This window comes from Paramormyrops kingsleyae, chromosome 5 (genome assembly GCF_048594095.1).
Source record: "Paramormyrops kingsleyae isolate MSU_618 chromosome 5, PKINGS_0.4, whole genome shotgun sequence".
Taxonomy (NCBI): domain Eukaryota; kingdom Metazoa; phylum Chordata; class Actinopteri; order Osteoglossiformes; family Mormyridae; genus Paramormyrops; species Paramormyrops kingsleyae.
The window spans coordinates 17,334,787-17,406,875 of record NC_132801.1 but is presented as its reverse complement, the minus strand read 5'-3'; the positions used below and the strand labels follow the sequence as shown (position 1 = coordinate 17,406,875).

The 72,089-nt window shown below is 39.9% G+C and overlaps 1 protein-coding gene and 2 long non-coding RNA genes across 4 annotated transcripts; 1 reads left to right on the top strand and 2 right to left on the bottom strand.

The window, feature by feature from the left end:
- Positions 1 to 16,353: 16,353 nt before the first annotated feature.
- LOC140590984 (uncharacterized) lies at positions 16,354 to 17,325 on the bottom strand. The gene is made up of 3 exons (XR_011991869.1): positions 16,936 to 17,325; positions 16,691 to 16,806; positions 16,354 to 16,583 (listed from the first exon to the last, which is right to left on the bottom strand). It is a non-coding gene; the product is annotated as an uncharacterized lncRNA (long non-coding RNA).
- A 7,965-nt stretch (positions 17,326 to 25,290) lies between these two features.
- LOC140590983 (uncharacterized) lies at positions 25,291 to 26,262 on the bottom strand. Its single transcript, XR_011991868.1, has 3 exons — positions 25,873 to 26,262; positions 25,628 to 25,743; positions 25,291 to 25,520 (listed from the first exon to the last, which is right to left on the bottom strand). It is a non-coding gene; the product is annotated as an uncharacterized lncRNA (long non-coding RNA).
- A 1,433-nt stretch (positions 26,263 to 27,695) lies between these two features.
- LOC111849613 (transmembrane protein 238-like) lies at positions 27,696 to 70,051 on the top strand. 2 transcript variants are annotated; one of them, XR_011991756.1, is made up of 5 exons: positions 27,696 to 28,193; positions 34,724 to 34,791; positions 36,741 to 36,837; positions 60,120 to 60,297; positions 69,879 to 70,051. XR_011991756.1 is itself a non-coding variant. In XM_023822645.2 (2 exons), the coding sequence occupies exon 1, from the start codon at positions 66,891 to 66,893 to the stop codon at positions 67,431 to 67,433; it is 543 nt and encodes a 180-aa protein (XP_023678413.1). In that variant the 5' UTR covers positions 66,759 to 66,890; the 3' UTR covers positions 67,434 to 67,440; positions 69,879 to 70,051. The 2 variants fall into 2 exon arrangements, 1 of the variants encoding a protein (XP_023678413.1); XM_023822645.2 differs by lacking the exons at positions 27,696 to 28,193; positions 34,724 to 34,791; positions 36,741 to 36,837; positions 60,120 to 60,297 and adding an exon at positions 66,759 to 67,440.
- The last annotated feature ends 2,038 nt before the right edge of the window (positions 70,052 to 72,089 follow it).

Genomic DNA, 72,089 nt, shown 5'->3' with positions numbered 1-72,089 from the left:
TGTTGCTGCTTTTGGAATTCGCCCTCGGATTTTATGCCGCTGAGAACCAACATTGCTACCTGTGGAGAAAAACGTCAGCTTACTTTGTACAGCTTGTGTAAGTCAGTGGTCTCCCCCAGTCGTTGTACTGTTCTATCCATTATACTTATGGTAGAAGGAGTTCCAGCTGGGCTGACAGGTGAGAAGTGACCTGGCACTGTAGATAGCTGGCTTGTGGATTTCCACGTGATACCAGCTGTTAACACAAAAGGTCCCCACCACATAAATGAGTGAGGGGTATCACCTGGCAAGAATTAGTCTCATCATGCTCACATCTGTGGCTAAATCTAGAAAGACCCCTGCCCCCGGCTGCTGCAAAGTCCCTTGGCCACTGCAGCAACTTCTGCAATAATGATGTACTCCATTGGCTCATAAGTCACTAACACTGCATTTTATTATGAGGGCATAGCCTTTAGATTATAGAGTCGCTGAATTGATCCTTAACCTCACAAATGTTCCCCCATGCTGCGGGGGAACATCTCATCCTGCCCTCCTAACACATCAAGTGGTTTGCCAAAAAATGTTACAGGCCACCTGATAGTCAGCATAAAAAGAACCTCCCTCAACTCAAAATGTTCCATGACGTCCCCAGAATGTTTTCATTTTTCCAGAGAAAATAACTTGCTCTTCCAGACCATCAGTTCAGGTACACTATTTGGACAAAATTATTGGGAATATTTTTTAAAATACTATATGACTCTTGTTTGTTTTAACCAAATCATATAAGCTCTGTATATGAGACTCAAAATGAATATACAATGCGCATTAACTTAATGTGTCATTAGGCATATATGTCCTTTATTTATGTAAGATACATATGAAATCAATGTACTGCCAAACATATACGCCATACATTCATGTGCAATCCATTCAATATTCATTTTTATGCATAATTCTTTGAATGAATCATGGATAGTGGTTCAACACAACTGGAATGAATGTTTTGAAAAGGAGACATGCTTTATCAGTTGATGCATTAACTTTGTGTTCGGAGAATATAACATGCCTAATTTAACCAATTGAATGTGGAGAAATCCTACATGTCTTTCATTAGAATAATATAAAAGCAGTATAAAATTTTATTTAAAAAACAACAAGCAATAAACATGTATTTCCGACTAAAGCCATATGGTAAAATGTGAAGTTCATGTATATGTTTTATATTTTTCTTGTAGGCTTTTCCCTTTAGGAAATATAATGAAAAATCGTGTTTTGTCATGTGTAATTGGAAGAACAAAAATACTTATATATATAATATTATATAGTGACAAAAACACGCACATGATGACGGGCATCTGTGGAAATGCAGAACTGAGATTCATCGCTGAACATGGTACGACGCCACTCGTCAACATTCCATGCCTCTCGGTTATGGCACCACTCCAAACACAGCCGTCTCTGCGCTGGTGTTAATGACAGCCTACGACGGTGAACCCGTCATCTGGCTGATGCCAGTCATCGAGACGCGGTGCAAAATGAAGCGGGGTGTTTTTGAAAGTCCAACACCTGTGTCCGGATGGCAGGCACAGATGTCATGGGGTTCTGTAATGCTTAACGCACAATATGATGTTCCTCCCTTGGTGTGGTCTGTCTTAGGTGACCGGAACCTTTACGACGTATGTGGGTGCCCTCACGTGCCCATTGGTTCCAACATCGGGCGACTGTGACATCTGCATGCCCCACATGCCAGGCAATTGCACGATATGACCCCCCAGCCTCATGGAAACCCACAATTTGACCACCATCAAACTCCGTCAAGTGCTGGTAATGCTGTCTAATGTGTCTATGAGGCATCCTCTGTGTCTGGTGACTAGACATGCCAGCTCCATGTAAATCGAATCATTCACATACCCATCGCTGGTCTGCACGTGTACCAAACTGCAACCAAATCAGACCATTACTTCTGGGTGTTTCACTTTTTTTGTCGCTGAGTGTACATATATGGGATGACACCTACAGGAACTTGAATGATATCCCTAATTCTAAATCCATAATCATCAATATGGTGTTGGTCTCCCATTTGCGACTATAACAGCTGCCGTACTTCTGGGAAGGTTTTGCACAAGATTTTTGAGTGTGTCTGTGGGAATTTTTGCCCATTTATCCAGAAGAGCATTTGTGAGGTCAGACACTGACGTTATACGTGAAGGTCTGGCTCGCAATCTCCATTCTAGTTCATTGCAAAGGTATTCGATGGGGTTGAGATCAAAATTCTGTGCAGGCCAGTCAAGTTCTTCCACACCAAACGCATCCAACCATGTCTTTTTGGATTTTGCTTTGTGTACTGGGGCACAGTCATGCTGGAACAGAAAATGGCCTTCCCCAAACTGTTCCCACAAAGTTGGAAGCATAGAATTGTCCAAAAAGTCTTGATATTATAAAGCATTCAGAATTCTCTTAACTGGAATTAAGCGGCATAGTCCAGCCCCTGCGAACCCCAGACTCATTTATCAGATGGTCATACAGAAATGGGTGATTCGTCACTCCACAGAACATGTTTCCACTGCTCCAGAGTCCAGTGGCGGTGTGCTTTACAGCACTCCATTTGACGCTTGGCGATGTGAGGCTTGCATGCAGATGCTCAATTACATGAAGCTGCTGCAGAATTTTTGTGCTGGGGTTAATGTCAGTGGAAGTTTGGAACTCTGCAGTTATTGAGTCAGCAGTGTGTTGGCGACTTTTATGCACCATGCACCTCAGCACTAAGTGACTCTGCTCTGATACTTTACCTGGTCTGCCACTTCAAGGTTGAGTTTCTGTTGTTCCTAAATGCTCCCACTTTGCAATAATACCACTTACAGTTGACCGTGGAATATCTAGCAGGGATGAAATTTCACAAACTGACTTATTGCAAAGGCATTATCCTATGAAAATACCATGCTTGAATCCAGAGCTCTTCAGAATGGCCTATTTTTTCACAAATGTTTGTAAACCTGACTGCATGGCTGGGTGCTTGACTGTATACACCTGTGGCAATGGGTCTGAATGAAACACCTGGATTCAATCATTAAGAGGTGTGTCCCAATACCTTTATCCATATAGTGTATCTCTGTTGTTTCTTATTTGAACATTTAGGCAGTCTTGTAGGGCTATACAGTCACTTGGTACAGTCACTTGGTACCACACCAAAAATGGCCAAGCACTCTGGAATGCTGTTTCATACCTAGGCACATTTAACCATCACAGTTTTCTCTCATCCACTAGGAATAACACCAACATTTCAGCACCCTGCTGTGGTCCTATGAGTTTCTCCACACCTTTTGACTGCCAGAACACTGAAGGGTAAGACAAACCATACTCTGTCAATAAGTTTGGTTTCGAAACCAATGCTATGAGGGGAGAGAAGGCAAATTACATACAAAGCTAAAAACAGCATAATGGCTAAAGTTTGTTCCCTGCCAGTGAGGTAAAATGCCATGTTCCTTAAACAGGACTCCACTTTATTGCTTTAGGGTATTGCTCCTGAACAAAGACCTTCAAGTTGTCTACAGCCTAATTTATAGCTGCCATTTTAAGACCTGAGCACTTGGTACTGTAGTTGCTAGTGAATAACAACTACATCTCCAAAGTCTTGATGGTGGAATTGTGCCCTAAGCTGCCCCAGTCCAAATACACAACATATCATTAACGTTCATTTTTTGTTTGGAACATTACTTAAAACCTGGTGACCCTGGCAGACCCAACCTTCAGATGAAATAGCTTTTAGAATGACTTAAAGTCCGAAGTTCCTCTACTTCACAGAGGTTGCAATCCTGTTTAACTGTGTATAAAAACATCACTGTGCATGTAACATTAAAATATCTTCAAGAAATGGAAAATTTGGGTCTTGTCCTGGCAGTGGATTCCTTCCTTTATTATCATTACTTTTGTTGATTTTTGTAGGTCCAATGAAAAGACGAAACTTGAGTGAAGCTAATGCCCTCTTGCATTCTCCAGAGACGACAACAGTTGATTGAGAGGGTCTTTCTGTTGAACCTCAGTGTTTATTTAGCTCCAAGCTACATGATTTCAAACTAGATTTTTTACACTATGCCTCCCTTTGCCTCAAACTAAAAGATACTCAAGTGTAAATAACAAGGCTGCAATTCTGCCTAGAGAATTTTTTACAGTCCATGGCTCAATGTTTCCACCAAAAATAAATAAATAACTTGGCAAATAACTATGGCAATATATTAATAACTCATATGAGTATACATTTTTACTCAATATAGTATGAATCATTAAACAACATCTAATTGAGTTTTATATAAGATTTGAAATTACCTGTTACTTTTTATCAGATATTCAAATTAAAAAAGGTCAGTTTCAAAACCTTGGCTAGAACATCAGCCGTCTGTTTGAATGGGCTGCAAATGGAATGATGAAAGACACTCTGCATTGGAAGGCAATTTTACAGATTTCAATTTCAATGAATAGTTACAAAAAAAATGAAAAATTAGATTAAAAATAATCTGTTTCTGAAAATAAAGCTTTAGAGCTGAAATGTGGAGGCAGTACCTCCATCAAAGCCCCCCCCCATGAAAAGGGATTATAAGAAGGTGGTTTTTATTTCAGCAACATCTTTTTTGTTATCTTCATCTTATTTTTGTGGCTACGAGGGAAAGATATGGCAATGAGAAAACCCCTATGATGGATGCGGTGGGGAGGGGGGCGTGTTCACAGAGCTGCTTTTATGCCGGGTGAGTGTTCAATCAACTTGGTATATATCTACTGACTCACATCTATACTGACACAGTCAGGATTCAAATACGATGATACTCTTTTTTCCCTAAAGCCAATTTTGTTATTTACATAAACAACTGAGTAAATCTGTTTCATCTGTTTCACAGTTATGTTTTAGAGTTATGGATTTCTAATGTGAAACTAATTATACTACTTGTGTAATTCTACATGTAAAAATTAACAGTAACACTTTACTTAAGGCCATGTTTTCAACAATTTATAAACACACTCATAACAAATAATAATGCATTCAGAAAGCGTTATAAAAATGGCTATAAATATTTATCAAAAGGCATAACATATTATAGCCATGTGTATTACACATTATGAATGCTTTATGAAGCTCTCATCTATAATGCACTATAGACATCTTTATAATGCATTATAATGGTCAGTATAAGCATTAAGGATGCTTTGTATTCCATTCTAAAGGTATCTATGGTGCACTATAGATGAGAGCTTCATAAGGCATAACAAACATGGCTTTATAAATTACTAAAAGCATGGTCGTAAGTAAATTGTTACCAGGATCAGTTTAATATCAATATGAAATAAATCACTATGTTCAGCTCATAACAAAATTTTCATTCTAAATTGTCACAAAATAGCGCAGTAAGGACAAAGACAAGGCTATAAGCCGAAGCGTTAACTGCTGATCCATATGTGACATATGTATCTGCTCTTCCTGGTAAGGCAGCTCACAGAGTGGTGCAACATGCATAGTGTATGGGTATTTTCTTTTTGTTTTTTCTGTGTGTCAGAGATGGTGAGCAACATAGAGGCGTCTCAGGGAACCACCCTGCCCATAGGATACAAAACACATACTGTAGCTCAGGCTATCAAGCACTTTTCTTATTTCAATTATATATGACAATGCATGATGTTTTCATATGTTCACTGCAGGTCAGTGTTTTTGATTATGATTATGGCACATTCATACCAAAAAACACACTTGACATGTAAAATGCTTAAGGGAAAAGCCTACATTTAAATTGAATTTTACATTGTACTATACGTGACAATGTATAGCTTCAGTAGGAAATACCAATTTATTGCTTGTGGTTTCTTAATAAAAAAAAATATATTACTTTTATATTATTCTAATAAAAGACACGTATAGTCTCTCCACATTCACTTGGTCTAATCAGACATGAGAAAATTCATGTTATGTCCCCAGAACACAAAATGAATGCTTCAACTGCAAAAGGATGTTTCCTTTTCAGAATACTTATTCTTTTTGTGTGGAACCACTGTCCATGACTCATTTGAGTTCATTCAAAGAATTCTGCATAAAATCTAACACTGACAAAACGTTCATTTAGTATAAACCCTACCTTTATGTACAATGCATATGTTTTACTGTACAATAATTTCATATGTATTTTACATCAATAAAGAACATATGTGTAGTGACACTTAAAGTTTTGAATTGTATATTTATTTTGAGTGTCATCTAAAGAGCTTATATGACTTGGGTAAAACACATAAGAGTCATATGTTATTTTTTAAGAACTTTTCCATATGGGTTGCTTAGCTGGGGTTGATCTGGGACTACAATCGGCAGCTGTGTGCTCTCCTGTAAATACCTATCAAAATGAAACTGAACTCACCGTTACCAAAAGGGTAACTACGGGGCGTCCAATTTCCAAACATTTTCACCCACCTATATATACACTCACCTAAAGGATTATTAGGAACACCTGTTCAATTTCTCATTAATGCAATTATCTAATCAACCAATCACATGGCAGTTGCTTCAATGAATTTAGGGGTGTGGTCCTGGTCAAGACAATCTCCTGAACTCCAAACTGAATGTCAGAATGGGAAAGAAAGGTGATTTTAGCAATTTTGAGCATGGCATGGTTGTTGGTGCCAGACGGGCCGGTCTGAGTATTTCACAATCTGCTCAGTTACTGGGATTTTCACGCACAACCATTTCTAGGGTTTACAAAGAATGGTGTGCAAAGGGAAAAACATCCAGTATGCGGCAGTCCTGTGGGCGAAAATGCCTTGTTGATGCTAGAGGTCAGAGGAGAATGGGCCGACTGATTCAAGCTGATAGAAGAGCAACTTTGACTGAAATAACCACTCGTTACAACCGAGGTATGCAGCAAAGCATTTGTGAAGCCACAACACACACAACCTTGAGGCGGATGGGCTACAACAGCAGAAGACCCCACCGGGTACCACTCATCTCCACTACAAATAGGAAAAAGAGGCTACAATTTGCACGAGCTCACCAAAATTGGACAGTTGAAGACTGGAAAAATGTTGCCTGGTCTGATGAGTCTCGATTTCTGTTGAGACATTCAAATGGTAGAGTCAGAATTTGGCGTAAACAGAATGAGAACATGGATCCATCATGCCTTGTTACCACTGTGCAGGCTGGTGGTGGTGGTGTAATGGTGTGGGGGATGTTTTCTTGGCACACTTTAGGCCCCTTAGTGCCAATTGGGCATCGTTTAAATGCCACGGCCTACCTGAGCATTGTTTCTGACCATGTCCATCCCTTTATGACCACCATGTACCCATCTTCTGATGGCTACTTCCAGCAGGATAATGCACCATGTCACAAAGCTCGAATCATTTCAAATTGGTTTCTTGAACATGACAATGAGTTCACTGTACTAAAATGGCCCCCACAGTCACCAGATCTCAACCCAATAGAGCATCTTTGGGATGTGGTGGAACGGGAGCTTCGTGCCCTGGATGTGCATCCCACAAATCTCCATCAACTGCAAGATGCTATCCTATCAATATGGGCCAACATTTCTAAAGAATGCTTTCAGCACCTTGTTGAATCAATGCCACGTAGAATTAAGGCAGTTCTGAAGGCGAAAGGGGGTCAAACACCGTATTAGTATGGTGTTCCTAATAATCCTTTAGGTTAGTGTATATAAGCCATTTAACGATGAATCGTGAATCGGTTTAAAATCGATGTAAATGTATGATGATTTAAACCGGCTGATGTGGAAAATGAATCGCTACTTTAGGAGTAGGCTACTTCACGGTACTTAACAAGAAAACTGGTGTAATATTACGTTCTTGTAACATTGTGTTACGTTCTTGATCTGTATCCGTCAAAAATAGACTTGATGCGCATCTCGACGGACTGCCGGACATGTGACGGAACGGAGACGCAACGCAGCGGATCTGGTGTAAACTGATGCATTGACTTTATTGGCGGCGATTACCTGCGGCTGCCGTGTCGGAAACGCACCGCAGCGAAAATGCAAACAGTGTAAATCAGGGGTAAATATTCCAGCCGTTGCCGTTGTGAATGGTGACGAGGAAGGGCGGTCCGGTGAACCTGTAGGCATCCCCTTGAAACTTACGGGATGTAACATCTCGACCATGGATTACATTCAACAACCTGACAAGTTCACCAGAAATGTCAACGAGAGCTGGAAAATGTTTAAGCAAAGTTTAGAACTTTAAACGCTTGTTATCGGTCTGCAAGGGAACGAAAAGAGGAAGATAGCACTACAGCCTACAGTAGCAGGGTGCGATGCACTAGAAGTGTACAACTCGATTGTCTTCACAGAAGAAGAGAAAGATAAGTTCGACATGGTTATGCAGAAGTTTGAACAGAACTGCACACCAAGAAAAAAAGTATGTGTTCAGAAACCGGATTCAAAAAGAGTCAGAAACGATAGAACAGTATGTCACATACTGTACCTGCAATTGAGAAGTCAGTCTTGGAACTTCAGAACGCTGTGTGAATTGACGATAAGGGACCAAATAGTGATTGGAGTACAAGACAAGAATTTGAGGATGCATTTATTGAAAGAGACAGGCCTCACGCTGGAAAAGGCAATTAAAATTTGCCAAGCATCAGAAAGCGCAAATAAAGACTTTCAGAAAGGAGAACGAGACTGCGGAGGTCGACACAATTCAGCGAACAAAACGGAAGGCAACATTTAATGTTAAGACAAAAGATGCAAGGCCCAAGCCGGAGATCAGGAACTGCGGGAGATGTGGAATAAAAGTGTACGCCAAAACAGTGCCCAGCATGCGGGAGGGAATGCTGAAAATGTGGCAGAAAGAACCACATCGCTAAATGCTGTCTCTCAAAGAAAAAGGTGCAACTCATAGAAAAGGAGAATGAGAGTGGAGAGAACAAACAGACACTGTTCTTTGCGGACGCAGTTGGGGGTGAACGGAGTGTTTCATGCAACGAGTGGATTGCACGCCTGGGCATGAATGGCGTGGACATTATACTGAAACTGGACACAGGGGCGCAGGTAAACATCCTGCCAATGAAATACTTTAATAGACTGACGAGCAAACCTGAAGGAAGGGACAAAAAGATAAATGTGTGAACATATGATGATAAGCTAATACCTACTAAGGGAACGTGCAGTGTTACACTGTCAGGCAAAGGGCAGAAAGACAGTCCATGTCATAGATACAGATAAAGTGACAGTAAGGGAACCAAATGTGAACACAGAGGCCACTACAAGTAGGGATCAGCACGCTGACTGGGTGAAAGAATACAAAGAGGTGTTCAGAGGCATAGGCCGCTTGCCAGGCAAATGTAAAATAAGGCTATAGGATAATGCAGAACCAGTCATACACCCAGCAAGAACAGTGCCAGTTGCACTCAAAAAGAGACTGAAGGAAAAATTAGATACAGTAATAGCAGAAGGAGTCATTAGGAAAATATAAGAACCCACTGAGTGGGTGAACTCCGTGGTTATTGTAGAGAAACCTAATGGAGATCTGAGACTGTGCATAGATCCTAAAGATTTAAATAAAGCAATTCAGCGAGAACATTACAGGCTACCGACAAATCAGACATAACCAGCACTATGAGTGGAACATGTGATATCTCTAAATTAGATGCTTTGTCTGGGTTCTACCACATTGTACTGGATGAGGACAGCTCTAAATTGTACACATTTAATACACCGTTTGGCAGGCATTGCTTCTTATGATAACCATTTGGGATTAGGTCAGCCCCCAAAGTTTTTCACAGAACCTTACACCAACTGTTTGAAGGAGTAGAGGGAGTAGGTGTCTTCATTGGTGATGTGGTAGTCTGGGGAAAAACAAAAGCCGAGCATGAAGAAAGATTGCACAGGGTTCTCAGACAAGCGCAAAGGTCGGGTCTGAAAATGAATAAAAGTAAATGAAAATTTGGGGTGCAAGAGATAAATTACCTGGGAGATAAGGTGCTCACTGATGCATCCAAAGCTGGCCTAGGAGCGGTGCTGCATCAGAAGTATGACACAGAATGGTATCAAGCTGCATATGCATCACATACTGCAAATGCAGAAAGAAATTTCATATGCGCAGATTGAGAAGGTGACACTTATAGCAGTATTCGGCTGTGAAAAGTTTTATGAATCTGTTGAAGATCAGTAATATTAGAAACAGATCACAAGCCACTGATAGTGATCTCACAGAAACCATTGGGTGATGCACCACCACACATACAGCGTTTAATGCTAAGACTCCAGAAATATGACTCAACGTTTGAGTTCAAACCTGGCAAACACCTAGTAGTAGCTGATGCATTTAGTAGGGCTAGTTTACCTGGCACCAAAAGAACCACGGAAGAGGCTGTAGACTCTTAGAGCACAAATGCCAGTGTCAGATACAAAATGAGTGGAGATAGCAAAAGAAACACAGAAGGATGGAAAACTGAGGAGAGTAATAGAACAGATACATCTACATGATCAAATGAAGTTAGAAAAGCAATACCAGCACCTTAAAGGGGAGCTGTCTGTGTTAGATGGAGTTCTGTTAAAGATTATTGATTTCTTTGCAGGATTGATATCTTTCCTGTATAAAACAGTATAACATAAATCCAATTTAACTATTTGACTACTTACTACTTAAACAGAACACAAAATGCGCTCTTACATTGTTTTTTTTTTTTTGTTTTGCTTTCTGCTTTCTTACATTTAGTTATATTTACATTGCACCTTACATTTCTTCAACCAGTCTCTTCGGTCTCACAATTCACTTCTTTACACAGCATGTAGTAGCCTCATTGTGTTCCCATTTTCTGTGACGACTTCATATGATCTGGGCGTTGTCTCTTTGCCAACCTTAGCCAACGCTCCCCACTGCCACTCACATCTTACCCTCCTGTGCGAGTCGGTCACAGAGGCTTAGCTGTTCTCTTGTACAGTTCAGTCTGTCTCTCATCAGGTGTGCTTAATGCACTCCTTTCCATCTGATGCTTTGCTGATGGAAGTCTGGATCTTAGCTTCCGGTTCATCAGCATTTCTGCTGGTGAAAGACCATTCTCCAGCGGTGATGCTCGGTAGTACAGAATAGCCAGCTAAGGATCTTCTGCTTTTTCTGCAGCTTTTTTCAAAATACGCTTCACAATTTGCACTCCTTTCTCTGCTAACCCATTTGACTGTAGGTAGAGAGGGCTTGAGGTTATATGTCTGAACCCATACTTTTTAGCAAAGTCATTAAAGCATCGGCTCCTGAATTGTAGTCCGTTGTCACTTACAACAGTCATCCATGGCATGCAAACATGGCTTTTGTACATGCCATGACCCATTCCGCTGTCATGTCACTCAGCCCTGCAAATTCAGGGCAGGTGGAGTGATGGTCCATGACTATGAGGTAATCTTTGCCTTTCAATTGGAAGAAATCCATTCCTACTTCTCTCCATGGATCTCGAGGTTTTTCCTGTGGCCTCATTGGCTCCTTTGGCTGTCGATATCTGTAGCGCTGGCAAGTCTCACAGTGTTGTACATAGGCCTCAATGTCCTTGTGCATGCCCGGCCAGTATAACACCCCGTGCACGTCTTTTGCACTTTTCTACACCCAAATGTCCTTCATGAACTAATCTGACCATTTGTGATGTCATGGAGGTGGGTATGACTATTTTTGTGCCTTTTAAGGTTTGTATAAGATGATCTTTATTTAAAACAGGGGTGGCCAATGTTATCCGCAAAGGGCCAATGTGTATGCGGGTTTTCGCTGAAACTCCCTAATTAGATTACTAATTAGAGGACTGATTGGCTGAAGAGTCCTCACACTTGGGTTTGAACAGCAGACCTACAGGTTATCACAAAAAACCTGCATACACACCGGCCCTTTGCAGATAAGATTGGCCACCCCTGATTTAAAACAAAAGGGGAAATGTATTGATATGTAATATGCTATGTGTAGTTCCACCACTAGTGGGCAGTGTGACATTTGGTTATAAGCCTGTTAATAGTAACGTGTGTAATGGCAGTTTCTTCAAGTAAAGGTTCCAACTATGCAGCACTGGTGTATGTGTCTCGTCAATACATCTGATCATCCAACTATATAGCCTAGTAGTTGGCCATTACTAGAAATAGCATAGGAACCCATGGACAGTATTTTTTTTAGCAGGCAAAAAAAAAATCGGACCAAGATGGGACAGGAATCATTCGTTTTGGGATTGCGCGGTACAGGATTTTAAACGTTATTTTGCATGGGATCGGGACGGTACAGGAATTTTTCGTGGCAGGGGAATGGTACCAGAGTGAAAATCCACTCCCGAGTCACCCTCTGGCCTAGACCAACCCGAGGCTCCTGAGCAATATTCGACTCTTTGAGTGCCCCCTTGTTGCTTTGAAAAAGAATGAAGAAATAGGCGTAACTCAAAGTAATTTTAATCATTTTTATTAGAGGAAAGTAAAATGTAACTGTTAAAGCAGTCATATCTGGTTTAGTTTACGTGGACTTAACTGTCTATTAAAACACCACCAGTAGTTTAAAGTGTGATGTAACACATTAATACTGTGGATCAACACACATTATTTATCACTGGCTACCAAGAAGAATTAAAAATACATGAGGAAAATCTTGAATTTAAAGATGAATGGATGTATGTTTGCTTTCATAGCCTCTACAGTTGGCTTCCCTGTATATTTAATATGCACTGAGAAGCAATCAAACAACAATCAGTCAAATGTCCTTTGTCATATCTTGTGTGTATTTAATGTTTATATTTCAGATATAGAGATTCGGGTGTAAAGTCTGAAACAGTGGCAAAACACAGCACTGTGCGACGAATTTTACAAATGTGTATAACTTCAAACCTATCTACTAAGTCACTCTGGTATGAAGCATTTTAATTGCAGTTAGCTAGGGAAGACTCTCCACATGCACTTGAGAGAAAAGAAGAGCGTGGACTGGATAAAGTTTAAGAAATTGCTGTGATACCCTTAAAGAACACAGATCTTTGAACTGCGTTCATTGGGAATAAATGAAGTATCCATGGATAAAACCATTAATATAAGCAAAGGATAAATCCTGCTTGGGGTTAACATTTTATCTGTCCTGATGCCAACAGAACAGCGACAAAAGTTAGTTACGTGATGTATACAAATATAACCGGACAACAATACAGTAGGGTGCAAAAATTTATTGAATGCACATTTTAAGTAGAGTACATTTTATCTGAGCACATGGCAGCCACAGTTCCTCTTCCTGCGCAGGGTTACGGGGATATTAATATCCCATAAGAGCAGCACAAAATAGGCTGCAAAAAGGCTGCGACAGGACGACTTCATTTGGGGCTGCCCTAGGTCTGGTGGTTGGAGACATTCTTACGTTGAACATGGAAACCAGGGCTGTGGAGTCGGAGTCGGAGACAATTTTGGGTACCTGGAGTCGGAGTCGGCAAAAAGTTAACCGACTCCGACTCCTACTAAATTTAAATGGGAATTAAAAAAGTAAGTTGAAATGTCCCAATTCACAAACAGTCATAATGAACTACTTCTCTGCTGTAAGAATAAAGCCCAATGCATGCAGTGAATAATGTTACCACAAAAAGAACATGTCAAGTAACCATGAAGCATGCTTTTCATTGACTGTATGCGTCACTATATGGGATGTAATGCACAGGTAAGGTGCGGCACCGCTTTCCATTGTGTCGTGTTCCACTGTTACAGGGAACTGTGAACCTTGCCTAAAGCCCCCCATACATTTACAGATGCACTGCCGATTTTTCGGCCGTTCAACGAGTCATCACGCGTCAAACGCCTGAAAAATCATCTGGTGTGTTCTCAGCTCCGTCGGCTCCCCTTCGCTATGCGCTAGTGAAGGGGGCCGAAGGAGCCGAGAACACAGATCTCCCTACCTGTCTCCAGCAGAGGCTCGTTCTGCTGATCAGCTGGCCGGTGAGTGACACAATGCACTAAACTTCCGGCTGGCTGACAGAGGAGACAGCCACTGCAGCAGACAGAGGCATCACATTACTTTGGATGGGGGCAGTGGTCGAGATTTTCGGCAAGCTGGATCTGCCCGTCCATGTGGACACCCTCAATCTGCGGCCGCCAATCAATTGCCGCGATTGTACACGCACATCGGTCGGTGGCAAAATCCTTGTTTTCATTGTGTTTGTCTTTAATCTGGCATTATAGTAGAGTCTTGGCTTCCTAGCCAGTAGTTCTGTGGTGAAATGACATGTATGTTGCCTTCCTTTCCTTCAATGGATGTAGAAAATACATTAGCATAGTATATACATACAGAGGAGTCGGGGAGTCGGAGTCGGAGCATTTTTCTACCGACTCCACAGCCCTGATGGAAACCATGTTTCCTTCAAATTCTGTGGTGAACAGAGCCAGCACCAACCATCAGACTAGTGTTACCTGAAGCATAATAACTCCTAATGCATCCAGCACCATTTTAACTCCTTAAAACTAAGCCCAGTACCTTGATGAGCATCTTGGGTATCCTGAGGAGGGATTTGATGAAAGTGCGGACCCTCCTATGTCTGGTGCCCAATCTGATTTTTGGGGCCTGGGGGTCTCCCTCACAGTCTGCATCACCTGAAAACAATAATGCAGGGTGAGTACAGGCCTTTGTACCACCTTCCTTTAACTTCTTCTTGAGCTTTGGCCATGGGCATATACTAATCACTCTGTCGAAAGGTGTGCGATCCGCGGGTGATACAGTACCTGTCTCAGCTGCTGTAGCTGGACTGCAGAAATCATCTGGGACAGCAGGGGTGCATGTTTCCTGACCATGAGGTAGGTTGCGGTCCAGGTGGAGAAAATTCAGAATGATGCTTCTCCGCAAAGACTGTCCAGACTCACGTCGGACTTGCATTACGTGTACATTTTACTGCTGTCATGGAGGTGAGTATGACTATTTTTGTGCCTTTTAAGGTTTGTATAAGATGATCTTTATTTAAAACAGGGGTGGCCAATGTTATCCGCAAAGGGCCAATGTGTATGCGGGTTTTCGCTGAAACTCCCTAATTAGATTACTAATTAGAGGACTGATTGGCTGAAGAGTCCTCACACCTGGGTTTGAACGGCAGACCTACAGGTTATCACAAAAAACCTGCATACACACCAGCCCTATGCAGATAAGATTGGCCACCCCTGATTTAAAACAAAAGGGGAGATGTATTGATATGTAATATGCTATGTGTAGTTCCACCACTAGTGGGCAGTGTGACATTTGGTTATAAGCCTGTTAATAGTAACGTGTGTAATGGCAGTTTCTTCAAGTAAAGGTTCCAACTATGCAGCACTGGTGTATGTGTCTCGTCAATACATCTGATCATCCAACTATATAGCCTAGTAGTTGGCCATTACTAGAAATAGCATAGGAACCCATGGACAGTATTTTTTTTAGCAGGCAAAAAAAAATCGGACCAAGATGGGACAGGAATCATTCGTTTTGGGATTGCGCGGTACAGCATTTGAAACATTATTTTGCATGGGATCGGGACGGTACAGGAATTTTTCGTGGCAGGGGAATGGTACCAGAGTGAAAATCCACTCCCGAGTCACCCTCTGGCCTAGACCAACCCGAGGCTCCTGAGCAGTATTCGGCTCTTTGAGTGCCCCCTTGTTGCTTTGAAAAAGAATGAAGAAATAGGCGTAACTCAAAGTAATTTTAATCATTTTTATTAGAGGAAAGTAAAATGTAACTGTTAAAGCAGTCATATCTGGTTTAGTTTACGTGGACTTAACTGTCTATTAAAAAACCACCAGTAGTTTAAAGTGTGATGTAACACATTACTACTGAGGATCAACACACATTATTTATCACTGGCTGCCAAGAAGAATTAAAAATACATGAGGAAAATCTTGAATTTAAAGATGAATGGATGTATGTTTGCTTTCATAGCCTCTACAGTTGGCTTCCCTGTATATTTAATATGCACTGAGAAGCAATCAAACAACAATCAGTCAAATGTCCTTTGTCATATCTTGTGTGTATTTAATGTTTATATTTCAGATATAGAGATTCGGGTGTAAAGTCTGAAACAGTGGCAAAACACAGCACTGTGCGACGAATTTTACAAATGTGTATAACTTCAAACCTATCTACTAAGTCACTCTGGTATGAAGCGTTTTAATTGCAGTTAGCTAGGGAAGACTCTCCACATGCACTTGAGAGAAAAGAAGAGCGTGGACTGGATAAAGTTTAAGAAATTGCTGTTATACCCTTAAAGAACACAGATCTTTGAACTGCGTTCATTGGGAATAAATGAAGCATCCATGGATAAAACCATTAATATAAGCAAAGGATAAATCCTGCTTGGGGTTAACATTTTATCTGTCCTGATGCCAACAGAACAGCGACAAAAGTTAGTTACGTGATGTATACAAATATAACCGGACAACAATACAGTAGGGTGCAAAAATTTATTGAATGCACATTTTAAGTAGAGTACATTTTGTCTGAGCACATGGCAGCCACAGTTCCTCTTCCTGCGCAGGGTTACGGGGAGATGCCCATAAGAGCAGCACAAAATAGGCTGCAAAAAGGCTGCGACAGGACGACTTCATTTGGGGCTGCCCTAGGTCTGGTGGTTGGAGACATTCTTACGTTGAACATGGAAACCATGTTTCCTTCAAATTCTGTGGTGAACAGAGGCAGAACCAACCATCAGACTAGTGTTACCTGAAGCATAATAACTCCTAATGCATCCAGCACCATTTTAACTCCTTAAAACTAAGCCCAGTACCTTGATGAGCAGCTTGGGTATCCTGAGGAGGGATTTTATGAAAGTGCGGACCCTCCTATGTCTGGTGCCCAATCTGATTTTTGGGGCCTGGGGGTCTCCCTCACAGTCTGCATCACCTGAAAACAATAATGCAGGGTGAGTACAGGCCTTTGTACCACCTTCCTTTAACTTCTTCTTGAGCTTTGGCCATGGGCATATGCTAATCACTCTGTTGAAAGGTGTGTGATCCGCAGGTGATACAGTACCTGTCTCAGCTGCTGTAGCTGGACTGCAGAAATCGTCAGGGATATTTCTCTGCATGAAAGTGAAGTCTTTATGCTTTCTTGGATAAAACATTTCCTGACCATGAGCTGGGTTGCGGTCCAGGTGGAGAAAGTACAAAATGATATTTCTCCGCAAAGACTGTACAGACTCCTTGTCAGCAATGTCAGCCACCGGTTCAACGATGAAGCACCTTGATTTGCTTCTGTGTATGGTGAAGCTGTCATTAATCTTTTTGCCCCCCTGATCAAAAAATACCTCCACGTGCCAGACTGCCTTCATTTCGTTGCACATTTTACTGCTTAATTGATTAAGGATATTTAAAGAACTGAATGGAACTCGATATGATGCTGCAAAAGGTCGTTCTGAGACTCGGGAACTGCTCCTCAGAATTTATATGTGGCTATTGCCTACGTAGTCTTAGAACGCCTTCGTCACAATCGTCTCCATGGAAATGGAATTCAGCGGGACAGCGTCACGTGTGGCAAATGCAGCCAATGAGAGACCTAGTTGTGACAGTGATGGCTTGCCTAGGGGAAGTTTAACATAATAACATTTCCATCCTCACAATGACTTTCTTTGCGGTCCGAATCGATCCAATAACAAGGTTTCCTGTACCGATGCTGATAATCTGTGCCGGCCAGACAACCCTGCGACAAAAATCGGCCACGGACTGACGATGAGGGGAAATTTGACGATTTGGGTGAGGCGGGTTGCCGGCAGATTAATCATTACTTTCCCCTAGACTGGGGATGGGACGCAAATAATATCCAAAGGGGAGCAGCGGAACCGGGAATCATAATATATTTATAAATACGGTGGAAACTGCATATAGTGATCTCGGTAATAGTGATCAGTCGCATATATAACTCAAAAAGCAATTGGGACAAAATCATTACTGTACAAATTCTGTTTAAATAATTCGCGTATAATAATCAAGTAGTCCGCTTACAGTGTTTGTTTTGGGTCTTTTTAAACGTGATAACGTAAATTAAAACAGCGGTATTTTTTTTTTTTTTTTTTTACTTTACTTTGATCGCCCTACTAGTACTTTACCTTGCGGTAGCCCATCTGCTTCTGACTATAGATACCCGAAGCACAGAAAACATGACAAGACAGTCATTTTCTCTCAGTGACAAATATAGGCTCATTAAAGCTTATGATAAGCTGCCAAAAACAAGCCACCGAGATGCAGCAGCGAAACTACAATAAGCCCTTTGAGGCAACGTAGCGTCCTGAAAATGCGCTGTTAATAAAATTGAATATTGAATATTTATGTACAGTGATACTGTATTGTATTGATATAGCCTATTTGAATAATACACATGCAGTTCAGTAATTTAATTTATACAGCACTGTAATTTGAAAATTGTTCGAAATAGCTAGCCTATACTGTACTTTGAAATTATTCATAAAATTAAGTAAATAGCCAAGCTGTCCGTTTTATTGCCTTATGTCCATGAAATAAATATACAAATCTCAATTACATGGGTCTCTGCCTGAGACATAAAGAAGAAGAAAAAAATCGGTTATAATTAATGATTGTCTGCTTGTACGTGATCAATATATAAGCGGTTTCCACTGTAATTTATTTACAGATGTGATTCGAATAAATATGAGTAATGTCGTTTAATTTATATTTTTAATTGGCCGAGTAGTCGTTTTTTTAAAATCTTCTCCTGTCTGCTATGTTGGTTGAATGCATAATCTATAAGACATACACGGCTATGATAATTAAATATTCATGATCGAATGGAAGCGGTCACCTGATTAGCGCGTGATGCGTGTGTAACGGCCGGCGCCAGTCAGTTTAAAACATGGAGTCAGAGAAAACGGCGTTGCAACGTAAAGTCGGAGTATATGATCCCTGCGTGACTTTTAAGGATCTGTTGGGCAAGTCCGCAACTTTAAAAAAGTTTGTAAGATGGAGTAGAGTGCGATGGAGTACCAACTCCCTACGCTGCTTGTAATACGTGCAAAGTCATAGTCAAATATGCACCTGACTCCGGGACAATTAGCATGTCGAGACACACTTGTAGCAGCAGATCGCTTGGTAATGAAGTGCAGCGAGAAGTTCCAGAAATTGTGAAGATCAGGCTTAGGAACACGATGGCTCGCATGTGGAGGCAAGATTTGAGACCTTTTGTTTTTATAGAAGGACAAGAATTCATCGACGTGGCGAAGGAGTTGCTTCTCATCGGTGCGACTTGCATTGAGATCGAAGGAGTCTTAGCACGGAGTGTTTCTCGCCATCTCGAGATGGATTATGAAAAAATAAAGAAATTTGTAATAGAACGGCTCCAACAGGTATGCCTGCTTTCAATATATCTAGGCTACGTGTTGTAATTGTTATGCTGATCTAATGAAGTACACGTACTAGATTTGGAGTAGGCTTCACTCTAGTACTCTGTCAGCTTTTACGAGTGCTGGACCAATTATATGAATAACTGAACAGAATAGTGATGGGCCACACTTTGCTTATTAGTAGTTTATTTTAGTCAAACGCAGATTATATACACTTCTCGCACAAACGCATTTTGTCCTAATGCCTGCTTGAATCAGTGTGCACACGTGCGATCCTGCCCTATTCTGTTCTATCTTCCGAAGTAAACATGCCTTCAATATATTCTGGTTAATGTGTTGTGTGACCAGTTTGCCGCAAGGAGCCCTCGAGCCACGCGGGAAGCTCCTTGCTGGGAGTCGGGCTGTGGAAACTAAGGGTGCGTTCGACTTGGGCTTAGGTCTGTCTGCAGCTGACGTGTTGTGGAGCGAGATCTGCCGGCGGCTGCAGGGGTGGAGTATAAACTGACTGCAGCCAAGTCGGACAACTTCTACTTGTAATCTGCGAGAGCTGACTACAATGGCAGCACTGCCAGAAGATAACGATGAAAAATAAAGCAGCGCAACACTGCAGTAACTAACAATAAATAAACCAGTAACTTACGTGTACTATTAGAGCATTTATGTCGTTTATTTAAACTTTATTTTACCAGGTAAATTAACTGAAAACCAGTTCTCACTGCTTTACGTGATACTCGGGAGAAATAGCAGATAACGCATCGGGACTTCCTGGGATACAACGTTATTCGTGTAACTAAACTCTTCAGCCAATAAGGGCAAAGTTCTGTCGTCATGGAGGCGGTTCTAGTTTGTGCAGCCGACTGAGAGGCGCTGCTCGATCTGTCTTGTTGATGACTGGATGGCAAGACGTATTCAGTCAGTGGTACATATGGATCGAAATGTTAACATACTTGGACTGGAGGATTTTTATGCTAAATATGATACTGTTTGTTCTAAGGAGTTATATAACAAAATTATAATGAATATACCAGTAGCCCTTATTCAGGCAATTGGAAGAGATCCATTCCTACTTCTCTCCATGGATCTCGAGGTTTTTCCTGTGGCCTCATGGGCTCCTTTGGCTGTCGATATCTGTAGCGCTGGCAAGTCTCACAGTGTTGTACATAAGCCTCAATGTCCTTGTGCATGCCCGGCAAGTATAACACCCCGTGCACGTCTTTTGCACTTTTCTACACCCAAATGTCCTTCATGAACTAATCTGACCATTTGTGATGTAATGGAGGTGAGTATGACTATTTTTGTGCCTTTTAAGGTTTGTATAAGATGATCTTTATTTAAAACAGGGGTGGCCAATGTTATCCGCAAAGGGCCAATGTGTATGCGGGTTTTCGCTGAAACTCCCTAATTAGATTACTAATTACAGGACTGATTGGCTGAAGAGTCCTCACACCTGGGTTTGAACAGCAGACCTACAGGTTATCACAAAAAACCTGCATACACACCGGCCCTTTGCAGATAAGATTGGCCACCCCTGATTTAAAACAACAAAAGGGGAGATGTATTGATATGTAATGTGCTATGTGTAGTTCCACCACTAGTGGGCAGTGTGACATTTGGTTATAAGCCTGCTAATAGTAACGTGTGTAATGGCAGTTTCTTCAAGTAAAGGTTCCAACTATGCAGCACTGGTGTATGTGTCTCGTCAATACATCTGACCATCCAACTATATAGCCTAGTAGTTGGCCATTACTAGAAATAGCATAGGAATCCATGGACAGTATTTTTTTTAGCAGGCAAAAAAAGAATCGGACCAAGATGGGACAGGAATCATTCGTTTTGGGATTGCGCGGTACAGGATTTTAAACGTTATTTTGCATGGGATCGGGACGGTACAGGAATTTTTCGTGGCAGGGGAATGGTACCAGAGTGAAAATCCACTCCCGAGTCACCCTCTGGCCTAGACCAACCCGAGGCTCCTGAGCAATATTCGACTCTTTGAGTGCCCCCTTGTTGCTTTGAAAAAGAATGAAGAAATAGGCGTAACTCAAAGTAATTTTAATCATTTTTATTAGAGGAAAGTAAAATGTAACTGTTAAAGCAGTCATATCTGGTTTAGTTTACGTGGACTTAACTGTCTATTAAAACACCACCAGTAGTTTAAAGTGTGATGTAACACATTAATACTGTGGATCAACACACATTATTTATCACTGGCTACCAAGAAGAATTAAAAATACATGAGGAAAATCTTGAATTTAAAGATGAATGGATGTATGTTTGCTTTCATAGCCTCTACAGTTGGCTTCCCTGTATATTTAATATGCACTGAGAAGCAATCAAACAACAATCAGTCAAATGTCCTTTGTCATATCTTGTGTGTATTTAATGTTTATATTTCAGATATAGAGATTCGGGTGTAAAGTCTGAAACAGTGGCAAAACACAGCACTGTGCGACGAATTTTACAAATGTGTATAACTTCAAACCTATCTACTAAGTCACTCTGGTATGAAGCATTTTAATTGCAGTTAGCTAGGGAAGACTCTCCACATGCACTTGAGAGAAAAGAAGAGCGTGGACTGGATAAAGTTTAAGAAATTGCTGTGATACCCTTAAAGAACACAGATCTTTGAACTGCGTTCATTGGGAATAAATGAAGTATCCATGGATAAAACCATTAATATAAGCAAAGGATAAATCCTGCTTGGGGTTAACATTTTATCTGTCCTGATGCCAACAGAACAGCGACAAAAGTTAGTTACGTGATGTATACAAATATAACCGGACAGCAATACAGTAGGGTGCAAAAATTTATTGAATGCACATTTTAAGTAGAGTACATTTTATCTGAGCACATGGCAGCCACAGTTCCTCTTCCTGCGCAGGGTTACGGGGATATTAATATCCCATAAGAGCAGCACAAAATAGGCTGCAAAAAGGCTGCGACAGGACGACTTCATTTGGGGCTGCCCTAGGTCTGGTGGTTGGAGACATTCTTACGTTGAACATGGAAACCAGGGCTGTGGAGTCGGAGTCGGAGACAATTTTGGGTACCTGGAGTCGGAGTCGGCAAAAAGTTAACCGACTCCGACTCCTACTAAATTTAAATGGGAATTAAAAAAGTAAGTTGAAATGTCCCAATTCACAAACAGTCATAATGAACTACTTCTCTGCTGTAAGAATAAAGCCCAATGCATGCAGTGAATAATGTTACCACAAAAAGAACATGTCAAGTAACCATGAAGCATGCTTTTCATTGACTGTATGCGTCACTATATGGGATGTAATGCACAGGTAAGGTGCGGCACCGCTTTCCATTGTGTCGTGTTCCACTGTTACAGGGAACTGTGAACCTTGCCTAAAGCCCCCCATACATTTACAGATGCACTGCCGATTTTTCGGCCGTTCAACGAGTCATCACGCGTCAAACGCCTGAAAAATCATCTGGTGTGTTCTCAGCTCCGTCGGCTCCCCTTCGCTATGCGCTAGTGAAGGGGGCCGAAGGAGCCGAGAACACAGATCTCCCTACCTGTCTCCAGCAGAGGCTCGTTCTGCTGATCAGCTGGCCGGTGAGTGACACAATGCACTAAACTTCCGGCTGGCTGACAGAGGAGACAGCCACTGCAGCAGACAGAGGCATCACATTACTTTGGATGGGGGCAGTGGTCGAGATTTTCGGCAAGCTGGATCTGCCCGTCCATGTGGACACCCTCAATCTGCGGCCGCCAATCAATTGCCGCGATTGTACACGCACATCGGTCGGTGGCAAAATCCTTGTTTTCATTGTGTTTGTCTTTAATCTGGCATTATAGTAGAGTCTTGGCTTCCTAGCCAGTAGTTCTGTGGTGAAATGACATGTATGTTGCCTTCCTTTCCTTCAATGGATGTAGAAAATACATTAGCATAGTATATACATACAGAGGAGTCGGGGAGTCGGAGTCGGAGCATTTTTCTACCGACTCCACAGCCCTGATGGAAACCATGTTTCCTTCAAATTCTGTGGTGAACAGAGCCAGCACCAACCATCAGACTAGTGTTACCTGAAGCATAATAACTCCTAATGCATCCAGCACCATTTTAACTCCTTAAAACTAAGCCCAGTACCTTGATGAGCATCTTGGGTATCCTGAGGAGGGATTTGATGAAAGTGCGGACCCTCCTATGTCTGGTGCCCAATCTGATTTTTGGGGCCTGGGGGTCTCCCTCACAGTCTGCATCACCTGAAAACAATAATGCAGGGTGAGTACAGGCCTTTGTACCACCTTCCTTTAACTTCTTCTTGAGCTTTGGCCATGGGCATATACTAATCACTCTGTCGAAAGGTGTGTGATCCGCGGGTGATACAGTACCTGTCTCAGCTGCTGTAGCTGGACTGCAGAAATCGTCTGGGACAGCAGGGGTGCATGTTTCCTGACCATGAGGTAGGTTGCGGTCCAGGTGGAGAAAATTCAGAATGATGCTTCTCCGCAAAGACTGTCCAGACTCACGTCGGACTTGCATTACGTGTACATTTTACTGCTGTCATGGAGGTGAGTATGACTATTTTTGTGCCTTTTAAGGTTTGTATAAGATGATCTTTATTTAAAACAGGGGTGGCCAATGTTATCCGCAAAGGGCCAATGTGTATGCGGGTTTTCGCTGAAACTCCCTAATTAGATTACTAATTAGAGGACTGATTGGCTGAAGAGTCCTCACACCTGGGTTTGAACAGCAGACCTACAGGTTATCACAAAAAACCTGCATACACACCAGCCCTTTGCAGATAAGATTGGCCACCCCTGATTTAAAACAAAAGGGGAGATGTATTGATATGTAATATGCTATGTGTAGTTCCACCACTAGTGGGCAGTGTGACATTTGGTTATAAGCCTGTTAATAGTAACGTGTGTAATGGCAGTTTCTTCAAGTAAAGGTTCCAACTATGCAGCACTGGTGTATGTGTCTTGTCAATACATCTGATCATCCAACTATATAGCCTAGTAGTTGGCCATTACTAGAAATAGCATAGGAACCCATGGACAGTATTTTTTTTAGCAGGCAAAAAAAAATCGGACCAAGATGGGACAGGAATCATTCGTTTTGGGATTGCGCGGTACAGCATTTGAAACATTATTTTGCATGGGATCGGGACGGTACAGGAATTTTTCGTGGCAGGGGAATGGTACCAGAGTGAAAATCCACTCCCGAGTCACCCTCTGGCCTAGACCAACCCGAGGCTCCTGAGCAGTATTCGGCTCTTTGAGTGCCCCCTTGTTGCTTTGAAAAAGAATGAAGAAATAGGCGTAACTCAAAGTAATTTTAATCATTTTTATTAGAGGAAAGTAAAATGTAACTGTTAAAGCAGTCATATCTGGTTTAGTTTACGTGGACTTAACTGTCTATTAAAAAACCACCAGTAGTTTAAAGTGTGATGTAACACATTACTACTGAGGATCAACACACATTATTTTTCACTGGCTGCCAAGAAGAATTAAAAATACATGAGGAAAATCTTGAATTTAAAGATGAATGGATGTATGTTTGCTTTCATAGCCTCTACAGTTGGCTTCCCTGTATATTTAATATGCACTGAGAAGCAATCAAACAACAATCAGTCAAATGTCCTTTGTCATATCTTGTGTGTATTTAATGTTTATATTTCAGATATAGAGATTCGGGTGTAAAGTCTGAAACAGTGGCAAAACACAGCACTGTGCGACGAATTTTACAAATGTGTATAACTTCAAACCTATCTACTAAGTCACTCTGGTATGAAGCGTTTTAATTGCAGTTAGCTAGGGAAGACTCTCCACATGCACTTGAGAGAAAAGAAGAGCGTGGACTGGATAAAGTTTAAGAAATTGCTGTTATACCCTTAAAGAACACAGATCTTTGAACTGCGTTCATTGGGAATAAATGAAGCATCCATGGATAAAACCATTAATATAAGCAAAGGATAAATCCTGCTTGGGGTTAACATTTTATCTGTCCTGATGCCAACAGAACAGCGACAAAAGTTAGTTACGTGATGTATACAAATATAACCGGACAACAATACAGTAGGGTGCAAAAATTTATTGAATGCACATTTTAAGTAGAGTACATTTTGTCTGAGCACATGGCAGCCACAGTTCCTCTTCCTGCGCAGGGTTACGGGGAGATGCCCATAAGAGCAGCACAAAATAGGCTGCAAAAAGGCTGCGACAGGACGACTTCATTTGGGGCTGCCCTAGGTCTGGTGGTTGGAGACATTCTTACGTTGAACATGGAAACCATGTTTCCTTCAAATTCTGTGGTGAACAGAGGCAGAACCAACCATCAGACTAGTGTTACCTGAAGCATAATAACTCCTAATGCATCCAGCACCATTTTAACTCCTTAAAACTAAGCCCAGTACCTTGATGAGCAGCTTGGGTATCCTGAGGAGGGATTTTATGAAAGTGCGGACCCTCCTATGTCTGGTGCCCAATCTGATTTTTGGGGCCTGGGGGTCTCCCTCACAGTCTGCATCACCTGAAAACAATAATGCAGGGTGAGTACAGGCCTTTGTACCACCTTCCTTTAACTTCTTCTTGAGCTTTGGCCATGGGCATATGCTAATCACTCTGTTGAAAGGTGTGTGATCCGCAGGTGATACAGTACCTGTCTCAGCTGCTGTAGCTGGACTGCAGAAATCGTCAGGGATATTTCTCTGCATGAAAGTGAAGTCTTTATGCTTTCTTGGATAAAACATTTCCTGACCATGAGCTGGGTTGCGGTCCAGGTGGAGAAAGTACAAAATGATATTTCTCCGCAAAGACTGTACAGACTCCTTGTCAGCAATGTCAGCCACCGGTTCAACGATGAAGCACCTTGATTTGCTTCTGTGTATGGTGAAGCTGTCATTAATCTTTTTGCCCCCCTGATCAAAAAATACCTCCACGTGCCAGACTGCCTTCATTTCGTTGCACATTTTACTGCTTAATTGATTAAGGATATTTAAAGAACTGAATGGAACTCGATATGATGCTGCAAAAGGTCGTTCTGAGACTCGGGAACTGCTCCTCAGAATTTATATGTGGCTATTGCCTACGTAGTCTTAGAACGCCTTCGTCACAATCGTCTCCATGGAAATGGAATTCAGCGGGACAGCGTCACGTGTGGCAAATGCAGCCAATGAGAGACCTAGTTGTGACAGTGATGGCTTGCCTAGGGGAAGTTTAACATAATAACATTTCCATCCTCACAATGACTTTCTTTGCGGTCCGAATCGATCCAATAACAAGGTTTCCTGTACCGATGCTGATAATCTGTGCCGGCCAGACAACCCTGCGACAAAAATCGGCCACGGACTGACGATGAGGGGAAATTTGACGATTTGGGTGAGGCGGGTTGCCGGCAGATTAATCATTACTTTCCCCTAGACTGGGGATGGGACGCAAATAATATCCAAAGGGGAGCAGCGGAACCGGGAATCATAATATATTTATAAATACGGTGGAAACTGCATATAGTGATCTCGGTAATAGTGATCAGTCGCATATATAACTCAAAAAGCAATTGGGACAAAATCATTACTGTACAAATTCTGTTTAAATAATTCGCGTATAATAATCAAGTAGTCCGCTTACAGTGTTTGTTTTGGGTCTTTTTAAACGTGATAACGTAAATTAAAACAGCGGTATTTTTTTTTTTTTTTTTTACTTTACTTTGATCGCCCTACTAGTACTTTACCTTGCGGTAGCCTATCTGCTTCTGACTATAGATACCCGAAGCACAGAAAACATGACAAGACAGTCATTTTCTCTCAGTGACAAATATAGGCTCATTAAAGCTTATGATAAGCTGCCAAAAACAAGCCACCGAGATGCAGCAGCGAAACTACAATAAGCCCTTTGAGGCAACGTAGCGTCCTGAAAATGCGCTGTTAATAAAATTGAATATTGAATATTTATGTACAGTGATACTGTATTGTATTGATATAGCCTATTTGAATAATACACATGCAGTTCAGTAATTTAATTTATACAGCACTGTAATTTGAAAATTGTTCGAAATAGCTAGCCTATACTGTACTTTGAAATTATTCATAAAATTAAGTAAATAGCCAAGCTGTCCATTTTATTGCCTTATGTCCATGAAATAAATATACAAATCTCAATTACATGGGTCTCTGCCTGAGACATAAAGAAGAAGAAAAAAATCGGTTATAATTAATGATTGTCTGCTTGTACGTGATCAATATATAAGCGGTTTCCACTGTAATTTATTTACAGATGTGATTCGAATAAATGAGTAATGTCGTTTAATTTATATTTTTAATTGGCCGAGTAGTCGTTTTTTTAAAATCTTCTCCTGTCTGCTATGTTGGTTGAATGCATAATCTATAAGACATACACGGCTATGATAATTAAATATTCATGATCGAATGGAAGCGGTCACCTGATTAGCGCGTGATGCGTGTGTAACGGCCGGCGCCAGTCAGTTTAAAACATGGAGTCAGAGAAAACGGCGTTGCAACGTAAAGTCGGAGTATATGATCCCTGCGTGACTTTTAAGGATCTGTTGGGCAAGTCCGCAACTTTAAAAAAAGTTTGTAAGATGGAGTAGAGTGCGATGGAGTACCAACTCCCTACGCTGCTTGTAATACGTGCAAAGTCATAGTCAAATATGCACCTGACTCCGGGACGATTAGCATGTCGAGACACACTTGTAGCAGCAGATCGCTTGGTAATGAAGTGCAGCGAGAAGTTCCAGAAATTGTGAAGATCAGGCTTAGGAACACGATGGCTCGCATGTGGAGGCAAGATTTGAGACCTTTTGTTTTTATAGAAGGACAAGAATTCATCGACGTGGCGAAGGAGTTGCTTCTCATCGGTGCGACTTGCATTGAGATCGAAGGAGTCTTGGCACGGAGTGTTTCTCGCCATCTCGAGATGGATTATGAAAAAATAAAGAAATTTGTAATAGAACGGCTCCAACAGGTATGCCTGCTTTCAGTATATCTAGGCTACGTGTTGTAATTGTTATGCTGGTCTAATGAAGTACACGTACTAGATTTGGAGTAGGCTTCACTCTAGTACTCTGTCAGCTTTTACGAGTGCTGGACCAATTATATGAATGACTGAACAGAATAGTGATGGGCCACACTTTGCTTATTAGTAGTTTATTTTAGTCAAACGCAGATTATATACACTTCTCGCACAAACGCATTTTGTCCTAATGCCTTCTTGAATCAGTGTGCACACGTGCGATCCTGCCCTATTCTGTTCTATCTTCCGAAGTAAACATGCCTTCAATATATTCTGGTTAATGTGTTGTGTGACCAGTTTGCCGCAAGGAGCCCTCGAGCCACGCGGGAAGCTCCTTGCTGGGAGTCGGGCTGTGGAAACTAAGGGTGCGTTCGACTTGGGCTTAGGTCTGTCTGCAGCTGACGTGTTGTGGAGCGAGATCTGCCGGCGGCTGCAGGGGTGGAGTATAAACTGACTGCAGCCAAGTCGGACAACTTCTACTTGTAATCTGCGAGAGCTGACTACAATGGCAGCACTGCCAGAAGATAACGATGAAAAATAAAGCAGCGCAACACTGCAGTAACTAACAATAAATAAACCAGTAACTTACGTGTACTATTAGAGCATTTATGTCATTTATTTAAACTTTATTTTGCCAGGTAAATTAACTGAAAACCAGTTCTCACTGCTTTACGTGATACTCGGGAGAAAGAGCAGATAACGCATCGGGACTTCCTGGGATACAACGTTATTCGTGTAACTAAACTCTTCAGCCAATAAGGGCAAAGTTCTGTCGTCATGGAGGCGGTTCCAGTTTGTGCAGCCGACTGAGAGGCGCTGCTCGATCTGTGTTGATGACTGGATGGCAAGACATATTCAGTCAGTGGTACATATGGATCGAAATGTTAACATACTTGGACTGGAGGATTTTTATGCTAAATATGATACTGTTTGCTTTACCGTCTATTGTGTAACCTCCCCGCGTTTCCATAGGTTGTGGTGGCTGTGTTATTGTTGCTGAAGTGCGGGTCCATATAAAGACTACATTAAAGAACCACTTCGTGTGAATCCGTCTTTCGTCGTTATCATTCGTCTCCGCGGTGCCTTGGTCTGCCCAGCGTTGCAATACGTTTTACTGTAATATGTTTTTATTGCTAATGGTAGTATACCTTTTGTAGATACTAGGTTTAGGTTGTATAATACAGATGTTAAATGTAAAAGTATATTTGGAAATATGGTGTATGTTCCACCACCCCCCCCCCCCCCCCCAAAAAAAAAAAACAATGTCCTGGTTTTTTACAAATCAAAGGTGGCAAAACTATACTTTATACATACAGTAGGTGAACTAAGCAGTTTGTGCTGCAACATTCTGACTTGCTGAACTTGGTCGATATCTTGTGTTTCTGAAGAAAGGCGCTTAATACTAGTTATGCTGAGGTGTATGGGGCACCAAGTGTCATTTTCCTGTACAAAAGACATTCTGTGCCACAAAAAGCATTATTTAATGACGAAATCCAGTAGTCTTGCTGAATTTTGTCCTCAGAATGACCAACTTCAGTTTCATTTTATCCAAGAAAGCATAAAGACTTTACTTTCATGCAGAGAAATTAAAAGGAATATTTCACGTTTTGGGCAGAACTGAAATTAGCACATTGCAGTTTCCTGGACAGAAAGCTAATGTATCAGTGTTCATGAATGCGACGGTGATTTCGTTCATAAATTGTATTTTGCCTTCTAAATACATTTATTTTTTGGATGAAATACATTTTTTTGTGTTTCATTGTAATCAACAGTAGTATTTAAGTGCAATTAAAGGAGAACGACAGATGAAATTTACAGGTAAATAGTAAAGTGATATTGCAACACAGCAGACAGTAGTGCAAAATTAGAGAGAAAAAAAATAGATTTTATGCTGTTAAAATGGTTTTGTTCTGTGTATGTTGCATGATGTCAGCAGGGATGACATGAAAGACACCTACACTGCATGTTCTAAAGATCTTTGTGATGAAACTGATGTTGCCATTGTGATTGAGGATCACGGAGGTATTGGCAGACTACAAGAATATCAGTAAAGCATGCTCTCATCTGATGGAACTCATATGTGCCCGTATGACTTACCCATTTGAGCTGAAATACACTTATGGAAAGTGTTCCAAAAACTATTTCTTGAGCTGGATGGGATGAAGATGTCTCCAGAAGTCCAGGCACTGCAGACCAAGCTCCTTGTATGACTGTTTTAGGATGTGTTCCACAAGGCAAGTTTTGCATTGTTTTTGCAAATCATCAACAGTTGAAATTGTAGAGAATCTTTTATTGTTTCCATTAGATAAAGGGTTGTTTAACCTGAGATACTTTGAAAAGAACGTTTTTGTATTTTTTTTTTTTATCCAGTTTGGCTTTTCATTTCCTACTTTGTGATTTCATTTTCAAGATCACAACATGAGGGGCGGCATGGTGGTGCAGTGGTTAGCACTGTTGCCTCACACCTCTGGGACCTGGGTCATGTGTGTGGAGTTTGCATGTTCTCCCCATGTCGTCGTGGGGGAGTCCAAAGACTGGAGTTGCCCCCCATCCAGGGTTGTTCCCTGCCAGGATGTGCTTCCAGGATAGGCTCTGGACCCCCCGCGACCCAGTAGGATAAATGGGTTGGACGATGGATGGATGGATCACAACATGCAAATATATGTTAATTGGAGTGGGTAGTGGGTGGGGCTGTGGATCACTGCCACACTTTCTCAGTGCACTTGCAGATTCTGTTGGCGGCATTTTCCTTGCCTGTACTAATGGTACACCGGCTTAAGTTAGCTACTTTTTGCAGATGTCAGTAAATCAATGAAACAAAGAATAGGGCATACACCTAATTGTAATTCTCTGATGATTAAAGGTGATTATTAAAAGCCCTAAAAGCACAATCTGTGCAACAGAACAATTAATTTGTTACCTTTTCATGATGAGTTTTAAGTAATTTCCTCATGCAGAAAACACATATTAGCATTGAACAGATTTGTTGTCACTATGAATTATATGGATTGCTTATGTCACTCCATTATTAAACAGAAGCACATTCCAGGACAGGCAGGATGAATGCTGTGATACCTGTAAACTGGACATGAAAGACTGAGAAGCAGCAAATACATAATTTTATGAAAAAATTAAGTTAACTGTAATTGTGATGATTAAAAATTTGATCACCTCCGCAACCCAAACCAGGAAAAGTGGTAGGAAAAAGGATGGATGGATGGATATTTGATCATTCATATCTACTAATATCAAAATGGATGACCATATTAGCTGTTTATATATGTAGGAGAAGAAAATAAATTACACAGGCAAATGTTATAAACTTAGTTATATCAATGGAAAGAAGTATGAAATGGAATAACAACAAAAATAGTACTAGTCAATTAAAGGGCATTAGTTTAAAAGTATCATTTATAAATCTGCACTTCTACTTTTTCCATTATTTAAAGACTTATTTAGACTCAGTTCTGTTTAAAATACAAGATAAAGAAGTATGCATTTTCAAATCTTAAAATATTTGGGTCGGTCTTTAAAAGTACAGTAAACCACATAGCAACTAATCTCTGTACAAATGTACATTTAATATTTATATAATTTATTTCTTTAATTACTGGAATGTTAGTTTTCCACTAAACACTTTGACACATCATGCTGTCCTTATATTATTTAAAATGTGTAGTCCAATACAAAAGAAAGTTGGGCAAAACCTTGTACGATTTCACTCATACTGCATGCCAACAATATTATTCCTAAGGTCATTCAAGAGAGACCACAGTCCTACAGGCTAGATTCAGGAAATGTGAAGGAATATGTCTGTGTTGAAACTGGTGTTAGCATGGTGGTTCAGTGATCAGCACGCTTGTCTCATACTTCTGAGACTAGAGTTCAAATCTCTACCCTGGTTCCATGTGTGTGGAATTTGCATGCTTTCCCTGTGTTGTGGGGATTTCTCTGTTCTCCCACACTGTGTTGAGTGTGTCCTGCAATGTGTTGTTATTCCCTCCCTTCTGCCTATAGCTTTCAGCATAGAATAAGCAGGTACCATACAGTAAATGAATAGATTGATGTTAGTTTGGCACTGATACTACTCAGTTGAGTACAGGCAAGTTTTGATGTTGTTTTATGTAAAGGAACACACTTTCAGGGTATCCTGTCATTTTAAACACTATTTAGTATTTTAATTCTGGTTTGTGTCAGCTTAGCCATTTCAACATCCATTTAACTTTAACCCAAACCTTAATGTGGGTCATAATGATTTGGCTCATCAGTGTGTGTGTGGGAGGGGCACATTAGGATATGAGTAACAAAATGTACAGTATGTCATTGCTAATATTAAAAACATGGACTATTTCATGGATTATATTCTTCTATACAACGTTGATTAATAATGCAATTTAGGCAGTTAGGATCCAATTTGACTCACAGTTTAGTTTTCATGGTGGGCGGGGGCATGCAATTCTTACTCGGGATAAGAGATGCAGTTTTGTTTCATGTGAAAAATTGAGTTTCTATCTTAGTAAAAGTAAAAAAAGTTTTCCTCATACATTTTTGTGTAAAATCATAATGCTCTGGTGATAACATGAACTGTATTTATTAATACAATATGCTTGTTTGTAAGACCGTAAAAAATAGATTATGCTTGGAATATTGGTTTCTCTACATAGCTAGCAGTAGACATTTATATAATCAAGAAAGGAAATTCTCAGCTCAGTGTTTCCCCTGCCATTATATTAGGGGGGCGCCCCACTCCCCTTTGAAGGTCAAGTTAATTTTATTTAATTTTATTTTCTATATAGCGCCAGATCACAACAGAAGTCATTTAAGGTTACCTTCCCTATAGAACAGGTCTATACATTGTCCTTTTATTAAACAAACTAAATAGCCTTATGTTATTTATCTTATTTACACAACAGCTTGTCATTTTTGTGTCTACACGGTCGCGCGTTTACAATTCTCCTCTGCTCCCTGTATTGCGCATGGTGCAGTTCCGCCCCGATACGTGCACGCACACACGGGTGAGCACACTCCCACCAGCGGACAGTGAGTGTGCGTCGGAAAATATGTCGCGTCAACCACCTGAAAAGCAGACAAAAATATTTGTGTTTTTTTGACTGCTGCCATTACAAGAAACACATGATTCCTGTCAATGTCCCTCTGCCCCCCCAAAAAGCTGTAAACCTAGGGGAAACACTGGAGCTGAAATTGTTTTCTTGCATTATTCATTCATTCATTCATTCATGCATATGTACTGTATGTGTGTGTTTGTTTGCCTGCTTGCTTAATTGGGTTGTTAATATCAGCGGCTGTTACATAAGACTTCCAGTCCCCTGCTAGTGTGTGCCTTGGCTGACTCGGAGTAGAGTTTGTAGTCACCTCCCATCAGCAGGCTCAACTGCCAATGTCAGTTACCATGGCAGCAGCATCTTAGTTGTCTCCACGACTACTGAATTGGGTGTTAACATAATCCCAATGTCTCTGTAAGTATTTGTTTGGTTACTCTGGATGGAATGTGATGGAAAACCACTCCAAAACCTCAATTAGGCAATAGTTAAATTATGATATGATTAATGGGGCCATAAAACACATTTTTTTTCTCTGTTTTTTAAACTTACATAATTGGAACATGCACCTCAATGGTTCCAACTACATAAGTTGCTAACATGAGCTTTTGGGGCCAAACCCCTGAACAGGACTTACCTTCTTAGCCTACTAGTACTACTTCTAAAAAACTCTGCAAATCAACGGCTGTCAATATATATATTTTTTCCACACCAGGTGCACTTTTGAAAGCTGCATACATACCCCTCATGAGAAAATATATGCTGCAACTTGTGCTGGTCCATTGGGCTTGAAAGTGGGCTGGTGTATGTTGCGTTTGGGGGCGTAGTTAAGACTGTTATGTAATAGTCAAGAATTTTAAATGAACCTGTTTTAGCTCCTTGTTTGACATACGTGGGATATATATAGCATCAGTGTTTGAGATTCATGGTATGTCAGTTCCACTTACCAAACTCTCCTTATTCAGTTATGCAGGTAAAATGAGATTTTCTTTCTATAGTTCCATTAACGGAGGACATATTGAGGCACAACAACAAACATGCAGTGAAGGTTTACAGGCGTCAATACCCATTCATTTTTTTCTCCATTAAAATACTAAAACTGTCTCACACTCTGATTAGTGTTCGTTTCCTTCTAAATATTAGACTTATATTTTGCATCCTCAAACTCATTTTATACAAATACAATGAAACATTCATTGACTTCTCCTGCAACACCATGATGATTTGCTCTATAATGAAATCATTTTATTTGGTAATCCTCCTTAATGCTATATAATTGTTTTGCAGTTTAACCTTAATCTAATCATTTTAATTCAGCAAGACTGATTAATTACGTGTAAGCAGTGGTGTATCTAGAAATTCTGGGCCCCCTGACAAAATATTACCATGTGCCCCCCTCCCACCTAATTTTACGTATTCAAGGGCCCCTGTCAAGTGCTGAGCCTCCTGATTCTTCCATGGTATCCATGCCCCCCCAGCACACCTGGATGGTAGGTAAGTTCAAAATGTAAACAATGATACGTAGTGTCTTAAGTATCCTCTAGAGTGAGTATGCAGTGGCTATGTGTCTCTTCCATTCTAATTTACATAGTTGCTGGCAAGGTGGAGGTTACATTTGGTGCAGCATGAATAATTGTGTAACTTGTGTATTTGTGAAATTTTGTATGACTGGCTACATTTTGAACGTGACTTTATTGTTTGGTTAAGTGCAATCATAGGTTTACCTCCACGTTGTGTCTTGCTGTGGGCGACCACACAGGAAGAGGGAGTTTCCAATTAGCTTTATGGAGGGTGAAGCAGGAGATCTACCATTCTGAACCTTCCTAGGGGGTTGTGGTCTACTTGACAACAAGCATTAGTGTAGAGATTGGAATATTATTATTGCTGATATTTTCCTAGTGTATTGAATGAAACATGTTGATTATAGGTATGGTATTATGTCTTCAGTGAAATATGAAATGGAATTGTTAATTGATTTTAATCTGGTTGTAATTGTCGCTGGGGTAGGGACCATAATTATATAACTGGGACGTAAAACTCCTCTGGGGAGAGCAGATGTGGGCAGGATTCAGGCAACTACTCTTAGAGCCCAATGGCTCTGAGCCTAGCTTGGGTATATTTTCTTAGTGAATTGAATTCTTAAGTGTTTGAAGAGTTTTTTATTTTATGTGTTTTGTTTATTTTTGTAGTTTGTCTTTTTTTTCTTTCAATCACTACTCAGTTGCATTGCTGGTAGTTTTTACATTCTGGTGAAGGAAACTTTTTAAAAAAAGAACACAGAGTGATGATTGTGTCTCATTTTCATTGTGTTTCATTGGGTTACTGGGCTGAACCATCAGAAGCAGTTTACTGAAAGGACAAAAACCATCACCAACACCATATTAATCACTTGTACTTTTTAAAAAATATATATTTTTATCCATGGCAGATACATTTTCCAATGTCAGTCACTAAGTTTAGCACCTCAAATAGGGGTGTAAAAAGTTGTCCATGATAAGTTTATTATTTTATTCATTTTTTCAGCAAATCCACACTTCAAGAGGACTCTATCTCCGTCACTGCTTTTAAAATCTGAAATCCTAGTTTTTGTAATGCAGTCATTTTCCAACAAAGACATTTTTTTCAAACATAGATATTGAAATGTAGAAATTGGACATTTACATCTGCATGTAAACACAAATGTAGAAATACATAAATGCTGTATTAGAATGCAAGAGGGGTTAAATATTTTAAAAATTCATAATTTTGTTCTGGTATTTCTGTTGGCTTTAAGTATTTATCTATTTAATTTTTTATGGCTTGTGACACAGTTTTTTTAATGCAACCCAGAAGAAAATGGGTAATATTTCATTAATGAGCTGTGCATAAGGCTGGCATAATCAGAAAGGAATAAAGTTCAGTAAGTTTCCGACACGCACGGTGATCATTTCATTTTTATAACAAAAAGTTTATTTTATCACATTTAATAAAACCAGGTAATCTGTGACATAACATTTTATTAACTCTGCAAGTTGTTGACCACATTCCTGAAACCCCTAGAGTGGATGATGTTAGTGTATTAATTGATTGAAATTACTTTTGAAAAACATCTGCAGTACAGCAATAGACTGTTCTAAAAGCCAAACTGGAACACAACGTAATCCTAAACTGCGTTCTTCAAAAATGCATTTTCGAATAATTACTAATTTAACACAATTACTAATGCTAATTGAACACAATTATGAACACATTTATATCATCCATCCATATTCTAACTTATTAGCCAGTCAGGGTTGCGGGATGAGCTGAAGCTTATGTAAAACAGTATATGCACAAGGCTAGAACATACCGTGTATGGGATGCCAGTCCATCGCAGGGCATATACACACCCACGCACAGTCACACACTATGGATAATGTAGATATAGCAGTTAGCCTAATTGCATGTCTTTGGACTGCAGGTGGAAATATCTGGACCTGTGGAAAACATGCAAATGCCACCCACACATAGTGGAGGACGGATTCCAGTCCCCTACTCTGGATATGTGGGACAACCGGGTGAGCAACCCTCACATTCGTATATTTTAAATCGATAAGGTCATCTAAAATACTGTGACCATTATGACACTAAGATGATATAGAATGCTTCAAAATTCATTCACCCATAAAGTTGGTTCTTCCAATGATTATTATTGCCTGGAGGAGCTGGATTTATTCAATAGACGTGTCAGCAAATCAAAGCTAACCCCACACACCAGATGTGTTTGCATTAAACTCATCAGATATTTATATCCAGATTCATATTAATGGCACCAAATAAATTATTTAGTTTTTTTTCCAGTTCTCTTGAGACCTATTGAAGTTCAATCCCACACACTTGTTGTGATGTAGCGTGGAATTAATCATTTTAACCAGTGACTTGCCAACAACAGCCCACTGGAATAACACCTCTTCTCCCTTTCAGATTTATGTATACTCTGTATGTATTTCTACACTATTGCTGCTGCTTGTGCAATTTGTATGCATGTATACATGCATGTATATGTATACATGTACATACATTTTTAATATGCATGGATGTGGTTTGTATAAAGGCAGGTGTATATATTGTTAATTTATTCAAAATATTTTGTTTGTTGGATGGATGACTGTCAGAAGTGTGAATGAGTAGTGGGAAACATTATTATTATTATTATTATTATTATTATTCAGCAACTTTAATTTGCGTTGAAAATTGTGAAAATACATTTCAATAATTTCATGAAAGTAAAGTCATTTGAAGGATATTTTGTGCATGAATGAAAATGATAAAGAAAGAGATGATGTAAAACATATGTCCTGGTAGTGTTTCTCTGTTCTGTAATGGTTGCTTAGTTGCAGCTGAAATGAAAGGTTGTGCAAATGTATATTTTTTTTAACCAAGACAATCTAATTTTAAATAATTTTGAAACACTACGTCTTCATAAATAATGGATGGTGTGTGCATGTGAAGTGGCAACAGATGGTATACAAATCCAAAAAAAGAGAGTATGGGACGAGCCTGTGTGCCACTTTCAAGCCCATTAATATTCTTGTCTTACTCTGCCCTTTCATGGGGGCTGAGATGGGACTACTTGGATAACCGGAGTACATGGCATTGGCTGCAATCCCCTGAATTGCCGGAAACCTGACCTGCAAGCTAAGCCGCTTCTAATCTCCTTTGTAAGCAAATCAATGTCTGTAATTGTTTTCTTTTTTTGTTTGATTTTTTTTTTGTTTTTTACGTTGTTGTTTCAACCACTAACCTAATTAGATGTTGCTTTACTTATTGCCTTAAATAAAGAGTGAGAGAATGAGTGTTGTCTGCGGCCCAGACAGAACCTGCTGAAGGTTAAGGAGGCAAATTGACAAAGCATTTCCTGTGAAATATTTTGTGACTCTTTAGGCGAAAGCCATTGCTTTTTCAGCACTTCGAGTTCTTTGAGGCTGAATCTTCAGTGACAAAGGGAATTTTTCCAGTTTGATTACAGCCATGCACCATGGCATGGTTAGAGATTAACATGATTCAATACCATTACTGGAATTTAACTTTGGAAGCTAAAACAATTAAATCCAAGTTTTTCGACATCAGAAGACAAATAAATTATTGATTTCAGCATTCCATTTTGTACACCCTAATTGTAACTGTCATTATACAATGCAACACTTGAAAAGTAACACTAACTCAGTGTTTAGTCATCCTGCATTTAAAATTAGTCTTCTGTTCTCTGAGACGGCAGAAAAAATACGAATTTCAGATTTGCAAAGCTGTTGTAGCTTTCAATATGTAAATGTGGATAAATCACACCTTGGGAATGTGAAAAACTCAGTCATTGATATGGTGCTGTATTGAAATCTGTGATGTATCACTAAGCCCTCCCTTTTATGGCAATTTCATAACCGTGAAGGAGATGAGAAGCAAACAGAGACAGTGGCAGGTGACAGCAGGATAGGCATAAGTGCTGGCAGCATTACTCTTGCCCCACAGCATGAGATTTATTTCCCAAAACAGTCCGGCTCATAAGTGCCCAAGATACATTTATTGAGTGTTAAGAGGGAGCCTGAAACATGGCTTTGTGAATGAAATGGCGCATGGCATCTCAACACTGTTTGTGCACCTACTCCTTCCACTGCTCAAAGCCGAGAGAGAGAGTGCAGAATGAGGAGAGAAATCGATACACTTTTCACTGAGCGTGCCTATTCATCAGCGTAAGCATGTGATACATAATATGTGTCAGACACCAAATGAACCTGGTCTATTCTTTGATTAGGAAAAACTGCAAAGAGTGTGCACAGGAAGGGACATTTTTTATTCTGACTGTCATATCGATATCCATCACACAGTGGAGGGTCTTGCAAACGTTTACCCTGTTTGTTCCAAGGGGATTGTCATATATTTGACACACCTTGCATTATCTGCTGTGCAGTAGAATGAGCAGTATCATAATTTAGGTGATACTGTGGTGAAACTTCACAGTCAATTCAAAGCTCTGTGGCAAATAACAAACCCTAATTTATGTCTATTCGGAGACATAATTGACATGCAATGCAGAAGCTTTTCCTTTAGAACACTCTGGACAAGCATACATGCATACAGAGGAGCAATCAAAAAATATGAAGAATCTGATGAAGAATGAATTAGCCGTATCTTAGTAATTAATTACACATATACACATATATCTTTATATAATTAGAACATGTGGTAACACTTTAGTTGAAGCTGTCATCTAAAATGTATTTCGGATACCTTCATAATGCAATATAATGGTTAGTACAATAATTAAGGATGCTTTGTCCTACATTATGAAGGTACCTATAGTGCATTATAGATGACAGCTTCAAAAAGCATCCATAATGTGTAATAAACATAGCTATAATGTACTATGCCTTTATCTAAATATTTATAGGCATGTTTATAATGCTTTATGAATGCATTATAATGTGTTATGAAGTGCTCATAGATTCTTATAGACATGGCATTCATAGAAAGTGTTACTGAACATGCCAGTCAAGTTTAAGTCAGGCCTTAGCTCATGAAATTCTAACAATGAAGGATTTTACTGGGAGCATACAAGCAGTCTTGGGTGCAGATTCTGTATCCTCCAGAGCTTTAATCCACATCCTTCTTTAGTACAGAGGCAATATGAGGAAATGGTCTAATTTAAAGAAGGGAAGACATGTCACTGGAGAGGCAGCAGCTCAGTGTCGAAGTAAACAAACAGTTATCAAAATAGAGCCAAATTACATGACTAGGTGTTTTTTGAAAGAGGAGATATGGTTTGTCATTGGAAAAAGTTCCATGCTTCTTCAGTGCAAATGGTGTGATAATCAATGGTTTTAACTTCAGAGAGTCCTTAGTCTGTAAAGAAATATCTTTATAATTGACGTAACTTGCTGTGGCAGTATTCTTTACTTTGAAACACACCAGTGTGGTGCCCATTTTATCCCCCCTGTACTCCATAGATAATGAACATTGCCATCTAGTGACATACACTTCTCATTCAGGGAAGGTTAAATGCCCCATGTAACATTTCTTAGGAGCAAGGCGGTAATTGCATTGAAAGCTAAATGTCATGTCATGTTGCTACTGCCAAAGTCACAGAAACGACTTAAAAAGGATACTTTTCTCAGACAGGTGCTTCCGGTGATCTTGTGAATCTTAAGCTGTACATTTCTAGTATGTTGACAAAGTTATATAGTGAACTGGACTCTTATTCAGCAGTGGATCAGCATTTCTATTTATATTCACAAACACCCACCTTCTTTCAATAAAGATTTTATGCTTAATGCTGTTTTAATTTTGTCTTTAATTTTGTAACAGGCCTGTATATGGAGTCATGGTTACCAAGTGAACAATTACACATCCCATGAAAATAAACTGTTAAGCTAAAGCTATGCAGAATCATCTGTAAATTCAGCAAATTGTGGATCCCAGAAGCGACTGTGTATTAATTGCCACTTAAATCCCTGTACTTTAACCTTCTCTGTTCTGCACATCAGACACTTGGATGCAAAAGTGGAAAATTCAGGTCCAGAAAGTAGAAATCCATACCAATGTTTTGTATTAACCAGCTAGTTGAGTACTCTGTGACTGTGACTCTTTATGTTCAAATGGTTGGCTGGAACATTACTTTGGTCTGGATTTGCTTTCTGGACCTAAACTTTCCATCTCTGCTTGGTTGACCTGATTTAATTCAACTGCAGTCAGACTTTTACAGTTTTGGGTTTCCAGTTTCATTATCTCTTTTCCCTTTCCTTACATAATTTCAGGGCCCCAGACTAACCGTTTCCACTAGTAGCACTGGTGCCCCTTACTGAAAATTTAAGGAGGACCAACACAAAATTCAAGCACACCACTTAAATTGACATGCAATACAACAATCTGAATTGTGTTACTGATAAATGCTTTGGAAGTAAATATACAATTTACAAAAATAACAATGTGATGTTTTATTTCAAAGGAAAAAGTCACAAACTGAAGAAGCGCTTAAGAGAAAAAAAATCATTATGCTAAATGCTGCTTTGTAAAACATAAAAACCAAATTATGAATTTACAAAGGTAAACATAAGGTATGTGGTCAGCCACTATTCTGTCGGTGCATCTGTCCCTGTTGTGACCTTAATGCTGAATAAGCATGGGAGAGGCAAAAAGCTCATAGTTTCATAAGGATCTACACTGCCACCTCAAAACAATCAATGATGAATGAGCATTTTGTTAGTGGTTAGTTTTTTGTTAGATATTGGGGGGGTCGATCACAATCATATTGGGACACAAACCTTTATTTATAAAGCATTTTATTTATACAACCCACAACATGTTTATAATCCATTATTAAACCTGGCCAGCAGATCGATTTTCCATTTTCACAGAATAAAAAAAAAACGATTTAACGTTATTCTGCTAATAAGCGCTAGCAATATTACACAAAAGTATATCATTAATGTTTAAAATGTAATTGAGCTACAAAAACATGCTCAATTTTTGCTCTGCTACTTCTGCTTTTCTTCCCTGCACTTCTGTGTGACTTCCAAGGTAGCAACGGTGCTTATGGTCAACCAATCAGCAAATTACCGCCATCAGTCCCACCCCAGGAGTGCCTCAGGGAAACTCCAATAATATGCTGCAGACTCTCAGTGCCACTCTCAGGCCCCTCCCAGTTGGGTTGACGCATGCGCAGAGAACAAGCTAACAAGTTCTTTATCGGTTTTACGGGTTTTCGAAGTGTAGTTTACCTGTGTGGTGTGTTTGGAAAAAAAAAAGTCCTACGCATTTGTTTGTGCACAATCTATGTCGATCTATTCTATATTCATTTTAATGTAGTTTTTTTCTGTTTGAAGTTTTACTCTTTGTGCATCACAATTCACAAAAAAACGTAAATTTAGTATTTTATTGATACCAGCAATAATCTAAAATTACTTGTGAAGGTCCTGCCTAGGTAATTATTGATAACTTTCAAAATCTGAAACATTCTGGACATTAAATTAGTTAAATTAGTCAATGGTACAATATTTTGGAAACATCTATCACATTATCTGTTGAGTCATTCATTTTGGATACATGAAATGCATTTACCTCAGGACTGAAATAGTACTGAAGCAATATAGTTCCATGATGATAATTTTATTTTAACTTTATTCTCTTTTCTGCATGTTAGGTCCTAAGAGTGACAAGACTTGAGAGGAGCAAATTGTTCTGTTCATGTATGAACCTGAAGGGGTGTGAGAGTGGTGCCTGCAGCCAGACGCTACTCTCCGAATCCGCTATATGCACATGAGGGTGCTGATGTATTTCCGGTAAAATCTCAGTGAGCTAAATCAGTACCACTATCTATATTGTTGCTGTATTTTCGTCATGTCTCAGAAAAAGTCTACCATAACTTTTAATAATTCCCACCCCTGTCCAGTTGATGGCAAATGTGCATATTAATGTCATATTAATTTCACAGCAAGTGAGTGTCTGAAGTTTCTTTAAAAAGCCCAATAATTGTGGTGGCGTTGACATAAAAGGATGTAGGACAAGAAAGTAATACTGATAACGTTTATCAGCCAGCAACAGCTAATGTTACGCGTCACGACCAATGGGACGAAGGACTTGGGGCAGACGTGGTGGAGAAACAAATTTAATGAACTTAATGAACAAAGGCTGGAAATAAACAGAATTGTGAAGGGTCAAAACGGGAGGACTGGAACAAGATAGGGCTCAGGCAACAAGAAGATACGACATCAATGACTGGACTGGTGAACACAGGACTGGGAAGCATATATATATGGAACAAACAAAGGAGTTAATGAGAGGCAGCTGGGAGCGATTAACACAAGGGCAAGGGATGAGTGGAAAGACAAACAAGTAACAGGCATGGTTTGTTAGGGTCATACCAGGGAAGAGACAGGAGGTTTAGGTGGACATGGGAGTCAGGACATGACAGTACCTTTCCCAAAGCATGCCCATTGGCACAAAAGACAAACGGGGGAGGGGACTAAGGGGACCAAACAACAGGGCGGATACACAGGGCTGGGGACAGGGCACATGGGATTGACACCCCAAAAGTCCAGAGGGACAGGGCCCCTGGAGAGGAAAGGATGGAACACACAACACCAAGGAACACCAGACGGATAATAACACAGGACATGGGATAAGACCCAGGACACGAGTAGAGGCAGAGAACAGATCCAGGCAAGACTAGGGACAGCAAAGAGGACATCCAGTCAGACACACACCAGGAGAGGGCAAACAGGTAGAGGAACCACAGAGACAAGGACAGAAACACAAGAGAGGACCACAGGGGACACAAGCTGGCAGGACAGGGCAATGGGACAGTGACTGAGGTGCAATGAATAGAAGTGGGGGATGTCCGGGAAGTCTCCCAGACCCAGGAGAACTGCGCGAACGTGGGTCATGGGTCCTCATGGGCCCATCTCTTGGCGAGGCAGGACCCATCCGGACCGCAGGGCCAAAGGGCCTCGGAGGGCCAGTGGGACCGGGTGGCGCAGAGTGGCTAGCAGTGCCATAGGACACAGTAGGAACTACAGGACAGGAGCAGAAGGATGCTGAGGGAACTGCAGGACAGGAGCAGGATGACACTGTGGGTTCTTCCCTCTGGGCTTCAGCAGGAGGGTCGCCCAGGCGGGCAAAGTCGGGTGAACAGAGGTCTGAACAGCTGTGAGTGTGTCCCAGCTAGCTACACTTGACTCAAGGATAAGGGTGGCAACAGCTGGTGATGCAGAAAAGAAATTATCTGTAGGCCAGACCATCCCATTTGACAATGCTTTGTGTTCAACCTTTGAAGAACACAGCCTACAAAGGTTACACATTGCAGCCCCTGAATTTGGATACAACCTAAAATCAGCCAGCAATCCTAACATGACAGAAATTTCTGGTTCCGGAAAAACGTTCTTGTAATGGGAAAGTGTTGTATCTTGCTCACACACACATGCACCAATTTTCGCTCTTTCCGAGTGTATCACGTGATATATGCAGTAACTTTTCCTGTGAGTGTTTGTGGGTTATCAGATGGATAGGGCTGTGACAGGGTTACTTTTATGACTGTCTGAAATGCTCTATCGCCATGGTAAATGAAATCACAGTTAAATTATTTATTCTATAGCCAACACTTCAAATGTGGCGTTCATTATGAATAACAGTGACATTCACAGACTTTTTAGGCAGGTGCTCAAACAGGGGGGCATGGCTGACAGGTACTTGCTGCCATAAATACTCTTATTATATCATCAGCATTATGACGTTGTCCAAAAAAGAGCATCTCTCTGTATCCCCTTGGTAGCACAGCAGGCAAAAGAAAGACAGAAAATAATGAGTGGGTCAGAGCACTCGTAAATCTACGAATGAGATAACGAACTACTTTAGTTATGAAGGGTTTCGGGAAATATTTGCTAATTAATGATCAATCTTAAGTACTAGATAAACTACTTGGCTTTACGAAGCTTTCTGGAAAGTCAGTGTGGATTGGCTCAAGCCTTACTGCAGCTAATCAGAGATGGAAAATAGGTCTATGGATAACATGAACTGGTGTGTCTTTTACTGCTGTGCTCTTTGTTTTGTTTTGCTGTGCTCTTTCTGTTTTGTTTTATTTTGTTTTGCTGTGTTCTTTCTGTTTTGTTTTGTTTTGTTTCCAGTCCACGTATCTCTGTCCAAGTTTATGGAGAGATTTTGATTGTTTTCCAGGAAGCTTTCAGTACAGTTCACATGGGGGTTGCTAACTGAGGGAGTAGGAGGGGGATTGACCGCAGCCTGCTGTTTGCCAATAAAAAGAATGGGCAAATTTTCTCAAAGTTGTCAAACCTGACATTTTTATACTGACAGTGGGATGCCTGCCTGTATTGTCAACAGTATTTGATGGATCATATTAATATTCAGAGGAGCTGTGAAATGTAGAGTAAAAAAAAACAAGAAATCTAGTGTTTAATTAAATGCATTGTTTAAAAAAACTGTTTAACTTAATAATGTCTATTTATTTTAACTATTTCTGTGGATTCATATGTCACTAGTTTCACAAGTGGGTTAAATCATAAAAAGTGGTTAATTATTAAGCTGCTTGAATTTTAGCAGTTGAACACATGTTTATGGTCCTGGAAGCATTTCTATGGCTACCATTACATCAAGCTAGTAAGAGTAATCTAAGAATTGGAGTAAAAGATTTTGTTTGTAAAGTTTGTTTCTATCCAGTTTGTTTCTATTTAGTCTATTTTAAATGCAAAAATCTATGGATAAAAATACATTTGTATTTTTAAAATTGGTCAGCACACTATTATACCTAGAGTATTACGCAGCTTGGACCTATATTCAAACAGTAGTACTTAGAATTTGTGACAAAATACATTTCTATCTACAAAATACTTTTTTACCAGTTATCCCAGCATCTCTCACAAACCACAATTCTTTGACATTCTTCACATATATGGATTCAGTGTAAACTCAGAAATATCCCCATTTTTTTCTGCCACCAATTAATATCAGTCTTTATTTTGTTTAAATAATTCATTGTGTTTTTCATTACAAGTACAATATGCTCCAGAAACAGACACAATGGCATTTGACAGGGATTTTCACTGCTTGTTTTCACACATACACAATTCATAATGCTTGTTGCAGATAGATTAAAACATGGTGATGTCATCTGGCAACATAATTAAACTAAGCTACCCAGTACATCTTTACTAAGGTCCCCTCCTGCGTATGGTAACCAAGCATTAAAATACAGACATCTGAAATGAAAAATTACATTTAACAATTAAAAAAAATGTGATCGTTGCACATAGGGTTTAATGCTCAGTATATCAATAACAGAGGACAACAGCATTGGGTTTAGATATTGGGGGATACAGCTTAATAATTTAAATACAAAGGTCTATTTTTAGGGGAGGGTATGTATGAATCCAAATTTAATATTGGAGGGTTCACGTCTCCCCCATCCCTCCCGGTTCCTGCGCCCCTGACGGTGGAGGTTTCTTTGGCTGAGCAGTAATAAGATTACCAACTCTCACTAGAGTAAATGTATAATGTCTTTCTGGGAATCCTACAAAGCATAACAATTAACTTCCCAGATGGCTGTCACCAAAGGGGACAGCACATGCTTGCATAATTCCCCTTCTGCCGAGATGCTGGGGGTCACTCCAATATCCCTGTCCTTCTATCTCTTTCTCTGGTTCCTTCTGCTCCTTATACTGATACAATATTCATGGAATTGCTCCTTTTAATGACATATTCTAAACAGACCCTCATCTAGCACTTTATGATTGCTCAGCTTGATTACTCATGCCGCAGTCTTGCAGGACTTCCTTTTATTTTTGTCACATCCTTATTCACTAACTCTGCTGTTCACCTCGTTTCCTCCAGTTACTTAGTTCCATTCATCGAAGCACCCTGAGAGCTTTTGTTTGCTCCAGAAGGCTTGTGGTTGATTACCAGTGAGTTAACCATTCTGTTCTCCTTTATCTTTAATCTGTCATCTCTCTGCACATTCCCCCTTCTCCCCTGAGATGATCTGCTGGCTTGTCATTTCTTCAGTCCCCATAACTTATAACTCTCCCATCTTTCTCTCCCTGGTGTAGAATAAGCTGCCACCTGCCCGTTTTTGTTGCTTTGTCACTTTCTAAAATGTTTTCTATATACAATATCTGCAGTTCATAAATTATCCATTACCTGCACTTCTCCTGTTTCTCTGAACTTTTCATCTTTAGGAGTTAGATGCTGTGGCCATCACCTGGAAAGGCAGATATTGGAATGGATGGACAAATGTCAGTTTGGACTTTACCTTTCCTGGGGCTTATGTCTTTTGCTTTAAGGTTTTCTGCACTGTCTGTATGTATTCCCTTTATAAAATGCTGCAATACAAAAACTGACATATTTTTAGATTGATGGTATTACCAAAGTCTACAAGGGTTTTTGGACTGATTCTGAGGGAGACATTCACCTGTGCAAAAATAAAAAACATTTGTTGTTTTTTTATTGCTTGATTGCTCTTAATCTTCAACAAAAAATAATTTATCAACTGTGGGAAACATGCGGAGATCCCCTGGCAGGGTTTGATCATCTTTCCTGATGGTTAAATCTAGGATTGTCACAATCAGAACAACACATGTCTTGAACCTCTTGGGGCTATAAGAGGTGGCAAGTAATTGTCCTGCATGAAAGTTCCTCCATTACCTAGAGCTGCTTCAACCTCCGTGCAAGTCTGAAAACACTTTATATTTGCATATCTGAGCAATGAATGTCAAACTGTGGAATAACTTCGGGGTAATACTATGAAACTGTGAGTGACTGTGGAGTTTTTAAAGGTCTATATATAATATTCATAGTGATTGCATTAGGAAGGTCTTTCAATTAGAGAAACTTTTTAATGCATGTGTCAGTCTAGCTTTAAGACTTTTCCTTTTAAATAAGGCATCAAGTTGGGTGTCTTTATGGTTCTTCCCCGATGGTGATGAAGCATTTTGCAGCTTGTATTGGGGTTTATGTCAGGATAGAAGCTACCTATTGCTCTTCTTTTTCATAGTTCTTTGTCTTAAAAAAAACAAAACAAAACAGGAATTCAGACTTGACACCTGGTATGGTAGGTCATATGCTAATACTTTTGTTCTATTCTAGTATTTTTACTTTGTCATGCATTTTTTATTATAAATTTTACCTGACAGTAATTAAATGGTATGTAAAAATATTTGTTAATGTTTTAGCAACCAATATTTACGGTTAATAACCACCATATAATTTATTTCTAAGTTATTGATTGCAATGAAAAACAAATAAATACAAAATTGTTTAGCTTTCTTCTTACTTGACACGGTAGTGGAAAAATTGCATTAATGGACCCTTCCTCAAGCACTCACCACTGTGGCAGTACTTTGTGAATATGACTGCTTGACTAATGATAACTGGCATGATCCTTCAGCAACTCTAAAAAGAAGTCACCAGTGAATGCAGAAGTATTCACATGAAATACATGAAGTATAAAAAACTGGAAATCTCACCTTCTTTGGATACTGTCTTTCCAAGTTACAGGTGCCTTTGAAAGCATCGTAACTTTGACTCAAAATTTCTTCACCAAAAAAAAAATTGATAAATAGCTAAATATTTCCAGATTTCATCTTCACTGTGCACTGCATTAGGCTCTGCTTCTCTGTCTAGATACGTTTGATTTTAATACCAAAAGAGTGTAACACAGGACCCTAGTGTTACACGAGCAGTCACACCACACAATTTCTATACGGGGGAAAACAACATGGACACAATTTACTGAAAGCAGGTAATGACAGCAAGCTGTGCAGGTTCACTTACTTCCCAGGGTCCAAATTCTGTAAAGTGAATTGAACAAAAAAATCCAAACCCAAGATTCCAAGACTGCAATCTCAGTGAGAAAACAGACAACCTTGTATCTTGAGCCACACACACTGGGACCTTGTTCGGCCCTTTAATGTGTATGATGTGGTGACTGTTGAGCATGTGTGAGTGATGATAGACCCCGGGACCCATTAAAAGCTGTCTTAATAGTTTATGGCAACACTTTTTTCAGACCCCCTCAAAGACCCCTAAAACAAACACAGCTTCAAAATTTAAATTAAAGCACTTCACCTGTCACGCCCCTAATACAACAATGGAAAAGTAGATCGATTGGTTGGACTCATTCAACAGGAGTTCTGTTGTAAATTCTAGTATGCTTGGAAATTGTATAATACAGTTCCAGTCAAAAGTTTGGACACACCCGCCATAGAAAGATTTATTTGTACTATTCTGTACATTTCAGAATAATTAGAAGACCTCAAAACTATAAAATAACATATATGGGGGAGCAGCTCTGTGGGTTGGGTCCCATGGTCAGCAGAATGATCCCACCATTGGGCCCTCGAGCTCTGCCCTTTACCACAACTGCTCCAGGGACCACCGGGCCTACTGTCTCCTCTGCAGCAGTTTCATGAGGAATTCTCCATGGATGCCTTTCCAGCTGTCCTGAAGGAGGTCACACATATATGCTGAGCACTCATTGCCTGCTTTTCCTCCAAAACTATTTCTACTGTGTTTAGATCAAGGTGCCCAGGTCATGTAATGCAACACTGTCACTCTCCTTTGTATGCGGCTTGGAGTGTCCACACTTTTGACAGGTACTGTATATGCAATACATATATGAAAAACCTTTATTTGAGCATTAGTAATTACAAATTGAGGAAATCAGTACTATGCTCACATGTGGGAGTTGCTAAATTATGCAGTCATACTGCAAATTAAATACTTATAATTGATCAAGACAAATCTGAATTATTTATGGCATGTACTTCCATTATGCAATACAAAACGTGACGTTCTTAATGCAATAAGCATGTTGCATGGGCTTCCTCGGAGAACTCCAGCTTCCTCCCACCGTCCAAGGCTCATTGGCATCTCTAAATTGCCCATCGGGTGTGTTTGTGTGTGGGTGTATGAGCATGTGCAGATATATGCCCTGCAGTGAACTGGCATCCCGTCCGGGGTGTCCCCAGCCGGTTGCCTTACGCGGCTTGGAGCATGCCTCTGGCCTTCCACAGCCTTGACTAGGTTATGCGGTTTACACTTAAGTTGGAAGAAGAACCCTGCAAAAGATTAGAAAAATAATCAAAAATCCAAAGGGGAGGAAAAGCAGGAAACACCAACTGAGTAAGGCAAAAATAGATGTTGCTTACGAGGGGTGGGTTATTGAGGGTATCTTTTAATGGGATGGGGGCTGTGTGTGCCTCAGCATGTTAGAACTCTGGGCCTGTCTTCGGGAAGCCTGCAAGTGGAGTCCCTGGGTCAGCAGAGTGATTTCACCGTGGGACCCTTGAGCAAAGGCCTTAACCCCCAATTGCTGTTTCAAAATGTACATTGCTTTGGATTAAAGCATCGGCTAAATAAATGTAATGGGCCAGGAATATGTCTCTCCCTGCCCATGCCACTGCTTTAGCTTTACTAACCATTCCAGGGGTTTGTTTATGTGAAACTATATCATAGTAGAATAGTAGCTGATCATTTCATATGTGAATTTGAATTAAACTAGTTGTTCAAAATTAACTTTTTGCAGCTATTAGGCCAGCAAAACAGTACATTTCTGAGCTACTGTGAAGGTACCAGCAATCCCTCTGACTCCTGCATTTAAGAGATTCTGTTTCTGTTTATTTTTGTGGAGCGGCAGGTGTGTCTTTGGCTTTTGGTAGAGCTTTATATTTTATTATATGGTCATTTGAGGCTGAGCAAAGTCAGACCTGAACTACATACCTGTGCTAAGGAAGAAAAAGACACCCAGGGCAGCTGAACTGCACCATATCCTTTGACACCATCAGTATTTTACAGAAATACTAAGTTAATGCAAGTCTCAAAATGTACATGAAACTTAGTATATTTCTAGCCAGCGGTAATAATTCATTAAATAATTATTATTTTGGCCGATATGGAACAATACAAACTACCAAAATAACACCTATTTGAACTAACAATCATGACAATATAGAAGTTCATGCCTTATTGATCACAACACATATTTTAAAACACACATTCAGAATTCAATAAGAAGTTTGTATAAGTTGTAGATCTGATTCCTACTCTGGTTGCATGAACTTTGTTCTTCCCTGGTTCATATGGGTTTAAGGAGACTGGTTTCTTTAAATTGCTCTTAGGGTGTAATCCATGTATAACAAATTGTAATAAATACTTTTAAAAAATTAACAATTAGAAATAGCACAATAAAACATTAAAAGCACGATCACAGTACTCAATAAAAATAAACGTCTCCTGCACCCAGGCAAGTCATTTAAGGACAGATACTGCAGATAAAATGCAAATAGTATCATGATTTTAAACCTTCTGTCTTAGATAAAGACATGAAACTGTCATGCAGCTGCCATTAATCTGACCTATTCAGGGAGGTCTTTCCAACAGTAAATGATCAGCTCCATGCAGTTTGCTATGCGGAGCTAAATGATTAATTAAATATAAGACTTTACCCTTCAGTCTGACTTTATTGAGCCGAAGAGTGGACACTAGTAGCAATTACTATTTTTGCAGCATTGTTGACCTCTGTTTATGGTAATGTACTGAGACAGAAATTGACTTTTACTGCACTTATACTGTGCTCTGGAACTCAGACTGTTGGCTTGCTCACTAAATCCGGAAGAAACAGGTCCTAAGATTTCACACATCACTAGATAACTAACCTGCATTATATACCGGACTTAAAAAATGATAAATGTTCGGATAACTGACAAAAAAATGCTTAACCACTATCACCTTGTAGTATAATACTGATAGACAGGATGCCAAAATATGAACTATGAAGCAAAATGATTGTGATAACAGGGCAGGATGGTACATCCCTGCAATGTTTTGAGAATCTCGTACATGTCAAGACTACAGACCCATTGGGAAATCAAGACTGAAGGAGTTGATGGCTGTAGTTGTCGAGCTTGGAGTTTTAAGCTTGAAGGCTGACATCTCTGAATCTAGACTGCTGTAATTTAAGCCCCTACAAATCTTGATTAAAGAGAGGTATAAAACATCGCAATACTCATGTCACCAAAACAGGAAACTGCCTAAGAACTAACCTCTGGCTCAAGGGTATAATAACAGGCAAGTGTTTTATTTTCTTTTATTTTTTAAAAAATTATGACATTATTTCGAATGCCAAAGCATTGAATGCTGGGAGAGGTTCCTCGAGGGGAAGCAAAAGAAGTTGTTCGGTGCAAAAAGTTAAGTGGAGTGAAGAAAGAGACTGACCAAAAGACTATTCAGAGCTGTAGCCAGAGATTGTCCAGCCCAAACTAAATCACAGATTCTGTCAAAAAGCCTGCTCAGTGAATCCAAGCCATCACATTTTTTTGATTCATTGATCATCACCCCAAAATCAATATTGGACTTTCCAGTAGATACTTAAAGCTGTGCACACGATGAATGTAGAAATTTCACAATTCTGACATCTCAATATGTACAGTATCATATTCCTGACTCATGAATAGGCCACTTCTTTTTTTTTTCGTAGCTTGGATATACTGGAGTATGGCAGATGCCCATGGGTTCCAGATGAAAGTGACGCCTTTTATAGCGCAGGCACTGTTTTTGATGAACTCCCCAAGTCCTTTTCATTACATGTTTCAAAGCACCAAATTGAATTAATATTCATGTTTACCCCAGAAATGCTAAAAGTAATAAAGAGAAAATGTTGAATCAATTTGCCTAAAGATATTTGATTAGAAAAACAGCTTTAGATTGTCAGGTCTTAGTCCATTGCTACTGTTATAAATGTGCTTCCATAATTTCAGATGTGAACGGCTGATGGGTATGCACTAGAAAATCGGCATGTGTGAGAGCCTCTGCAGCAGGTTATGCATCATACTTAAGAATTATTTTCCTATCCGTTTTGAACCAATCCAGTTTGACATTTATCCACACAACAGGCCAGTTTTTAATTCAGATTCTCATTTTTGCTCCAGAGATTTTCTTACAACACTCATGTCCTTCAATACAAGAGCAGCTGAAACACGGTCAAAAAGAATTAGCCTCTTTGTTTTAACTCTCAAAACCCACTTCTTTTCTCTCTAGTTCTGGCTGTGTTGGGAGATTCTGTGATTTAAGGACAGCATGTAATCCGAATGAAATCAAAATTAAAGAAACCAAAAGACAAATAATTAAGATCTTCCTTTTAAATAAAGGGATGTCCTTTAATGGCACCATGAATTTGAACGTTTTAGCATGTGATTTTGAATTTGTCCAGCATACAAAAAGGTGCAAGAGTTTCAGCACTGTCACATGAACAAAGATCAACGCTGAAGCTGACACTCTCATTCTTCTGGTTATACTGATGGTGATTTACCCCCCAGGCTGTGCACACAATGGAAAGGAAGCAGAAAAACTGGAGATAAGGAAATGCATGCTTAACCATCCAACTCATCCATCCCTAAACTGAAGTGCTTGCAGAATTTAAGTAGACAAAAATGACCAATGGGAGTCAAAAATGAATATATTGAAAGCATACTTCAGATTATGGAAATATGCATTTGTCAAAGTTTTTCACGAAGACATCATGATTGTTGCTGTTGTAAAAAGCTAGAAGTTATTTTCAGTTTCTTTGGGATTACAGAAGAAATAGCTTAAGATCTTATATAATGTTCTCTTGGATTTCTTTTGTTATTTTTTTTTTGAGGCACAGTAATCTGACTATACTGTATATCAAAATCAAAATTACCCCCCAGCACCCCCAATGCAGTGATCCAAGCTGTGGCTGACTCCCTCAATGTTTGGCTTCCCATCAACTTTTCCCATATAATACGTCAAGCCAAAAATGTGCATATATTTACCAGGAAGCCTTCAGTGGCACAAAATGTACAGAGAGTATTGTCAGAAAACTCGCATTTACCAAATCAATTTTATCATTTACCAGCAGAAATTAAGTACTATACTAAAATGACAAAGCTAATAAGAAGTGGGGCCACCTTTATCTTCCAAACAGCCAGTTTCATACAGAACACTGTCATACAAAGTCTCAAACTGTATACAGTTTTTAAAAGAAAAAATGCCTTCAGTTCTTTGAGGAATAAAGGAGGTAGAAATCTACACACACTGCATTACAGAACTTCCCATGAAGGCTCGATAGTGTTTACATCTGGTCATTGGGGAGTCAGTGGTCAGCATCTGACTTCATCCTGGTGTTGAATTTGTTTAGCGGTATCTATGGGGACATTATCATCCTGGAATATGAGAACATCATTAGGGCACCATTAGCTGGTCCTGAAAAATGGCCTCATATTCTTTGACCATTATACAACCACATGGACTTTATGACTCCCATGAGATGGTCATACATAGCATTACTGATCCATCACATTGTGCGCTGAAGGCATCCTTCACATTCTCCAAATGAAAATAAGTCCAGATGTATGACAAATATGACTCATTAGACCAGCCACCCTTTTAAGTGTCTATCTGTCCCTGTTAGTGATCTTCAACTTCCAAGTACTCTCCTTTTTTGCCCATTCAGTTTTTCAATGTTTGGCATATGTGTCATGATTTTTGAGACTATTCCCCTTCCACAAATTAAATAATTCTGAAGTATTGTGACCAATGCATCTGCACCAATTGTTTGGCCTCTCGGGACTCTCATTTGATTCAAGCTGCTTTGCATACTTACATATCATCACTTACATATCAATGTCAAACCATACTGATAATTGTCATTCAAACTAATACTAACTCACCATTGTAACTGCGTTTAAATTGCTTCAAAATCAAAGTCTTTTGTTGATCTGGTTTTTCTGTTATTGTACCACCCCCTGTTCTGATCTTACTGATCTAAGATTATTGTCTTTTAAGCCAACGTTTCAAAAGTATGTACATGCCTTAATAGAATGTTTTTTTTTTTTTATCATTGTCAGTGTACTGGTTGCAAATGAAATAATTAATCACTGTATATCCCTTCTTTCTCTTCTATGAGACATGCACAGGCATATACAGGTGGGAGAGAAGTTTGGGGTCACAGTGCAGGGTCAGCTATTTATCATTCACCCCCGGAACAGTTGCAGTTACTCTACTTCATACTCAAGCTGGATAGATAACTGCATGTTATGCTTTATTATTCAGAGCTTAGGAGGTGCAGTGTGTGACGTTAACCACTATCAACGCAATGATCTTTTGTGCCAACATGAAATGGTAAACATTACATATTTGGTACTTTCCAAGAGGAATACTTAATAAATAAATAGGTTTTGAACAACAAAAAAAATCTCTTTAAAACACCTCTTCACTTAACTGTTTCCATCTATCCATCTTCTATCTGCTTGTACAGCATAGTCAGGGTATCGAGGGGCTCTGGAGCCTATTCTGGGAAGCAATGGGCACTGGGGCTGGGAGACCCCCTGGAGAGGAAGTCAGCACATCACAGGACACACATATGCACACATTCATACAGTTCAGGCAAAACAAATATAAAATATATATCACTTCTGGCTATGTTTTCTTCATGATCTGGACACTACGATTTCATTGATTTCATATACTGTGGTGAACACTGAATTAAAATCTGGGCATCTAGTGGCAGTGATGAGGCGATAATTCTGTGATTTAACAGAACAGCACTGGATGTGAGGAACTTGCCCTTCTCATCATGACATAATCTCTGAAAAAAACTGTTGGGTCTCTCATGTTGATCTGACCTACCCTAAAGGGGCACGTAAGGGGAGCAACAGCTTGTAAACACACAAATGTTAGTCAGCACATTTCCCTCTTGCTATGTGCTATTTAGAATGGTGTTGTGCAAAAATACACAGTGTACATACTAATCAATGGTGATGCAGTAACAAGTCATTGAGAGTCAACAGGCAATTTCTGTTTTAACACTCAACCCATGCTCTGTGAGGTCCAGGGAATTAAAATATTTAGAGAAGCCCGCAAGCATCACGGCACAACAGTTTTCTGACCTGTCAAAATGTAATGTTTCTGTCAGATCTTTTTATTCGAGGTTAGTTTTATTTAATAGGATACCAATATAGGCGGTTAAGTGGGATTAACTACTGCCGAGGCATATTTAGATATTGATTTGTGACGGATTGGGAGTCGTTTTTGGAATTTAAAAACAATGTTCACATTCCCAGAATGCAGAGAGACAACTCTGAGGGCAGTAATGGCTGGTCTCCTCTTAAGATTCTGAGCACAGCAGCACATTCCAATTAAAACCAGCACAACAGCCAATTTCTCTAATCCTGAGTAGGCAGTAGTTTATGTAAATGTGAAACCATGTCGTGCTAGCACATCAGAAATGCGTTTCCTTATCTACTAATAAAATGCCATGTGCAGTTTTCATTTAAGGAAAGTCTGTTTGTAGTAAGAACAGCACCTTTGTTTACAAAAAAAAAGCAAAATGGGCTATACTTTTTCAATCTCACTGCATTTCCACCCAGAATATTCTGTTAATATCACCCAACTGTTCCATGGACAAGGGTCTGACCCTTGTGCAAACGTGCTGCATGCTAATAGGCTCTGGGTCTGGAAAAGCAACTTGCGCTTTGTTTCTTTTAGGTAGCATTTGCAATTCCTAAAAGCCCTTTTCTTCATGCTATGCTACCGAGGAGCGCATTGAAATTTTGATTTATTTTGCACTGACGAAGCACTTTCTGCAGATGGCTCTTAAGTCGTCCCTGTTGGAGGAGGGGGAAATGAAAAGGCTGATACAGGGTAACATCTGAGTAGCTGATAAAAGAGTCCAAAAAAGGCCACAAGGGATCTATTTGCATCAACAGCTGACAACCTTCCCAGGTAGTTTTTCTGTCATTGTATGTGGTGCATCTCTCCTGCAAGCAACTATAATCCCAAAAAGAGAGTAATGAGCTCATATTGAATTGAGCAAAATGTGGACAATAAAAGAGGAATAATGTACAATTCTGACAGACTGTAGTGCGAGCTGGCATATAAAGGTGACAATATTTGGTGAAAATCACCCTGTTTTATATTGTGTGATTCATGAAAAGCGTTCTTTAATTATGAGTAAGTGTGTGAGAGGGAAAGTGGGAAACAAAGTATTGTTTGCAGAAGTGGGAGGTTACAGTGCAAACTGCAAGTGGCGGACTATCTCTGCAGAGTGTCTCAAGAGGCTATTTGTTCCTAATCCACTTTTCATGTGGAAGACAACTCCTACTGGCTTTGCGTCACTGGCTGACAACTCATGGATCACAATGCCCTTGCAGCTCATGCATCACTGCCTATATGACACTGTCTTACTGCCAATGCTGAAGATTACCCTAAACGTTTGAACATCACTGTCTGTATCTTGCTGTCCTACTGTCCATGCACCAGTGCATCACAATATCTCTTGCCCATGCTTCACTGCCTACATATCACCCTCCGCCGGTCCATGTACTAGTACACAAAATGACCACCCAATCTTATCACTTGTAACTGTCAGTGCACATCTTATCCTGTGCTGTTTAGGTCTTTGTAGGTCTTCCTGGACTGGAATATCCAAGACTTGACTCTTAAATGAACTTGAATTGGCATACTGGGGTATAAAATAGGCAAGTGTAATAATTAAGAAAGAAAATATAGCAGCATCTAACTATGTATAGCTTTGTTTGTACACCGTTGATATTTAAAGTAGGTCATTTTTGGCTTTTATTTGGTTGTATTGTCATTAACATCAGCTTGGCATGTCAGTGCATCATTTAAGCACTATTGCTTCACACCTCTGGGGCCTGAGTTTGAGGCTCCACCATGGTTCTGTGTGTGGAGTTTGCATGTTCTCCCCATGTTACTGTAGGATTTTCTCCGGGTACTCAGGTTTCTCCTCACAGTCCAAGAACATGCTAAGGTGGATTGGAGTTACCATCTTGCCAGTAGGTGTGTGTGCGTGTGCTCTATGATGGGTTGGTGCTCTAAGATGGGTTGGTGCCCCATCCTGAGTTGTTCCCTGACTTGTGCCCATATGCTCCAGCCCCCTGAGATCCCGAGTAGGACAAATGGCCACAGAAAACAGAGGTTGTTTATATGCTTTGATGAGATCATTGTCAAGTGATGACCACTTAACATTAGAGGATACTTCCAATAAGCTACTGACATCTTGTTTGATGACTAGAACAACAGCACTTCAGTTTGCAAACCTCTCGCCAAGGGTACCTCAGCCATTCCTATTATATATAACTATATATAATGGCGTCATATTTAACTTAGTTACGTCTGATAGCCAGTCGGTGTTTTAAAATGTACCTCTTAATATCGGCCCTATCTAAAAGAAACCTTCACTAAGTATGAGACGATACAAAGTAATCAATTCTTACTTCTTACCTTCCTTAGTTCAATAACTACAGAATTTAACTGAACAGCATACTCCAAAGAATTTGTATTTACTTAAATAAATGTCGGTTTGCTGTATCTTTGGCAAAATTTAAAAGTTGTTTAAAAGGCAAATGTCTTTTGTCTTTTCTGTGTCTCACCTACATCATTTTACGCAAAAAAAGAATTCTGACAGATACTGATGAAACAGTATGACAGAGCAGTGTAACTGAGTAACTGTGTTCTGGTTACAAAACAACTGTGTTTAATTAATCTGCCATTTTTCTTGTCACTTCCACGGCCAATCAGCTTCTCAGTCTACCACACATTCTGGCTCCCCACATATATGAAAGGATTATAACAAGTCATACCAAATGAGCATGCATGTATTTTTCATGAACATTTTCACATTTGTGTTATGTTCTTTCATTTCGAAAACACAGATGCACTATATACTGTGCATTTTTTTCATCCAGCAGAGACGGCACTGATATACCCTGTAGAACCACAATGGGAAACATGTTTTTACTTTACCATTTTTACTTCTGTGAAGTGCCCCTCTAGAGGCTAACCCATGACCTCATATTATTAAAAAAGGAAGAAGGACAAAAGGAGACCTAGGGGAAAAATGAATGTGTAAAAGGGGAAAAAAAAGCTTGTATTAGTAGCAGCATTTTAAATATTTGGGAAACAGTTTTACAAATTTCAGACAAAGTTTGTCTGTGATCAAATGTCTACGGAAGGTACCCCTACACGTCTTGTCTCATCTTTGCGGTGAGAGACAGGCTCAAAGAATGACTGAGTAGTGGATTTTACAAGGATATATCCTACCTGGTCCCACAGTGGAACTACTTTTTGATCCCAGGTTAAACAATTTGGTTTGTTGTATCTTGTATTTGTATGTGAGTATGACACCAGAACTGCAGTCGCTGTCTTTAGTCTGGGCCAGAGGTAACATCTCCTCAGATCTCACAGCAGGAAGCTTACAAGATAGTACAGCTGCTGCCAAGGTACATCAAGTGTGTAGGTGTTAAATAACATAAGTAGCAGAACCTTTGAATTAATTTTGTCAGTCGTTACTAGAAGTCTGTGTTCCAACTGGCTTAAAAACCCTTTAAAGTTTTGCCCTTGTTCGCATGGCAACACTGAATATCGAACCTAGGGATGAGGGTTATTGTGAGGGAAATAAATAACATTTTGTTGCAGTATGAGGGGAAAGATAATTACAATGCTGAATGTCTGGGTTATTAACACACCCTCTGAGTCTCCCCATCTGTTTGCCCTCAAACACTGCACCATGAACAGTCCCAAACCTCAGCTCTTAGCTAGGGAAATGCTGCTCCAATAAAGGCTTTCTGAACCTAAGTCTGAACTGAAACAGCGTTATTATTGGTCCCGAGGGAAACAATTATTCCCGACAATATTCATAATGTAATTTTAATTTTGCCCACCCAGGTCAGAGTTTTACCCTCCAAGTTATTATCACCAGCTTTGTAGGAACACATTTTATGGGATGTGGCTCCCCCGTGTGGTTGGAGTAAAAAACTTCAATGCAATATCATAGAAATTAAAAAAGTAGAACATTCTACCCATTAAAATATTTTGTACAGCAAGTCATATAAAAAATTTTGGAAAGAAATGTAACTGTAAAATATATCATATAATTAGTTTTATACTCTAGCATCCTATCCAGGGTAAACACTGATGCTTTCAGCCCACCATGACAGCCCTTGCTAAGAGGTTATTGTGGCATCCTATCTAATTATAGGCTCCAGACTTAGCATCACCGTTTATTGGATAAATAGGAAAGATGGATGTTTTATTTTCCTTTTGTTTATAATCTTTTTTGTACAATGTGCCAAATATTGTGATTTTTATATACATATATGTATATATTAATAGTTAATAATAATCTTATATATATATATACTCATTAAAGTATTACAGAAGGAATCCCCTAATGAGGTAAAACCGAACAAGAGGGAGTATCTGTTTTGGTCCCACTGAAGTTTTTGTTTTTCTCCCCTCTTTTCCCTCCTTTGTGGACTGGGAGATGGGAGACTGGGAACAGAACCTGCAGCTGGGCGATCATTAGCACAAGAATAGAGCAAGGACCAGCAGGGTGGGACCCAGCGAAATGCCAACAGGATCCCATTCCAGGTCCTCTTGCAGGGCCTCCTCTGGAACACTCTCCACAGATGCTGCCAGAGAACTGGAATCCAGCAGGCTAGGTAGGCACTGGCGAGGCAACTCACAAGGCGGGAAACAGCGAGGCAACTCACAAGGCGGGCACCGGCGAGGCAACAGCTGGGGAGTTGGCATTGGCAAGGCAGCAGCAGGGCCTGGAACAGGCTGAGCACACAACTTCCTCTGGACTGGGGACTGAAGGGGTGGCCTCCTCTGGACTGGGGACTGGAGAGGCGGCGTCTTATGGACTGGGGACTGAAGGGGTGGCCTCCTCTGGACTGGGGACTGGAGAGGCGGCGTCTTATGGACTGGGGACTGGAGAGGCGGCCTCCTCTAAGCTGGGGACTGGAGGGGTGGCCACTTCTGGACTGGGGACTGGAGAGGCGACCTCCCCTGCACTGGGGACTGGAAAGGCGGCCTCCTCTAAGCTGGGGACTGGAGGGGTGGCCTCCTCTGGAATGGGGACTGGAGAGGCAGGCTCCTCTGAGCTGGGGACTGGAGAGGCGGCCTGCCCTGCACTGGGGACTGGAGATGCAGGCTCCTCTGAGCTGGGGACTGGAGAGGCGGCCTGCCCTGGACTTCCCTCTTACACTGCTAGGATTAATCCCTTTCCTGTCCTTGTGTTAATACATTTCAGTTTTTGGTCTTTCTTTACACCTTTTGCTCCTAATTTACCCTGCCTGTGTTTGATTTAGTCATGTTCTGTTTTACATGTTTCCCATCTCTCCTAGACTTTGAATCTGTAGTGTTGTTCATTACCGTCACCTGTGTCTTGTTAATTGGTTATGGTCCACATCTGTCCCTTGTCTAGCCCACATCTCATGTGTATATAAATACCCGGCCTTATTCTGTTCCTTGTATGTGTTCTTGTGTTTACGCCCTGTTTGGTTCTTGTATGTCTTACTTGCCTGTGTTTCCCCAAATGTGTTAAGTGTTAGTGATTGTCTAGTTAGTTGTCATTTTCTACCTACTTGTGTTTAGAACCCCAGTGGTTCCTTTTGTTTCTTGTTTATTTGAGTTCAGCATCATTAAAGTCCCTTGCTTTTTTGAGCCGCAACTTGCATTGTGGCTTCCATCATGCCCCGCCATAATGTGCACAAGGAACAAAAGGTCCACATGAGGTGAAAACAGAGACAGGTGGGGCAGGTAAAAACAAGAGGAGTAAGTCCAAATTGTGTTCATTGGGTTCCCGATTCCTGTCCGCAACATCATTTTTTTTTGTGTGCCAATTCTGCCTAGTACGACTCCTGGCCGCTAATCCCGCCGCGCAGCAGCGTAGCGTGCGTACTACCAGCATACTAGTTCTTTGTTCTTGCGTGTACCCTTAAAATGATGTTGAATAACGATTTACGAACATTTTAAGTTATGAATGCCCGTTCGGAACGTATCTCATTCGTAAGTAGAGGAGCATCTGTAATCTACAGTGAGACGCCTATTATATAAGCATCTCAAATAGAAACTACATAAACAAGGTTATTCCGTGTTTCTGGCAAAGAGATTAGATTAGGGACGGGCAATACTTCTGAAAGTAATAAAAACTTAGGGATGCACAATATGCAAGTTAAACAATATCAGTATTGGTTAAAAATTAAGATATTGGCATCAGTCCATTGTGTCAGTCTTTGCCAATATTTAACGTTTGTTTCAATAATTCAAAATTAACACCACTAGACCTAAAAACACATCATCTGCACTTAGAAAAATTCACAAATTACCTGGCCACAAAATATTTGTAATTCCTTATTACATCTGGCTGGCAGATCGGTCATTCGTTTTCCACAGAATAAAAAACAATGTAAGGTCATTTCACTAGTCTACACCAGTAAAGTCAGCAAATTTCATCGCCAGCGATCATAAGAGTTAATATGCACCTATCTGTAAAGGGTAAACCACAAAATATGTATCTGCAAGCTCACCCCTTCAAACATTTAACCCAACAATCTCCCTTTGAAATATTTTTCTACTCAACAACTGGGCATGACAAGCAGAATTTGTTATACTGTATTTGTGCTCCAGGGCAGGCTGGGGTACCCAACTGGCATTCGGTGCAAAACACAATGTAACTCAGGCCACGTGATTGATCGCCAATCAGCACCCCCACCCGGTCCACAATATCTTTCAAGCGCTTCTAAAATTAGCCTAAAATAAAACTAAATTATGAAGCTATGTAAAAATAAAAACTGAAATACAAATGGTTAAAAACTACAGTAAACTGAAATGAAAATTAAACAAACCTTTAAAATCATATTAAAATAAAAACTAATTTTAATGAATGGAACTATTATGATCTCGGTGCCTTCAATGGCATGGAATCCTGTTCTAACCCTACGTTGCCTGAAAGAGGCACCTGGTGTGGCTTCGTAACCCCGATCGGGATAAGCTGTTAGAAGATGCAAGAAGCCATTATCATGTTAATTACTGTATTGCGAGTCTTCTATAGAAACTGAGAAGTTTCAGGTGCACAAACAAGCAGCTGAATTTCAGTCAACACCTGGATGTGGCCCTTGGAACAATGTGTCTGGCTCAGCTATTAGGGTTCAAGCCAGTGTGGCAGCAGCAGTGCAGTGGATTGCAAGGTGAACACTGCAGGTAAACTGCTGAGGGAGCTGTTGGGGTCACTGGGCACAGAAAAATAAAGCTTTGAGAACACAGTACAGAGCCGCTGAACAGTTCACAAGGGGAAAGGCACTGGAAAGGTAATAGGGAAGGCAGTAAATTTAGGTACGCAAGATCGCATGGAGATACCAGGTGCAACAAAAAAACCAAAAAAAACAGTACACAAAAAAACCAGTACACCACGCATAAAGGGTTTCAAACTGGATATTTAAGGATTGAATTCTGAAGAGGTGGTATGGGCAACTCCTAATCTCTCAGATCTCAGAAAAGTTAAACAAATCAAATTGCTGCTAATAATGTTCAGACTTGGCAAAGTATACCATAATAAATTATCACCTGAGCTTTAGTGAAGACGAATAAGTTGTTTTGGAAATACCAGCGGAGTTTTAGGGCAGCATCACAGTGAAAAGTCAAAGAGTGATTTCTGTTACATGCTGCAAGTGTCGAATCTGTAATAACAGCAAATAGGCACCAGAGGTCAATATTGAGTCTGCATCTAACTGGGCACAGCTGGGTGACTTGTTATAGCAAAGCTTTAATTTGACAAATGCCTGGCAGCCACTCTCTGGCCGCATTCATGCATCTGGACATAAATCAACACTATTAACTGTACACCTAATATCTGTTCACGTGGAGGTCTCTGTATGCATTTACTGTGCAAGGTACCTGTTGTAGTATAATACAATGCAAACCATATGAACCACACCCTGTATTTTATTGCACAATTTATTTGACCAAAGTTACCTTAATATTGCACAAGATATCATTTCAGTCAAATAGACTAAATTATGACTATATCCACATATATTACTTCAGAGGACAGTAATACCCACCAAGATTTGTCAATCTATACTGTAAAGCACGTTACAAAAATTTTGAGGCAAATTACTAGTTTTGGCTTTCAAATTCAGGATAAAAACTTTATGTACTGTATGTGTGAAACAGTAAATGTGCTTTGTATTATGTATTTATAACTGAATTACAGTTATGTGGCTACCACATTTCAGTATATGCCATATATTTACACAGGATTTATGCACAATTTCAAAGACATCCAGACACTCACACCAAGTATCACTATGAAATATATTGTTATCATTACTTTTCATTACAATACAGTATATTTCATAGTACTTACTTTGGTAGTTTATGATTACTAAATTCTGATTTTCATGCTAAACTTTCCGTATTAAGGGGGCTAATTCTTTTAAACCTGACAATCAAAATGACAAGTGATGCAATTAAAGTTTCCAAATGAATTTACAACAGATATTGTCTAACACTTCAGTTGCTCAATTAAACAACAGAAATTTATCACAGAATCCTTGTGATTTGATAATGAAATAATTCTACAGGACATTTCATTAGCACTTACGTAAAAACTATTTACATTCACAGTAGAATGCTAAAATATCACAATGAAGTACTTTCAATGTATCAATGCATTCAAAACACATTCAACATAAAAGTCTAACTACTACTTGTAAATGTGTGATTTGAGTTTTTCCATTAAATTATGTATCATTCCCCGTAATGGCATAACGAGGTACTTTAAGCATATATTCCCAACTGCTAATTTAAAAATAGTACTTTGGAATGTAAGAATCGAACTCTTTCTTTGAATTATATATGACATTGAAATAGTGTTACAATGAAATAGTTTCCAAATTAATTTTAAACTCCTGGTTCAATATAAAAGTAAAACATTGCTTGGGAATGTAAAATTTGTGTGTTCTCAGTAAAATCACGTGACATCCACTGCATAATCCTTGTAACATCACAATAAAGTATAGGTTCAGCTTACAATGCAAACTTTGGGCTCAAAATAAAAGTAGAATCATATACAGCCAACCAGTTGCTAGATCTCAGTATGTAAATATCTGCTGAATGTATTTTCTTAAAATGTTTTAAGATAAACCCATCCTCATAAAGATTCATGCTGATTTCCCTGTTAAATTTACTGAGCGTATGCAAAGGTATTAAAAGTAACTACAACGAATTTACTTTTTTTCTTGTTCCTGAAGCAACTATTTTTGCCCTTCCATTCTTTCCTGGTTTTAATAATGCTGGATTAATGTTCAGTTTGATTCTGTGTTGAGAACAATGGGAACCTTTTATTTGTAATCCAAAGTGGTGGAATACATTCCATTAATGAAATTTACAATTACAGAAAATATGTTTGGCTGTATATATTTAATATATTTTACAGTGTACCAGACCATGGCCATGGCTCTCTGTACTAACCCCGAGTTGTATGTTGTACCCAACGCTGGTCAGTCCTTCAGGTGACATAAGTGGCCACCTGTGCCACCAACTTCTGAGCAGACGCTAATTTGCCAGCCAGTTTGACTTTGCCTTGGATGATGACTAGGGCATTAGATCGGCTTGGTCCGGTACTGGTTGTACCAGCCTTAATGTCTAAGCAGTATTCTTCTAAATAATGCAAAATATAATCTGTTTTGCCCAATTTTCTCTTAAAAAAACCCCACAAGCTCACACACGCCAAGGTTGGAAGCAGAAGTAAGTTTAACATTAAACAAAAGTTTTTGCACAAAATGCAAAAACCAGTTGACTTAAGGCAAAATGTTATGTAAATACACGAAATGTTCCAGGAGCCATGACGAAATTAAGCACTGGAGCAATGGATGGAGGAGGGGTCTCACGCAACGAGAGTGGGGGGGAAGGGGGAGCACGGGGAGGGTCCCTCTCGGTAGAATTTGCCGACCGAGGTGGTGGTCGGTAAATTATTGCAAATTTTGCGTGCTTCACTGTTATGAACAGGGACTCCGGTGCCGAACGGTGGTGGAGGTCCCATGGTGATTTGTGCAGTGCGCCCCCCTGTCGGTGCGCCCAGGTCGAACGCCCCTCTGCCTGCCGCTTCCTCCGCTGCTGACAGGCGCAGACTGGCTAAGTACCGCTGGAAGTAGGGGTGCCGTGGCTGCTTCAACACCTCCTCTGGCTGTTGATGGTACTGCAGTGTCAGTGTACTGCAGGGCAGCGTGGCAGTGCCTAAAGCAAAAGGAAAAAAAAAAACAAGCTTATGTTTCATGTTATCTTGTTGTTAGCTTTTGATAGTTTCTGATGATACAAAAGAACTTCATTAAAATGTATTGGTCTTACCGAATCTCAACACCCTGAGCTCACAGCCCGCTGCTTCCTCTGCCTAGGCTTCTGTTTTCCCAAAGAAATCTAAAATTATAGTTTTACATTTATTTCTTTTTAGTTGTAAAGGCAATAAAACAATAACTATGCATATGTGGCTATTATTATTATTATTATTATTAACACTTAGAGGAGTTAGGAGTACTGAAAGGTGAATTGAAGAAACTTTTCCGACAATGCTAAATATAATTGAAACTGAATTTGTAATCTATTGACATATCTGTGTATGTACAATTGAATACTATACATTTTAATATTAACTACATGTTTTAATTGGAATATCATATAGGCAATGTTTTTATAGTTGACATTTCTCGACAATGTAAACATATGGATTTTCTTATAATGTAATATTTGCTAATAATGCTTAGTTATACGTTTTAAAACAAAATAATTTTTGTCAATTTCAAAACCAAAATAGATAGAGCAGAAGCTGCTCTGCTTCGCTACTAAATTAAAGTTCAAAAGTAAAATAATATGTATTAAATCATTATACGTGTTACATAATTTCTAGTACTTTGCAGAGACGTGATTGTTGGCAGATCATTGTATCTGTATTATAATAAATTGATTCCAAGTGCAGGAAAACGTAAAATTAATTAACTGCAGTATAGTACAATATAACATCAACTGGTACTTTTCACATATCAAAGCCTGCTGTGGCAAGTAGTGCTACTCGTTAGTAGGCGTGTGGATAAAGGGCTCGGCTCTTTAAATATTTAAATTGACACCTACGTCAGAGGAAGGTGATTCTCAAGACAGGTGCTTTTTTCCTCCTAGTAAAGAGGAATGCATGGTCAGACAAACAGGTTAAACTCATTGCTCCTTCCGTTATTTCCGAGCAATCGCCTGCTGCAGGATGGCCGTTAGATGTATCGGGAGGTGCGTGCTCTTATTCTGCCTCGCAATCTGTTTCGACGTTGTCGGATTAGTCGTGCTTCTAATTGGCATTTTTGCGAATTTGCGTCTGAACGGCGTGTTTTACGGGGACTTTCTCATTTTCACCGGCGCCCTCGTCGTTTTCCTGAGTCTGATCTGGTGGATAATGTGGTACACGGGCAACGTGGAGGTGGCCGCTGACGAGCCGGACAGGAGCACGCTGGACAACTTTGCGCAGTGGGCGAGGAAGTTTTCCGAGAGGCTCTCCAAAAGCGGGCTGAAGACGCTGGAAGGCAGGGATAAGTGTATCGGTGGCAAGGAGCCTATGAGCACGCCAGTGCCGGTGCACGTTCCGTCCCGGATTGTATGGGAAACGGCCAGTAGCTCCGGGTATGATAATGAAGGTTATGACAGTAAAAGTGACATCGCGCCGAGTGACAAAACGGTGGAGCTGGGGGTCCTGAAAAACTCCGCAGCGCTGTTAAACAATTCTGCCGAGGATAAAGTGGAGAAATTTCTCTGACACAAAAGTAAGTATTATTCACAGTTCATGGGATTAACCGTAAGTGTTTGTTATTTGAAGTAACCACATATTACATATTTTCAACTAATTAAGGATCGCTGGATTTTCTGTAGTATAATGATGATTTCTGTTGTCTGCTTCATCAAACGAAACTGCATGGGATCAGGAGCATAGCAGATCGGTACCGGGACTGCTGTGATCTCAACCTCATTCCTCCGAATTTTAACTTTCTGGGGGATTTTATTATGCAGTCAAACAGTGATTAAAACTAACCTCATAGAAGATTTAAATAAAACGTAGTAATGTTGGGAATATTAATTATCCTGCATTAGATATGCAGAAGCGTGGAGTTTCTGTTCAGCCATAACAGTAATTTTAAATGACGTCATGTTTCGGTTCATGATCCAGTTCGGCTTGAAAAAAATTATTTGGAGTCACTTAGATGGGAACATGACATCAGTCTTGTGGCACTTAAAAATTTGCCCCCAGCTGGTTCTGTTAGGTGATATATTCAGTTACATTTTAGGGTATCCGTTACTGTGGCAACCATTTATGTTATATGCATTTTAATGAGGCAAATCTACATATTAAGCAAAATACAAATATTTTCTGAGTAACATGGTGGTACCGTGGGTAACATTGTGTTACCTTCCACTTCCCTGGTTTGGAGATAGACTGCTCCCCCTGCTTTCTATGTGGGGTTTGTCTCTTCTCTTGTTGTGTGGCTTTACTCTGGTTCAGGTTCCCCTTTCAGTCCAAAGACATGCAGTTAGGTAAATCAATAAATTGCCCATAGTCTGTGCATGTGTGCATGAAAGCAGGTTGTTTGTGTCCCCCTGCCTTGTACCCTGTGCTCCTTGGGATAGATACAATCCCTGGACCCTATATTAATATTGGAAGATTGATGGCCAGACGGCCATAAATCGTCTTACTAATGTTGGCAAAACTTTTGAGAACTAATGTCGTATATTCCATATTAGGGAAACATGATGGAAATCTATTAACATTTCATAAGACTCATGAAAGATCGGAAGGGTGAAATGTAATATTTATTTTTTCCTACTGTTAGGTTCATTTTGAGGTCCTGAATGATATTTGTGTGTTAGTTGTGATGCCATAGGAAACTTTTCATGTAGTGCACTTGATTGTGCTGCTCTTTGGCAACGCTGTATATAACTTCTGATCAGTGCTTGCTTTCCACTGCAGAACACAAAAGTAACACCACATGGTTTCGAGCCACCACCATAGGTCAACAGTGTTATGCTGCATGATATTTTCGTAAGGGGAAAGCTGACCACACCTATTCTTTCAACTAATTGCCATTCTTTTTATAGAGGGAGGTCACTTTTTTCCAGCCATTGTGGGCTATATTTCTATGTCAATAGTGATTGTCATGGAAACTAGGTGACCTGAGCCCAAAACAAGATTCTCCATTATAAAAAAGTTCCCAATGGCCAGTTCAACATATTGACATAGTTAAGAAACAACATACAGGTAAAACCAGTTAACCACCCAGTAGAAATACACCATGTTTTACCATAAACCAACAAAAGTAGCATATTAAAGAACCTCATCTAAAAAAAAATAATTGCTTTACTGATAATGATGAATATGTGAAATGCATATATAAGTAAATGTTTTGCATATATGGTGTAATTACCAACAGAGCACTTCCTTGGGATTTACAATACAGGATGGAATGATATAACCAGGATCTTGGGGAGAGGCCTTTTAAGCAGCCCGGCAACTCCTTTGGTTTCAGGGTGAAACTATACACCAATCAAATTTAAATATACCTCAACAGCTCTGTTTCTCCTGCATGTAGTGTCTGTCGTAACAACCACTTTTTAAGACTTGTTTTCTGATGTTGCTAGGTTGCATAATTCTTTCCAAGTTACCATGTGCCTCTCAGTGTTTATTTAATAGCTATTTATTTAATAGCTATTTTTTAATATTTAATAGCTATTTTATCTCATATTGCCCTTTGTCTTTGGATAATTAGATCTTGCTGTTGGAACAAATTTTATTGATATTCTATTTAAAAATGTTAGTATTTTTACATTTCATTTATAATAATAATGGATACTTCATAGATGCCCATGGTGAAATTCTCTTTTCACCTCCCCCATCTTGCTCCCTGTAGGTGAGAGCAAGCTGGCTGCAAAGAGCAGCCACTTCACAGGGAGCTGGGGGTTAAGGGCCTTGCTCAAGGACCCACAGATGTGCCGAGTCTGGTCTCAAACTGACGACCTTCTGATCACAAGCACAGAGGCTTAGCCCACTGAGCCGCACGATGCATTTTAGAAATAATATGGTACTGTGTTAAATAAAGTGGTTTGGCCTTTAAGACTAATTTGTGGTTGTTGTTTTTCAGGTTATTCAGAGTTTTCCTGACATATCTGTCCTGGAGTAGCTTTCATTTAAGTCTTTGTTTATGTCTTTCAGACATAGAACCACCAAATGGTCATTTTTGGACAGCGAGCCAGTGGAGAAGACCAGCTGCACATAGTGAATGTGTCTGTAAACTTATGTAAATACCAGTGTACAGAAATCTTATATATTTTTTTGTCTATTTAGAATGATTGTATAAAATAAAGTTATTTTATATTTGGAAAATCCTTCAGTGTGACTCTTGCATTGGAAAACAATCCCACTTTGATTTATATTTTGAATCTTATTCCAGAACTTATTGCAGTTTGTCGGGGGGAGAAAGGGAAAATAAGCGTGTTGCAGTTACGAGTCTTGAGTCAGGAATAATAGCCAGATTCAGTTTATTGGGGCAAAACAAAACTGCTCTCAAACTCAGTTGATACGGCTCCCTTATCACACCCCACCTCTGCTGAACAAAAGCTAGGAAAAAAAACTCCTGCCCCCACCTACGGAAGTCAGACTCAGGAGGTAACAAAGGGTTATTTGATGACCATTTGATGACTGGGTATCTCTTTTCAGTGGTTTCTCAGGATAAGGGCTTGCAGCTGATGTTCAGCAGCAGGTTTTTCCCACCCAATCGTAACATGTGAGTACCTTGTGTAATGCACTAGTTTGCAAAGTAAACTGCTGGTATAAATAACAATCCACCAGAGAGCACTACATTTATGGCAATCAGGAAATGGAACTGGAGTTGGGATTTGAAAAAAACTATAGGAAACAGAATTGGAATTGAATTTGAATTTCAGGGAGATTTAAATTCCAACTCCAGTTCCATTTTCTGATTTGGATTGGAATTGATGAATGCATTCCGGAATGGCCCCAACCCTGGAATTCAGGATGGAAAAAGCAGGTATTAGCCATTGATAGTAATTAGCCAACCCTAGAAAAAACTTAATTTACACTTGTGGACAGATACTGTAGGAATAGCTGCAGCTTTCTCCCAGAAGAATTCAAGATACATTTGCTCAGCTGCTCATTTGGCTCAGTTCACCACAAAGCTCGACTTGCTCAATAACTGCCTGATTACTCTCTAGTACAGGAATGCTCTACTGAAATTGCCACAAATATTCATTGCTGTAAAATGAGTCCATGCCAGCCATATGTGCCTCAGCATTCTACATTTTAATTAATTCTTTCCAAACTTTGTTGTGTCCGGGCAGATTTTTGCTCTGCTCAGGGTTGGTACATTGTAGTTTTGAAAAATGAAAACAGTACTTCAATAATTTTCATTGACATATATTATGTAAAGCTGCTGTTTCACATCATCAACAATGTCAAAAACAAAACTACTACTGGCCCAAAAGATTCATCCTAATTCATCTGGAAAGAGATGTGACTTTACTCCCTTCCACCACCCCCATGGTGATGGTTTCATTCTGAAACCATCACTTATAACTTGATCAGCCATGGTATGGAGAAAGCAACAATGGGAATCTTTATTTAAGTGGATTGAAAAAACTTCAACCTGACGCATTTCTGATTTGAATGCACCATTATGCACAACCCCAAAGCATAATAGATCTACCCCAGTTGAGAAGATGTTCTTCTCCTCAAATGCTTCTTTTTTTAAAAAAAAATAAAAATCCTTTAGTGATTGCAGCCAGAGGGTTACATTTTAATTGCATCAGACCACAGCACCTGATCTGGCTTATATAAATGTTGTGTTGCATACTTCAGATGTAGCTATTTGTGATGAGATCATAGGTAAGATTTCCGTCTGATGAGTGTTCCATGCAGACCATGTTTGTGCAAGCACACTGGACTGATGCACTCCTACTCCTGTGTCAGATAAATCTTCCAGCAGGTCCTTTGCAGTAATGTGGGAGTTTTGCTTTACATTCGGACCAGTCTTCAAGCAGTTGTATCAGAATTTGGTGATCAGTGGTCATTGTTGAAACACCACAGCACACAACAATGAAATGTGTCCTCTGCATTTAACCCATATGTGACATTGTGACATAGCAGGGGGCAGCTAATTCAGTGCCCGGTGAGCAGTGCTTGGGGCCAGTACCTTGCTGGTCAGGGATTTGAACCATCAATCTTTCAATTACAAGTGCGCTTCCCTAACCATTAAGATTTTCTTAGTCTTCCAAAGCTTGCATTGACTTCAGCAGTTCATCTTAGCTGACATTTCTTTATGACATTTCGAAAAGTATAAATTACAAGCAGGTAGCATTTAGATATAATTTTATATTCTTCCCCTGATTTGTAAAATTCAATCATCTT

Excerpts from the sequence above, each read along its gene's own strand:
- LOC111849613 (XM_023822645.2), top strand. The coding sequence starts at position 66,891 with ATGGCCGTTAGATGTATCGGGAGGTGCGTGCTCTTATTCTGCCTCGCA.